A 72,089-nucleotide genomic window follows, 5' to 3' on the forward strand; every position below is an offset into this window, starting at 1 on the left:
AAATTTTCTTTCCTGAGATGAACACTCTCCACAGAAAGTTCTCGAACGCTTTAAGCACCATGCATTCTGAGATACACGGACGAAGAATTTAGAAACACCTCTCCCTGTGTTAACGAGTGGTAGCCCTGTGTACACATGCTCTGTGTGAAGGAGGGAGATGCCAATGGCTCAGTATTACATGCGCACTGATAAGTCTTGTCGCTTGATCTCGATAATGTATTGTTAATATGCTGTGGTGTAAGGTGAAAAAAAGGTTGCCGTCCGGTGGCCGAATGGACTGCGTCTAGACGGCAAGCGGACTGCCACCAGTGGCCAACAGATGGCGGTTAACTGGTGAACGGCGACCGAATGGCGAGAGGACGCCGTCTGGTTGCCGTCGGGTAGTAGGTGGTCGCCGATGTTCGCCGTCCACTTTGTATCTGTCATTGGCCGTGGTCGGCGTCCGGTCTCCCACAAGACAGCGAGTTGTGCGGCGACCGGTGGTAGGCTGGACGGCAAATGGACGCCGTCCAATCGCCACACGGTGGCTATCTATAAGTGGCGGTCTAATGGCCGCATGGTTGGCGCCTCCCCGACCTATTGGCTGCTGCCTGCGTCTGGGCTGAGGGCGGACCGCCACCGCTCTCAACGACTGGAGGAGACTAAACGAAGTCAGGTCATTGTGGGCGGAGCGACCGTAATAAAAGGACGGCGCTCCAGTCGAAGTTCAGCATTCGCCCCAGCATCCGACTACCAGTGACCAGCCTCTCTCAACACCTCTTGCCTCCATCTGCCCACCGCAACGGCTTCTGCCACTCGTATACCTACTGTCAACAATGAAAAGGGTACATCAACTGCAGCCTCAGGAGGAAGTGGAAGATTGTTCACTCCTAGATGGTGCCCAGGAGATGGATGCGGACGAGGAAGAGGACTTAGAAGTTCATATTGTCTCCCAACACGAAGAAATCAACCCTGACGACGACGAGTCTTACGTCGGCGTCAGAGCGGAAAGTCGCCGACTTGGAAGGATTATATCGACGGAGGAACCACCTGAGGAGGACAGCGACAGTGACTGCAGTGCTGGTGTTGAACGCCCCCCCAAGCCCGGCTTCCACCAGCTCCTGAATGCGTCAGCTCCAGTCAGTGAGTATTGCAAGGCGTCTGGACGAAGCCCTTCTCAAGGTGGCCACCAGAATGTCCGCCAGCCCGGACATGGCACAAACGTTGGACTCGGCCCTGAACTTGAGTGCCAACTCCAGGGCAGCCTTTTGCCATTGGTTGGGCATCGAGGCTAAAGGGCTGAGTGAAACATCGTGGAGGCTTTTCATGAAGGATGCCATGACGCTTCTCCTGCATTGCTTCGAAAGGAACGCCCTACAGCAACCTGTCCAGCCTCAACCACAGCAGCAGTAGCAGCCACATCCGCCAGTACGACCACAACACCCCCCTATGACGACGTATTACCCAGGAACACCACAACCACGGTGGCCTACAACTTCCTGGCAGGGAGTTACATCGACCCCTTATGGGGGGTTGAATCTGTCTGGTTTGACAGAAATCATGGATCATCAATCGCTACGGCAGCCCGACCACAGGAACCAATACAGGAACAGCAGCGAGCTCAACACACCCGAACACCCAAGCCGTCGTTCTATGTAAATGTGTCATGTCCCATTTATTGTTTTGTATACATGTTCTTTTTCATTGTATTAAACCTTTAAATATCTACATTGCTTCAATAGCCTTTATCCTCGCTTACCTCATAAAATTGTACAATTATACTGTGTCCAAGTTGGTTTGAAGGCAAATGCAACACACACACACACACACACACACACACACACACACACAGAGACACAAACATATACCTTGCTTGCCTTCATAGCTATAGTATACAAACTCGGTGATTTATTTAGTTTGTTTTTACCTCATAGTATCATTAAGGAGAGAGAGAGAGAGAGAGAGAGAGGTGGAGGGAGGTAGGGAATGGGGAGGTCTACTTCCTCCATTCCCTATCTTTCTTCACTCCCTGCCTCCCTCCACTCCCTGCTTGTCTCACTCGAACCTGACCTGTCATGTGCCAGGTGTTTGTCACGTCGGATCACAATCCATCTGGGTTTCTGCAGTATGAAATTATTATAGTAGACAAGCTGTTCCTGAGACCTGTTTACAGCTGAGGTATTCATATGCCCCATATTATCATTATGGGGAGAGAATAATATTATTATTATTACTACTACTACTACTACTTTAATGACGAGATTTTCTATTCTCTTTTTTCTATTACTCTCTCGGTCCCACACGTCCTTCTGCGTGTATCGAAACACACGAGAAATTAATCAAGATCAGGGTATTCCCCGGCTGCCTGGGATTGAACCCGCGACCAGCGTGACGGGAGAGCCACTCCTTACCGAGTCGGCCAAAGAGGTACCCCACTGGCTAAGTGGGTTATGGGAGGCTCGTTCATCAGGCCGTCGCCGCACTACACTACTACGACTACTACTACTAACAATAATTTATTTCCACTGAACGTGGTTATTGTTACAATTACTCGGACATATTGTAAGGTACGTAATTAGAATCATATATATAGTTCTACAGAATATTAGGTGCTACTTCAGCGTGCGGTCTACCCCAGTATTACAGTCTACCCCAGCATTTGTAGCTACATAATGACATGACCTGATTCCCGAGACCTCATCTGATGCTGTATTGTTACCTGAGTACTCCTGACCTGTCCAGATTCAACTGACCTGTCTCCGGCGGAAGCAGCTTATGTTGTCATGTCACCTGAAGGCTCCTGGCCGGTCTATATATAATGACAATCAACGAACACCCACATCACTATCCTCCTTACTTTGAAGTCCATACACACACACACACACACACACACACACACACAAAGAAAAACACACAAACACACACGGTAGCTCAATCGGTTAGAGCGCTGCGCTGCAAGGCTTCACGGCCTGACAGGCGGCGGTTCGAGCCCCGCTCAGGCCGGATTCTTTCCCTTGGCCAGGAGTGGTTACTGTCCCCCCACACACACACACACATATATATATATATATATATATATATATATATCTATATATATATATATATATATATATATATATATATATATATATATATATATATATATATATATATATACACACACACACACACACACACACACACACACACACACACATTTCAACTACACTTTGCAAATACACAGTGAGGTTAATTATGTATTAGGTAATATTATTATAAACTTTGATTTAAAATGGAGCACGTTTTTCGTTTCTTTGATGTCAGGAGGTGACTGATTATATATTTCATGAGCTGCTTCACTTGTAGCTCTAGCTCCCGACAGTATTAGTTTGGGGACATATATGTTTTGTTGTTGTCTTGTCCACGGTAATTTATATATTTATATTTAGATGTTTAAGTTCATTTAGTATTGGTGTGACGTGATAATACTTCCGAGCACTGCCATCTGGAGAGAGGTGGAGGAGGCAGGAGTGAGAGAGGTCCACTCCTGCATTCCTTATTTTCTCCACTCCCTGCTTCAATCCACTCCTCCCTCTCTCCCATGGAGATATAAAGGTGGAGTCGAACCAGTCGTAGAAAAGGTTGCCGTCCGGTGGCCGAATGGACTGCGTCTGGACGGCAAGCGGACTGCCACCGGTGGCCGACAGGTGACCATTAACTGTTGAACGGCGACCGGATGGCAGCGGACGCCGTCTGGTTGCCGTCAGATAGTAGGAGGTCGCTGATGGTCGCCGTCCACTTTTCATCTGTCACTGGCCGTGGTCGACGTCTGGCCTTCCACCACACGGCGAGTTGTGCGGCGACCGGTGGTAGGTCAAACCACCCTTGCCCGGAAATGAGGTACATTCCTGAGCAGTGACGTCCCACGCCCCTCAGCCCCCCCAAGCTCCGTCCCGACTCAACCTGCTCCACGGGTCAAGCACACGGCCAAATGTGTATGGGTCACCTCTGCCTAACCAAAATAAATTACTGCAGGATTTGATGTGCATAGCAGTAACAGTGAGAGTCTGTAGAGCTAATGGCTTTTATCCATTTAAAAAAGAATTGTTAATTTCATCTCCTGCTCTGCCCAGGGTGATGGAAATGCTTTAGAACGAATATAATGTAACATACATACTAACAACAGGTTAAACCAAGATTGCTAGGAGCATTTTTTGCATGTCTGCGGCATATAGGGGACGGGGGGGGCGCCTCACAAATATCCGTCCTTTGCTGCAGTGAAGCACAGAATACTTTAATTTCTCTCATTAGAAATAAGAATGAGAAATGTGTAATATAACTGGGTGATAATATAATATACTGTAACACGTCAGCAGCAGGTCGTTATAGGAGGTCGCCGTCCTCATTGCGACAGGACGCGTACTGGTCCTTGCCTGTCGGTCACCGGTCGGCGTATGGGGGGCGTCTTGGCCTGACTAAAGGTGCGAGGTCAAGGTGTGAATCTTACCATGGTCGCCGTCCGGCCACCCACTGGACGGCCACTAGACGGACACTAAACGACCGCCGGTAGCCGTTCGGTCGCACGACTACTTTGCCACCTATGTGGCCGGGGAGCGGTGGGTGTGATTCGCAGCCTTTTGGGGTCGCAGGTGGTCGTTAGCAGGTCGTAAAGTCAGTGTGACTGAAACTTTAGCAGGTCGTAAAGTCAGTGTGACTGTAGCTTTAGCAGGTCGTAAAGTCATCACGAGCTTGTTGCGTCAGGCGCAGCACGGGCAGGGCTAAGTGAGGTGCAAGGGGGGCTGTCATCGTCGGTGTGTACACTGAACGTATAGGTAAAAGTGTGATCGCCGTCCCAGACTGTGCAGGTTTTTATACGACACATACAGGACGCCGACCACTGTGGTATCTGTCGGCGTCCGGGTGGCGTCTTGTGGCAGGCCATCGCCGTGTTGTCGTTGCCGATCCCTACAGACCGGACGGCGTCGATCGTGTGACCGGTGGTCTACTGGACGGCAACCGACATACGACCGGTCGTTACTGGAGATCGCCGTTTTCATTGCGACAGACCGCCTAGCGGTCGCCGATCATCGGCGACCGGTACGCGGCCTGTCGGCAACCGGTCGGTGCATGGTGGGCGTCTTGACGTGGCTCCAAGTGTCAGGTCAAGGTGCAAATTTTACCATGGTCGCCGTCCGGCCTCCCACTGAACTTACACCGGACGCCCGCCGGTAGCCGTTCGGTAGCACGACTGCTCGGCCACCAGCGTGGTCGGGAAGCGGTGGGTGTCAATCGCAGCATTTTGGGGTCGCTGGTGGTCGTTATCAGGTCGTAGGGTCAGTGTGACTATAGCTTAACCGTATTTTTATAATTGGTTATATGTTGCGGTGATAATTCCTCGCCACCAGTGCGTTTTACCGTCTGTAGGATGACGGCATTCTGGTATTAACTAATTTAGCACCGGGTCACTGACATTAGGTCGTCATTGCGTTACAGAAATTATTGACAATTTTTTTGAGGCTGTCGTGAGGATAAAAAAAAACAATTGTAACCCATTCCGCTTCAGGACGTTATCAGTCAGTTTAAATGCTGTGGCTGACGTCATTCCTATTCAAATGAGGGAATGATAATTCCAGGTGGTAGTTTGAGTATAACTGCCAGTAAAAGTATGTAAAATTAAAATATCTGCCAAAATCAATACGTAAACCACATACTGCGACACCTTGGTTAAGTGTAAGATATATAAGGATGGGAGGTATTGGTTTAATAATGAGTGTATGCACCGCCTGCGCCGATTATCTGTTAAGTCTGCTTCGAAGCTTCGAGGCGTGTCACTAGTGGAGCCTGTTTCCAAATACCTGTTGGCCCATAGTGATACAGTAGAGATGGACACACCAATCCGCCGTGCTGTTTGGAGATAACTGAGGCCTTCAGTGTGAAGAAGAATAATGACTGCGCCGGTCTTGTGGGGTCTCCACTGAAACCAACTAGCGCATGACTTACTGCGGCCATCAACACAGGATCGAGGCGTATCATATACAATAATGGATTCAGATGCGTCATCACAATCAGGGGTGCCAACCATTCCGAGGCGACTAGTTGCAATCGATTCTTTTTCACATCCATCGTGCCAAGGTGTTCGAAAACGTTTTGTTAAGAGTGTACACAGAAATAGACAGGTTGCTCTTTCCTTGCCTGTCTGCGGGTGTATCTTGAAGCGCGCTAATGGGTTCACTTTGGTAATGTTTTGCAGACTTTTCTTCCCCTGTTTATATTTTGTTTGCCCTTAAATTGCTTCCTCGGATGTAAACAAGAATAAACAGGCTGGCCCTTACTAACCTGTTTGCGGGGGTATCTTGAAGCGGAGTAATTGGCTCCCTTTGGTGAGGTTTTGCGGTCTTTGCTTTCCACTGTTTCTGTTTCCACTGCAAGTTTTTTCTTCCGCACCGAACTGACACTGATAAGCTATTCATTGGAAGTGCAATGTTCTTACTTCAATCATTTCTTTACACCTATATTTCCTTACCTCATTCGACGTGAAAATGCATTTGTAATAGTTGAAAACGCTTTGTTTCTCTCGGATATTAATAAAATTAAAACAGGCTGCTCCCTTCCTTACCTGTCCGCGGGCGTATCTTGAAGCGTGCTGGTTGGTTCCCTTTGGTGATGTTTGGGGGGTCTGTTTCTGTTTGCACTTGACTTTTGCGTCCACGGATGTAAACAAAGATAAACAAGTTCCCCCTTCCTTACCTGTCTGCGGGTGTATCTTGAAGCGCGCCAGTTGGTTACCTTTGGTGATGGCGAAGGAGATGTTGGAGGGCGCCAGGTCGCCGTCCGAGGCCCGCAGCGCTATGACGGAGGTGTCCGGCGGCAGGTTCTCGGCCACGTAGGTGTGGTAGGCGGGCTCCTCCGTCTGGGGCATGTGGTCGTTCACGTCCTCGACCTCCACGAAGACCTGACGGAGGATCGGTTAAAAGGTAGGATGGTGGGAGGGTACTGTGTATGTGTGTGTGTGTGTGTGTGTGTGTGTGTGTGTGTGTGTGTGTGTGTGTGTGTGTGTGTGTGTGTGTGTGTGTGTGTGTGTTTACAGCAAGAGAGGCAGTTAAAGAGTAAAAAACAAAAACAAAAAAATACAACAACAACAAAATAAAGTCCGCTCTGTGTGTGTGTGTGTGTGTGTGTGTGTGTGTGTGTGTGTGTTTACAGCAAGAGAGGCAGTTCAGAGTAAAAAACAAAAAAACACAACAACAACAAAATAAAGTCCGCTCTGTGTGTGTGTGTGTGTGTGTGTGTGTGTGTGTGTGTGTGTTCCAACCTTCACTCATGTCACCTTCTCCTCCAGGTCAAACATCTCTCTCATTTTTAACATTTCATGGACTGAACTTCTAATGAGAGACCCAATTTCTCAGTCCATATCTTTGCTATTCTAACCTGAGCTGAAAAAAAAATCTATGCCCACTGTGCTTACGTGAAAATATAAACTGCACGGCACATTCAAGATAGCGCCTGACTAATTCTATAAAGGATAACCCCAGGGCAGTCTTCTTAAAGCCTCCCGTCCCTAGGGGCTGAGAATCAAGATGGGGCATGACTAATTCTACATAGGATAACCCAAGGGGAATCTTCTTAAAGCTTCCTGTCCCTTAGAGGCTGAGAATAAAGATGGAGCCTGACTTATGCTACACAGGATAATCCCAGGCTAGTCTACTTAAGGCTCCATGTCCCCTAGAGGCAGAGAATGTTGTGGGCAGAGGGGCGAAGAAAGCCACAAATGCAGCTGACTCCACTCCTCCGCCCTCCCTCCGATTCAACTCTGGGAGCCGGTTGAATGGGTCGCTTTTATCAGGTCCAGGATCAAAGGGCCTATCATTTCCACCATTCTGCCGCGGTGCATCACACAACGCCCAAACTGACCCGCCGCTCTCCACAAGGCAGGGTCGGGTTATATTTTCACGTAAGCACAGTGGGCATAGATTTTTCCTACACATCAGGTTGCACATAGGTTAGGTGTGAGTAGTGAGTCGCCGCGCGGGTCGAGGTGCTGCGCCTTGCTCGCGAAAACGCTGAATCGACATGGCTGGCCGAGCCAAGAACTCGGTGGAGTTCTGTTACGTTTGTGCGGATCCCACAGGCGATAAGTGGATAGGGTGCTGTCTGTGCCCTAAGTGGTGTCATGTGAAGTGTGCTCATCTGTCTGGAATTAAATCGGAAAATATATCTAAAGTAAATTGGATTTGCAACCCATGTCTTCATAAAGCATCTCTGGCTACCAAAATTGTGGAAAAAATGGAAGAATTCAAGCTGGAATTATCTAAGGAAATATCAGAAGTGAAACAAGGAGTTGAGTCACAAGCGGTCAGCGTGAAGGAGGAGCTGGGGGAGGTGGCGCAGGATGTGGCGGACGTATTGCAGCGGGCTGAACATGTGGAGTCAGCAGATGCAACTTGGGCTGAGGTCACCAAACGTAAGAGGAAAGTTAAGAAGAATTTACACGTTGTCAAGGCCTCGGAACAAGATAAAAAGGCTACAGAGTTGAAAAGTGAAGTTTCTGAAGCATTACATGGCATTCAGATTACTGATTCAAGATTTACGATTGGAGGTAATATTATAATGACCTTTGATGATGAGGATATGAGGAATGAGGCAGCCCCAAAAATTGCAATCTGTGGAGAAAGTCAGGACTAAAATTGTGGGAAAACTGAGGCCAAAGATCGTAATGTGCACAAGGAGGAGACTGGGGATAAGATAATTGAGACACTGCTTAAAAGAAATGAGTTCCTACACTCGATTCCACAAGTTTAGGAGAAAATTGAGAAAATATTTATTAAGAATTCTGCCGGTGGCACAGCACATTATATCCTGAAATGTGACCCAATGGTTAGAGAGCTAATCTACAAGCACCATGATAGATCGTGTGCCAAGCGAGGACATTCTCAGGCGTTTTAGAGAATTGTTAGGCAGGATACGTGAAGCTGGTCAGTCGCCAGTAGTGTTTGGAAGTTCAGTGAGTTGCGCTATATGTTAAAGACTCACTTAAATGTTTAGTTAACAATTCAGTCAATGGTAAAAGATCTGACTGGGGATGTGTTACGAGTGGGGTCCCACAAGGCTCGGTATTAGGTCCACTTTTGTTTATTATTGATATCAGTGACTTAGATACAGGAATTAGTAGTGATGTCAGTAAGTTTGCAGATGACACCAAGATCGGTAGAGTAATTGAGTCGGATCAGGACGCTAGTATTCTCCAGGGTGAACTCAACAGATTGTATGACTGGGCGGATAAATGGCAGATGGAGTTCAATGTAGGGAAGTGCAGTATTCTGAGTGTAGGTAGGAGCAACCCCTCACATAACTAATTATCATTCACATCTGTGGGGGACGGAGCTCACAGCCTTGCTTTGAAGCATTCTCGTACAAGAAGAGATCATAATGCAGATATACGGGACAGAGGCTCAAAAATATATGGAGGATGGACTCATTATCTAAAATACAAATAAACTTGGCCTTCCAAATGATATCAGTGAGACTAAGTTTGAAGAATTGATTATTCCTTGAAATTTTTAAACATCAAAGCAACTATTTTTTTTCATGCAAGTAAACTCTGATTGCTGTTGATTACTGTTGGCAGGACACTTTATATTGTGAGGACTCAATGGTCAATCTAACGAGGGCATGTTGGAATGGTTCCTTTAAACATATCTTCTCAATCGTGACTTATGGATAGAGACTACCATTAGGAAAATCTGTCTGTCTGGTCAGGGCAGTTAAGGTAGTGCTCTGCTACTGGTAACATGTAACACAGTACAACCAGCCGCAGGGTCGGGTAGTCAGCGGCTAAACCGGCAACCCCACTGGTTTTGTTTTGGACCAGTGAGGAGGGTGTGCTGGACCCCCAGGTGGATTAAAATCAAGACCATTCTAAGGGCAGATGAACTCATGTTTATTAGAGTCAATGGCCATCCAGTTCCAGCTACAGGTGAAATAGCGGGTGGTAAACTTCATAGCCCCCTGCTCCTGCTGCCTTGTAGGGTTTGCCTGTTTCGTTCAGGCAAAGGCTTGGGCCACCATTTAAAATAAGTGGTTGGGTGTGCAAGGGCATGCACCCAGAAAATCTTGCGCCAAAAACTGAAAATGGCTTGATTTATGAGCCATAAACCGCCCAACCACTCATGAAGAGTGAAAACGGACTTTAAACGAAATGATGATGATGATTAGGAAAACCTGTTTGAGTAAATTGGGTAATATAAAACATGGATTTCAGCATAAATCTGATCCTCTGTTGGAATCCACTCTTGTCTTAAACTAGCAAGGCTTAGGACATGAGAACCAATGTAGACGCATGCTCCATTAGCTCGGTAGCAGCGACGGGCCAAGCTTATGGTTTACCGCGTACCAGCGACAGGGCAAATTTTTGTCTTGATATAAACCCCAAAAATAGAGGATGCATAAACTGATCACAAATGGGTTGATATATATAATATAATGATTTGCATGAGTGATGATTTTTTCTCTTTATTTTGCTTAGAGCGGCCTATAAGAAACATGATCCCTGCAGCTACAGGGTTAGACACAAAAAATATCCTAAACTTCTGAGTATTTTTTGATAGATTTGTTCTGTTTTGGGTACTAGTTTGTGCATGACAGATTTCTGTAATAAGTGTGTCTCTAATGGCCCATGCACCTCCACTGGTACCTACTTATGCCCCACAAGACACTTTGGGAGGGCAGTGCAGGGCAGCGGCACGTCACAAACCTGAGACTGTGACGATGAGCTGCGTGGTGGATGACAGCGGTGGGCTTCCCTGGTCCACGGCGCACACTGTCAGGCTGTAGGAGTCCCTTGTCTCACGGTCCAGGGGCCGGGCCAGGCTGACCACACCCTCCATCTCGTCAATGGTGAAGTGGCCCTCCGCTGAGTCCACAAAGTTGTACAGCAGCCGTCGATTGATGCCTGGGGGTACAGAGGAGACGTTCTTCTTATTATTATTACCTCCGCCAACGAAGTTGGGAGGAGGTTATACTTTCAGTCCGGTCGGTATGTTTATTTGTTTGTTTGTTTGTGAGCAGTCTCCTGTACACAATTTTGTGGATATCTCAACCAATTTTTCAGGGAAGTTTCGTGTCCATCCAGAATAGAAACCATTAAATTTTTTGTCAAAGGTCATGGTCAAGGTTACAGTCTCCTGTGCACAATTTTGTGGATATTTCAACCAATTTTTCAGGGAAGTTTCGTGTCCATCCAGAATAGAACCCATTAATTTTTTTATGTCAAAGGTCAAGGTCAAGGTCGCACAAAATGTCAGATTTACATATTTTTGGCCATAACTTCAGTTCTCCTCATCACAGACTTCAGACTTGGTTCATATTTTAGCGCATGGAAAGATGCACCTTGAACGGCCTTGATCTTGACCTTTGACCTTGACCTCAAAAAGTTTGCTCAAGGTCAGTTAAAAAAAAAAAAATCAAATTTCGAAACAAATGCTTTCACATGATGGCCTTGACCTTGACCTTTGACCTCAAAAAGTTTGCCTAGGTCAGAGTTTAAAAAAAAAAAAGAATTTCATCAAATTTCGAAACAAATGCTTCCATATGATGCATAAGGTCACAGTTGATGCCCATACCAATTTTCAAGATGATCTTTGGCGGAGGTGTGCACTCTCCGAGTGCTATGAGTCTAATTATTATGATCATTATTATTCTCATTATCATTATCACACATTACTGATCATGGGCCTCACAGAACAGCATAAAAGCCCTAATACCCGTGTCTTTTGTGAGGGGCATGAACAGCAAGGAAAAAGGGAGTGAGATTTTTACCCTTGAGCTGCCTCCCTTGATAAAAAAAAAAAGAATCACCCAGACCTGATCCCCTGCCACAACAAAGCCTTTACCGAGGTCAGGGTCCGTGGCAGACGTCTTGAGGACGATGGTGTTGATGGGCGCGTCCTCCAGCAGGGTGGCGGCGTGGGTGGCCAGGGAGAAGGACGGGGGGTTGTCGTTGGTGTCCGTCACCAGGACCTCCACCACCACCTCACACTGCCAGGCCTTGTGCTCCCAGTCCTCCACCACAACCTGGACAGTCACACCCAGAGTTTTGGGCTCATCATAGGCACCATTACCCTAACCTGGCTACAACTAGTATTAATATTGTTATTACTATTATTACTGAGCCATGAAAGGCCAGTGTGTGTGTGTGTATTTACCTATTTGTAGTGTACAGGGCCTGAACCCAAGCTCGGATAGTCCTGTCTCCCAATCTATATTTGTCCAACGTTTCCTTCATTTTTTGGACACTGCCCGCTTCAACAATGTCTTTGTTTAGTCCATTTCATATATATATTCACACTTCAGTATGGAAAACTGTACTTCTTTATGTCTTTCAAACAAGTCTCCTTTCTCAATTTCTTGCTATGTGTGTGTGTGTGTGTGTGTGTGTGTGTGTGTGTGTGTGTGTGTGTGTGTGTGTGTGTATTTACCTATTTGTAGTCTACCAGGCCCGAGCTAAGCTCTAACAGTCCCGTCTCCATATCTACATTTATCCAACCTTCCCTTCAATTGTTGGACACTGTTCGCCTCCACCACTTCTCCCCGCAAACTGTTCCAGGTGTTAACACTTCTATGTGGAAAACTATACTTGTTTTAAGTCACTCAAACAGGTTCCTTTATTAAGTTTCTCCCTATGTCCTCTCAGCCCATGCATTCTCGCAGTTAAGAAGATATCATCTCTATCCACCTCATCAAACTTATTTACCAACCTATAGCCTACAGCATGATCAGATCTCTCTCCCTTCTTTGTTCCAGTGTCGTCAAGTCCATCTCCTTCAATCTGTCTTCATACATCATATTTGAGAGTTCTGAGACCATTTAAGTTGCAATTCTCTGTATCCTTTCCAGCTTTCTGATAGCCCTTTTTTTTTTTTTTTTTTTTTTTTTTTTGTGTGTGTGTGTGTGTGTGTGTGTGTGTGTGAATACCTACAGTGAGGTGGTAGTGGTCCCGTGCCTCTCTGTCCAGCTGGGTGGCTGTGGCCACGTGGCCATTCAGCTGGTCAATACTGAAGTGGTGGGCGCTGTCCCCGGTGAGAATGTAGCGGCTCCAGGCAGCAGTGCCTTCATCGGCATCCCAGGACACAACAGAGGCCACCTGGGTGCCTGGGGTGGCATCCTCAGAGATCTCCCGACGGTAGATTGGCTCCTTGCACACCGGACCGTTGTCTGTCGTGAAGCACACCAGTGTGAGTCACAGAAGTGCTAGACACTCTGCTTACTTAATTCATGACCTATTACCATACATTATCCATTATCATTTCAGGCAAGACTATACTGTCACCAACCGTTGATGTCAATGACTGTCACAGTAACAGTCGTGTTGGCCGTAAACTTCCCGTCGGTGACGGTGACGGTGAGGGTGTAATCGGCGTGCCTCTCCCGGTCCAGCTCACCGGCCACGTACACCTGGAATATGGACCACAGCAACGTGACTCTCTCATTAAAGAACAGTTTCGTTGTTGGCAGGTCACCATTGTTGTTGTGTCTCACCATCCCTCCCACCCACCTCCCCTGAGGCGTGCACCAGGAATTGGCCGTCAGGGTCGCCGCCGGTGATGAAGAAGTCAAGTTCGGCCACAGACTCGTCGGCGTCCGTCACGCTGAGCTCCATCACCGCCGTGCCCGTGGCGGTGTCCTCAGGCACTGGCGTCAAACAAAACTAATTTGGCAATGTAGATAAATAAAACCTTCACAGCCAATGACATATTACAGAGAAAATCAATTTCCTGTCAATCATTTATCTACAAAACCCTTGTAGTGCCTCACCAGCAGTGACGTAAGTGTCTTTGGTGAACACTGGAGGGTTGTCGTTGTAGTCCTTGACCAGTACAGTGACTCTTGTGCTGGTGGACAGAGGCTTGGGGCCCCCGTCAGTGGCAGTGACGGTGAAGGAGTACTGGGCCATGGTCTCGCGGTCCAGCAGGGCCGCCAGGGTCAGCGCCCCAGTGTGTGGATCAATGTGGAAAGTTGACTTCACTACAGCGCTTTCATCGGGGCCGAGGCTGTACTGGATCTGAGGAGGGAAGAGCAGAGAGCAGAGCAGACATTTAATAATTTATTCTGGAGAATGTTTTCATGGACTGAAAATAACATGGAGACACAGGCAACATTTACCTGGCCATGGTTTCCTTCATCGTCATCAGCGGCCGTGAGGATGGTGACGGTGGCGCCCACCTCGCTGTTCTCGGCCACCAGGGCTGTGTAGCCGGACTCAGAGAAGCGTGGAGGGCAGTCATTCACGTCCATCACCTGTTGGTCATTCCAGAACAAGACCCAACCAATTCAAAATCCATAAATTAAAATGTCTTTCTTTGACTGTCATTTCAGCCCAAAATCCAAACCGTAATCAACCATAAGGATAAGAGATCAAAACTTCATGCACTCTGCCATCATTCACACCCATCACCTGTTGGTCATGCCAGAGCAAGACCCAATCAGTTCAAGACCAATATATTAAAACGTCTTTCATTGACCCTCATTTCAGCCCATAATCCAAACCCTAATCAACAATACAGACAAGAGACCAAAACTTGCTGCTTCCTGCCATAAACTCACCACCACAGAGATGGTCATGTAGTCCACCGTGGGCGGCGTGGTCAGTGTACGGTTGGTGACGCTGATGTGATGTGTGCGTCGCCGCTCATGGTCCAGGGCCCTGTGCACCACCACCAGGCCAGTGGAGGTCACGGTGAAGGGCCCTGAACTCTCCCCAGACTCCTCTCCTCACTGGCTGCCTTCATGCCCTCGTCCACCATGATCAGGTACTGCACTGACTGTGGCCCCGCCATCCACAGGGACGTGATCACATTGCCTGCCAACACAAGGCAAGACTTTGAGCATACAGAAGGTGGCTAGCTGGGGCCAGAATGTTATGAGGTGCAGATTGTGATGTGTGCTAGTATGTGTTATCTGAGGAAATGAGTGTATGATTTCCCAGTACTGTAATGTGTCTGTGTGTGTATTTACCTATTTGTATTTACTTATTTGTAGTATACATGGCCAGAGCTCAATCTCAGTCAGTCCTGTCTCCCACTCTATATTTGTCCAGAATTTCCTTCATTTTACGGACACTGCTTGCTTCAACAACGTCTTTGCTAAGTCCATTCCATGTATTCACACTCCTGTATGGAAAACTGAACTTCTTTAGGTCTTTCAAACAAGTCCTCTTTCTCAGTTTCTTACTGTGTCCTCTTAGTTGCCTCCTCCCTTCAGTCTCGATTAAATCATTTCTATACAACACTTACATACAACTTTGACCCGGAAATTTAATGCCTACGTAGAGCCAAAGTTGAAGTGAAACTCGAAAATATTTTTGTAAATTTTGTAGTTTTTTCATTCTGGAATGAATCTCATTGAATAAAAGTTGTAAAGAATCATCCGTAAAATTCAACTGTGAAATCAGATTATTATTTGGACAGACCGTTTAGCTGGAATTCCATGATTCCCAAAAAATTACAACTTCCGCTCCCACTCCTTTGAACTAGATACTGGTCCATCTTGAACATCACGTAAATCAGTGGAGGTGTCAAGACTACGCTCAGTACGCACACTACAAGTAGAAACTAAAAGAAGACCGCCAAAAAAGGACGGCTGAGGGAACAGAATTGCTCTACAGACGCCATGATGTAGGCAGGAACTGTAGACTACTTTTTGCACGGAATGGTGGTGGGGGACATCGCAGGAACAAAAGAGGTGCCAGTTAGTCACTCAGCATCGACAGAGACCTATAGTTACACGCGCCCTTCAAATTTTGGAAAGCTTCTAACTCTCCAGCGCTGGCGTCATGCTCGTTGCCCATGTCTGATAGAACTATATGATGCCAGCGGCATCATCGTCATTAAGGGGTTAATCAACATCTATTTCTACTTGAAAGTAGGTATACAGTCCCTGAAAGTCAAGATCAAGACCAAGATGGCCCATCGAACGTAGCATCCCCGTGTGATTAGTTCCTTCAGTAGCACAATGAAAGTTACCGCCTGCACACTGTGCAGTGAGTGAATTTACCAACCAACCCTTTTGTTTACCATTTCAAAGTCACAGCTGCTCGGGGTAAGAGCACTGTAATTCTTCAACAAACAGTGGAACACTTTGAACACAGAGAAGGGCACAAAGCAACATACGGTATCATAGTCATAATTGTAAGTAAGGTGGCCAAATGTAATACTGCACACACATTAAGTTCAGGGAAATTTTTTTTTTTTTTAATATATCTTGCCAAATTATAGGTGTCTTATACGTCAGTGCGTCTTATATGGCGGGAAATACGGTATATATGTTTCTCCAAATATCTTATTTATGTGCTTCTCAAATGTTAGTGTATCTTGTATTATAATTCCTAAGTCTTTTTCTTCCTTCACTGTATCGATGATTGTCCCTCCCATCCTACACACTCCACTTGCTCTATTTTTACTCTTGCCCATTTTCATTGTGTGACAATTCTTTTCATTGAACTTCATTTCCCATTTTTTACTCCATTCATGTATCTCATTGGAATCTTCCTGTAGTTTATTACAATCATCATCTTCATCTCTTATTTTTCTAAGCAGTTTGGCGTCATCTGCAAACATACCCTTGTAACTCTTTACTTTTTCTGGCATATCATCTATAAATATTAAAAACATAATATTCGCTAACACTGACCCTTGTGGAACGTCACTTGTGACCGTTCTCCATTCTGATATCTCACCTTTCAACACGGTTCTCATTTCTTTGTTTGTCAGGTAATTTTTCATCCATAGTCATTTTTCTCCCAATCCTCCTCTATTTTCTAATTTCCACATTAGTCTCTTATCAAATGCCTGTGTGTGTGTGTGTGTGTGTGTGTGTGTGTGTGTGTGTGTGTGTGTGTGCCAAGTGATCTGCATATTGTTTCCTTCCTTGTATTTTCTTAAATAATATGCATTTTACCAGTGACTTTTTAATTTTATCTTATTTTTTATGTGTGTGTGTGTGTGTGTGTGTGTGTGTGTGTGTGTGTGTGTGTGTGTGTGTGTGTGTCATATTACTGATAGCTGTGGGTGCTCACCGATGGGGGCGTCCTCCCTGATGAAGAACTGTGCATACTTCCTGGCGCAGTGCGGGGGGTTCTCATGAGGGGGCAGCAGGAAGATGGTGACGGGCACGTCGGAGTGGTGCTGGGGGGAGCCGCTGTCCTCGCCACGGATGAAAAACTGGTACACCTCATTTTCTGTAACATTTGGGAGTTCACTGATACTTATGGAACTAATGGAACAGTCTCTCTATATACGATAATCACTTGTGCATCCAAACTCACACTTTTTAGAGTAAAGGAAACAGAAAAAAAAAAAAAATAAATAAATAAAATAAAAAAAGGGGGGGGAGGGGGGGAGGGGGAGATACAAAAATATGGCAAAAAGATACAAAAAATTGAAAGTTTACTGCTACTTGTGGAACTTTTTTTTTTTACAGTAGAGAAAGCAGAAAAAAAAAAAAAAAGCCCACTACTTACTTGTGCATCCAAGCTCACTTTTCTTTACAGTAAAGAAGACAGCTCAAGATATAAAAATGGAAGATATGAAAATGCTCGCTGGCATAACTATCCTAACCCAGACACGCTCCGGACCGGCATCAGTAAAAAATATAAAAAAAAGCATGCGTAATTTTGGAGAGGTAGATGTAGTACTTGTGCGTGAAGATGACACAGCCTGGCAGAGCATTAGCAGACAGCAGGAAGTGTAAGGCGCCTCAGATCAGTATTATACACTTCTGACTCTCACATCAGGTATTTCCAAAGGCTGAGAAAGATTAACCCGGGAAGCAGCGGGGATCATGTTTCTTATTGGTCCCTCTTAGCGAGAAAATTGAGAAAAAATCATCTCTCACACAAACCATTTCATAATATATATCAATGCATTTGTGATCAGTTTATGTATCATCTATTTTGGGGGGTTTATATCATGGCACAAATTTGGCCCGTCGCTGCTACCAGGTTAACCCCTTGACTGCAGATTTCCTACCAGAAGACATCACCAAGCTACAGGAATGGAACAAAAAGTGGCTGCTACAATTCAATGAAGAAAAATGTAAAGTCATGCACCTTGAGAGGGAATATCCAGCATACCAATACCACATGGGAAACAAACACTCTACTACCCACAGGGAGTATATGCTACCAGGCTACCAGTGAAAGCCAAATCTGTGCCAATTGCAGCGGACGGGTTAATTGGATTCTAATGAGTAGCTTTGTAGGTCCAAGTTATAAAAGCTTCATCAATCTACCACTAGTATCCATGGAAACACCTAGGAATCCTACGAAAGCCTAGTCAAGTATGTGAGCTTGGGCACTGAAATGTATAAAAATATGGTCCTTAGGTTGTTGGAGGAAATGTTTTGAGGCAGCAGGAAATACTAAATGTTACAAAGGAAACTGATAACACAGAGGAAATGGAGATAGAAAATGAACACGTTAGAGAAATAATAAGACTCAGAAGACTGACATACAAACTGTTACAAAGAAAAATTATGACTGAGAAAGTAGAAATGGAAAATGAACATGTTAGGGAAATATTAAGACTCAGGTTCGACTCTGGCGACTCAACTCCGACTCTTCACCCGTGACCGTGAGTAAGTGGATGAATTACCTCGGCTGTGGGTGGTCTGTGCCACGGTGACCTCGCCGGTGGTGGGGTTGACCAAGAAGAGCTCCAGTGCCTCAGAACTGTTGGCTTCATACATGCGGTACCTCACTTCACTGTTTGCCCCTTCATCTGCGTCAATGGCCTCGACCTGTGATGGTGAGCATGGGGAAAGTATAACAAACGAGATCCATAGCTAGGTAAAGGTAATCTGGAACCACTGCATGTATTCTCAAACTATTCTTCACTATTAACTCCTTCATCTGCGTCACTGCCCTCTAACTAAAGAAGTGAGCAGGGAGAAAGTATAACAAACGAGATCTATAGCTAGGTAAGGGTAATCTGGAACCACTGCATGTATTCTCAAACTATTCTTCACTGTTAACTCCTTCATCTGTCTCACTGGCCTCTCTAACTGTGATGGTGGGCAGGGAGAAAGTATAACTGAAATCTGTAGTTAGGTAAGGGTAACATATGGAGCCACTGCCCGTATTCTCAGACTATTTTTCATTGTTTACTTCTTCATCTGCGTCACTGGTCTCTCTAACTGTAATGGTGGGCAGGTAGAAAGTATAACAACTGAAATCTATAGCTGGGTAAGGGTAACATGGAACCACTGCCCGTATTCTCAGAGCATTTTCCACTGTTTACTTGTTCACCTGCGTCACTGGCCCCAAACTGTGATGGCAAGCATGAAGAAAGTATAACAAACAAGATCTATAGCTAGGTAAGGGTAGTCTGGAACCACTGCATGTATTCTCAAACTATTCTTCACTATTAACTCCTTCATCTGCGTCACTGGCCTCTCTAACTGTGATGGAGAGGTCTAGGAACGATCGCCAGATGCTGAGTCGGCACAGTGTGAACGGGGCCTGAAAGTCACTCAGTTGTCATGGTCCAGAGTTGGCACAGTGTGAGTAGGGCCTAAAAGTCACTCAGTTGTCATGGTCCAGAGTTGGCACAGTGTGAACGGGGCCTAAAAGTCACTCAGTTGTCATGGTCCAGAGTTGGCACAGTGTGAGTAGGGCCTAAAAGTCACTCAGTTGTCATGGTCCAGAGTTGGCACAGTGTGAGTAGGGCCTAAAAGTCACTCAGTTGTCATGGTCCAGAGTTGGCACAGTGTGAGTAGGGCCTAAAAGTCACTCAGTTGTCATGGTCCAGAGTTGGCACAGTGTGAGTAGGGCCTAAAAGTCACTCAGTTGTCATGGTCCAGAGTTGGCACAGTGTGAACGGGGCCTAAAAGTCACTCAGTTGTCATGGTCCAGAGTTGGCACAGTGTGAACGGGGCCTAAAAGTCACTCAGTTGTCATGGTCCAGAGTTGGCACAGTGTGAACGGGGCCTAAAAGTCACTCAGTTGTCATGGTCCAGAGTTGGCACAGTGTGAACGGGGCCTAAAAGTCACTCAGTTGTCATGGTCCAGAGTTGGCACAGTGTGAGCGGGGCCTAAAAGTCACTCAGTTGTCATGGTCCAGAGTTGGCACAGTGTGAGCGGGGCCTAAAAGTCACTCAGTTGTCATGGTCCAGAGTTGGCACAGTGTGAACGGGGCCTAAAAGTCACTCAGTTGTCATGGTCCAGAGTTGGCACAGTGTGAGTAGGGCCTAAAAGTCACTCAGTTGTCATGGTCCAGAGTTGGCACAGTGTGAACGGGGCCTAACTCCTCCCTGCCCAGTGTTCCCCACCTTGAGAATGGTTGTCCTGGGAGCCACGTCAGTGTTGATGTTCGCCTGATACTCTGGCAACATGAAGACTGGTGGGTTGTCGTTCTTGTCACGGACCGTCACACGCACCGCCGTGAAGCTGGCCCGGCCCCCCTCGTCCATCACAGACACCTTGAGGCTGTGCATGGGCAGGGACTCCCGATCCAGAGGTGTCTCAGTGTATAGGTTGCCTGAGAAGGGGTGAAGTTTGTATGGTATAAATTGCAAAGATGAGGAAGCAGCTGAAGGGCATAGAAGAAAAGTGTAGCAAAAAAGCCCGCTAAATGCTGCTCCTAAAAAAAAAAAAGATAAAAGTAACGAGTGGCCAAAAGAGAGGCCAATCTCGGGTTACATAGAGTCTCATTAATAAGGACGCATATGTGATTTTTCCGAGTCAAGACATATGGTAATTGTTTGGTAATCGTCGGCATTTTGTTAGGTTAGGGTAAGTTTAGAGTATCTTTCATTCAAAGCCTCACAACAGTATGCTCTAGTGATGTGGTTCCTTGAGGTTTAAAATGTAGGTAAATATACAAGCTATTGTAATGCTGTCTCAGGGAAAACTTCAATAAAATATGACTGGAAGAGCAGCATATTTTCCATTTTTTTTTTTTATCTCCTTAACCTTTTATTGCTACCATTACTGTTACTACTATGACTACAACTTCTTTTACTACTCCTACTAATACTATGAACAACAACATTCATACATCAAACCTTCAAATGAAATCTCTTACTGCAGGAACCTAAAATTCAAAAGTATAGTACAAGCAAATTCAAAGGGCCGTATTACTAAACATTTTGTCTCCCAAGTTCACATATTTGACAAGGCTTTCGTAGGAGTTTTGCACATTTCTAGGGGTAGTTTTATGACCCCGGTGTTAGTTTGACCCTTCTTCTGTACCATGAACCTAAAGAAACACTCATTAGAACCTGATTGATCCCCTCTTTGACCTTTAGGAAATAGTTGATGTGAGAAATGAAATTGTCTAAGAATACCAACCAATGTCTCTCTCTACCTTCTTTGTCCACGGTGAAGGCTCCCTCTGAAGTCTGGTGCAGGATGGTGTACTGCAGCTTGCCCAGGTCCCAGGCATCAAGGTCCGTGGCCACCAGGTTGATGACTAGCTGGCCAGGAGATGAATTTTCCTCCACGTAAGCTTCATATAGAGTGCGATTAAACCTGAGGAATATAAACAGACACTGAGGTTGTATGATGTATGATAGCTAGTGCAATGTAGTGTGTTCCAATGGTTGATGAGAAGGTTGAGGAGAAGAGTTTTCCTCCATGTAGGCATCTTAAAGAGTGTGATTAAACCCAAGGAGCATTAACAGACACTGAAGTTGTATGGGATCGCTAGATAGGATGTGTAAAAGGTAGTGCGATGTAGTGTGTTCAAATGGTTGATGAGAAGGTTGAGGAGAAGAGTTTTTCTCCATGTAGTCTTCATAGTGTGATTAAACCCGAGGAGGATATACGGACACTGAGGTTGTACGGCACTGCTTGGTGGGATGTGTGGTAGGCAGTGCGATGTAGTGTGTTCCAATGGTTGATGAGGAGGTTAAGGAGAAGAGTCTTCCACCATGTAATATTTGTAAAGAGTGCGATTAAACCTGAGGAGTATAAACAGACACTGAGGTTGTATGGCACTGTTTGGTAGGATGTGTGGTAGGTAGTGCAATGTAGTGTGTTCCAATGGTTGATGAGAAGGTTAAGGAGAAGAGTTTTCCGCCATGTAAGATTTGTAGAGTGCGATTAAACCTGAGTATAAGCAGACACTGAGGTTGTACGGCACTGCTTGGTAGGTAGTGCAATGTAGTGTGTTCCAATGGTTGATGAGAAGGTTGAGAAGAATTTTCCTCCAGGTAAGCTCCGTAGAGAGAGGAGTATAAACAGACAGTGAGGTTGTATGGCACTGTTTGGTAGGAATAGGATATATGATAGGTATTGCAATGTTGTAGTATGTTCCAAAGACAGTGCTCATTTCCTGCTATAATGCCTAGGTAAGGTCTGGGTGTTTGTGGCTGACTGGGCTGCTTGAGGACTTTGCTGGCATTGCTTATTATACATGCTGTCTACCTATCAGTGCCTTACAAGGTGAGATGGTGGGAGAGAACAATATGAAAACTTGAATATAGCTGACTGTCTTGGGCCTCCTTAAAATCTGCCACACTGAGAAGAAGTATACCCCTTGCTATCTTTTATTACTGTTTTCATATTGACTGCTCTTGTGAAAACTTAAAGGTAACTGACTGCCTTGACTCTTTAAAGGATGCCATATTGATATTTCTCTCACTGTCTTTTATAATTATTTTCATGCTGACTGACTGGTGTGATAACCTTAACCCGTCTGCTGAGATTGGCACGGGTTTGGCCTTCACTGGTAGCCTGGTAACATATACTCCCAGGTCTTTCTCTGCCTCTGTGGTGGATAGTGGAGTGTTCCCATGTGGTATTGGTATGCTGGATATCCCCTCCCAAGGTGCATGACTTTACATTTTTCTTCATTGAATTGTAGCAGCCACTTTGTGTTCCATTCCTGTAGCTTAGTGATGTCTTCTGGTAGGAAATCCGCAGTCAAGGGGTTAAGATAATTGAGTGTTTTCAACCTCTTTGGACTCTGTCACAGTGATATTTCCCTTGCTGTCCTTTATCAATGCTTTCATGCCAACTGACTGGTGTGAAAACCTTAAGATAAAAGACTTTCGGTTGACCTTTTTGACTGTCTCATATATCGTAAAAAAGATGACGTTAATGTTAGCGGCTTCATAAATTGCCATCACAGCCTCAAAAACTGCCATCACAGCCTTAAACACGGCCATCACAGCCTTAAACACGGCCATCACACTCAAACACGGCCATCACAGCCTTAAACACGGCCATCACAGCCTTAAACACGGCCATCACAGCCTTAAACACGGCCATCACAGCCTTAAACACTGCCATCACAGCCTTAAACACGGCCATCACAGCCTTAAACACGGCCATCACAGCCTTAAACACGGCCATCACAGCCTTAAACACGGCCATCACAGCCTTAAACACGGCCATCACAGCCTTAAACACGGCCATCACAGCCTTAAACACGGCCATCACACTCAAACACGGCCATCACAGCCTTAAACACGGCCATCACAGCCTTAAACACGGCCATCACAGCCTTAAACACGGCCATCACAGCCTTAAACACGGCCATCACAGCCTTAAACACGGCCATCACAGCCTTAAACACGGCCATCACAGCCTTAAACACGGCCATCACACTCAAACACGGCCATCACAGCCTCAAACACGGCCATCACAGCCTTAAACACGGCCATCACAGCCTTAAACACGGCCATCACAGCCTTAAACACGGCCATCACAGCCTTAAACACGGCCATCACAGCCTTAAACACGGCCATCACAGCCTTAAACACGGCCATCACACTCAAACACGGCCATCACAGCCTCAAACACGGCCATCACACTCAAACACGGCCATCACAGCCTTAAACACGGCCATCACAGCCTTAAACACGGCCATCACACTCAAACACGGCCATCACAGCCTTAAACACGGCCATCACAGCCTTAAACACGGCCATCACACTCAAACACGGCCATCACACTCAAACACGGCCATCACAGCCTTAAACACGGCCATCACACTCAAACACGGCCATCACACTCAAACACGGCCATCACAGCCTTAAACACGGCCATCACACTCAAACACGGCCATCACAGCCTTAAACACGGCCATCACAGCCTTAAACACGGCCATCACAGCCTTAAACACGGCCATCACAGCCTTAAACACGCCATCACAGCCTTAAACACGGCCATCACAGCATTTGTACCCAAAGACCATACTAAAAGGTTACCTCGGCGCGTGGTGGTTGGAGGCCAGCCCCGAGACGTGCAGGCCGGTGAAGGCCGCGTGCACCCCGTCACTCACAGACAGGTTCAGGGTGAGGGAGGCCACGTCCTTGAGCTTGTGTGGGGCCGTCACCGTCAACACACCTGGGGAAAAAGATCCACCTTTCAATAGTTAAAATTCACCATTCTCAAGCCAACACATTCCATCTCCTCTTCCTGCACCACTCTGGTCACTGCAGGAGCAAACAATCGTGCCTTCAACCCTTCATCAAAACAACGGCTTTTCTTTCCAACACGTATCCCTGAAAATGTCAAAAAATTTTCCTCCAAACTTCAAGCTTCCTTAACCCTTAAACGACAGGTATTGTTTTCACTAAATGGTCCCTGGATACGGGTAAAAACAGCTGCTATTTTGTTGTTGTTTATTCACATTGTATGAAGCGTCTTAACTCCCTGAAGACAGCAGTGAAATCTAAATTGCGATGCGTTGTGTAATAGTCACGCTGGAGCACTTGCTGGGCTAGAGTGCAGCACAGATAATGAAATTACACCATCACTCTCTAGGTCACTCTCACTACTGCATGCTTTCACTATTTTTATTTATTTACATCTTATAGTGCAATTAAGTACAAGTATGTCGATGAGCGGGCAACGGCCTGCCTGTCACTACTCACAATGTTTTCGTCACTGTTATCCTTGTACTCAGAATGATCTTCACTCTAGATCCTGTCCTGTGTTTCCCAGTGTTTTCTTATCTTACGGTTCCAGGGCTGCTCAGTGAGGGCTAATGATCTTATTTCAAATATACGAGGGTCAGATAATTATGCTGGCAGACACCTCGGCAAGTCACAGAACCCGCCAAATTTGATCTAAACATTCAAATTAGTGGCGCGAAAGAGTCTGATTAAATGAATGATGGCCGTCTGTGCGGACCGAGCCGGGTTTGATTAAATAAACGATGGCCATTGTTGAAGGTTTAAGTCTAGTCATCTGTACGCGTACATGAACCTTACCAGTCAGCTGATCCATTTTGAAGATGGCGTCTCGGTCTCCCGAGTGAATGGCATAACTGAGCGGCGTGACCTGACCAGCGTCTGGGTCAGTGGCAGACACCGAGGTGACCACATGGCCGGGCTGGGCCTCGGCCGACACGCGGCAGGAGTAGCTGTCCTGGCGCCACGCTGGAGGGTTGTCGTTGAAGTCCACAACTGTAGGCAAAGAAAACATCTGGCCAGGCTTAACAAAACACGACTATAGGGTCGGTGTGGTCTGAGGCTTCCACCCTTCACATCAACTATTTCCAAAGGCCAAAATGGAGCTAAGTCGGTTTCCTAGGAGTGTTTTTTCAGGTTCGAGGTACAGAAAAAGGGTCGACTATTATCGGGGTCATAAAACTACCCATGGAAATAACCACAACTCCTATGCAAGCCTAGTCAAACATGAGCGCTTGGGTGCTGCAATGTTTAAGAATATGACCCTAGATATACTGTAGTTACTGTTGTCCACTTGTTCTGCCCCCTCCTTCATGCGTGTCCTGCCCAGAGTTGGCAGGATGTTAATCAAATATTTATAATCGAAAAAAGTGGTTTTCTATATTCATATTTTTTCTATTACTTAATTTACTGTCTGGATGCATACCAAGGTTGAGAACCCACTCTAAAAACCAGCTGGTGTGGGAATATACCTTCTTTGTCAGCCATAACGTTCAGTACCTCAAGCATATGGAAACTTCATGCATACAACTTGCCTTTGGCCCAACTAGTCTGGCTATATAAGTGTTTACTGTCTACATGTAATTTACCGTCAATAACCACTGTGGCGGTGGAGGAGAGCTGGGGTATGCCTGAGTCCGTGGCCAGCACAGTCAGCACGTGTTGAGCCTCAGTCTCTGCATCCAGCTCCTTGGTGAGTGTGACGGTGTAGTGACCCTCTAAATCTCTCCGTTTTCTCTTAAGCCTCTCCTCTTCCTGAACCTTTTCTTCAGTCTGCCTTCATATCCACACATACCATTCCTCTCCCGTACGGCACCGTCCAGGGCACGCACCTCAAAGCTGCCACACTCCATGACACACGAGTAGCGCACTGAACCGCCCGGCCCCGTGTCCACGTCACTTGCCGAGACCTGTACAAGGCAGAGGGTGAAGGTGTCTTGACAATGCAAAAAGAATTCAAACTTTTGATTTTTCGATCAGCTTATCAAACTTATGCATAAGATCCATTTTTGATTGATTAACAATGAAATGTTACTAGGCAGTGAATGGGAATCAATATTTATAAAAGAGTTTATGGTCAAATTTTCATATTAAAAAAAGTGGAAAAACCTGTAATATTTGCTGAAGTAATTTACCTGCAGCACCACGTGGCCCGGTGATGCAGCCTCCGACACGTCTCCCTTGAAGACGGAACGGCTGAACTCCGGCGGGTTGTCATTGACGTCCGTGACTGCGACTGTGACGTGGGTGTCCGTGTGGCCCCCGGTGAAGGGGTCCCGCGCCCGCACCGTCAGGTTGTGGCTGGCGGAGGCCTCGTAGTCCAGCAGGGCAGTGGTCTGGACGACGCCTGGACACAGGGCGACACCATTACCTTTGTGTGCTAAGACCAGTGAGGGAAGCAGTGCTGGACCAGTAAATGCCAACATACTCAGACTAAACACCTCACCAGTACCATATAAAACTGTTTTATATAACAAGGTTCATGCAAGTGCATGGAGGGAAAAATGAAAAAAATGTGTTGGCAGGGATAATGAATAATGCAAACACACACACACACACACACACACACACACACACACACACACACACACACACACACACACACACACACACACACACACACACACACATCTTATGAACATCATGAGAAATGTCTGTGTACATGTTTTCTAGTGATAAGTTGTCAAGGCAGGCGGGGAAACAGAAGGCAGCAACCACTTCATGTACTTATGATCAACAAAACTGGCAGACATTCATTAAGTGTCATGTCAAAGTGTTAATGGTTCAATAATGTATCCAGAGTGCATAAGAACATAAGAACATAAGAACGTAAGGAGTCTGCAAGAGGCCGGTTGGCCTATACAAGGCAGCTCCTGTACACTCAACCCCACCTTACCTCACCATCCATTGCTTTATCTAACCTCTTCTTGAATGTATCTATGGTATTGGCACCCACAACATGGCTCCCAAGCCTGTTCCATTCGTCCACCACTCTATTAGTGAACCAATTCTTGCCTATGTCTTTGTTGAATCTGAATTTGTCTAACTTAAAACCATTGCCACGCGTCCTACCTTGGCTCTTTTACTTTCAAAATCCTATTGACATCCCCTTTATTAAAGCCCTTCATCCATTTATAGACTTCGATCAAGTCTCCTCGCAACCTTCGCCTTTCTAGAGAGTGTAGATTTAAATGCTTCAGCCTGTCTTCATAAGGCAAGTTTCTCACCCCCTGAATCATCTTTGTCATCCTCCTATGAACAGATTCTAACATCTTGATATCCATTCTATAGTAGGGGGACCAGAACTGAACTGCATAATCGAGATGAGGTCTAACTAGTGCTAAGTAAAGTTTGAGGATGACTTCAGCTAGCGCTCCTATTGCTTACGCTCCTTGAGATGAAACCCAGTACTCTGTTGGCCCGATTTTTAGCCTGAATGCATTGAGCCCTAGGACGGAGGTCTGCGCTCTAGTCTAGGATAATTCCTGACCGCCAGATGACGGCTCTAGTCTCACTCCGCGTTGTAAACTCGTAGAAATAGCATCCGTGCGCTCGTGTCATGTTTTCAGCACTACAGTGTGTTTTCAGCACTACAGTGTGAGTTCTTTGTGCTTTAACAATGTCCCCCAGAAAGATGGTTAAAAGGCACGGTGCTGCAAAGAAAACAGGAACGGTGGCTACTATGCTCGCAACAGGAACGGAGGGCGAGCCTCGGCATATTGCATGCTCTCCTGGACGTGACAGACTCCCGTTCACACTCCATCTCGGACGATACGTCGGGTTAGCTTCACGTTGGTGGTCGCAAAGTCACTTACAACATGTCAAGTCACTCTACCTTCAAAACTGCGACCAGTACGCGCAGGGGCGGAGCAGCGGGATGACGTCACTTGATTCCAAATACCCGCCAGTTCACGAGTGACTAAAATTGCGGCCGGGTATGCACTTTGGATGTGCATGTTTGCCTTCTTTCACCGCGCGTTCAGGCAAGTCACTGATGAAAATATATGCCTTTTTATTATGCTATGCGTGACTGTAAATCCAATGCCTACAAACGGTGGTGTGGGGTGTGAGGGGGGGGGGGGGGGGGATGTTGAAGTGTTTGATTTAAATTAGTCCGCCTTCCTTCGTTTTCTCTAAATCCTATATTCTACATTCTCTGGTTTGGCACCAAGCAGCGTCACGCATAAGCCACGCCTCTGCCGTGTCTCCTCCCACAAAGCTGCGTATGACTTGACTTAATATAAGTGACTTTGGGTGGTCGAACGTAGTTCCGGTGCCTCGAGAATAGGGAGACTGCGGCTACTAAACCCCCGGGCGAAGCCTACCCCTCGGGCGTAGCTAGCGGTTGCAGGAGTCTCCGTAACAACCGTAACACATTGATTTGTGTTCCATATTATTAATCATCGCTATTTTTTAGAAAAAAATTACTTAATTCTGTTAAAAAATAACATGTAAAATGATTATATAAATATTTTTTTATATATATATATATATATATATATATATATATATATATATATATATATATATATATATATATATATATATATATATATATATATATATATATATATATATATATATATATATATATATATATATATATATATATATATATATATATATATATATATATATATATATATATATATATATATATATATATATATATATATATATATATATATATATATATATATATATATATATATATATATATATATATATATATATATATATATATATATATATATATATATATATATATATATATATATATATATATATATATATATATATATATATATATATATATATATAAGCAGGGTATATAAAAAAGGGTGGGAGCAAAATTGCAAACATGTGCGGCAAACAAGCGTCTGGCTGCCCGAAACACAGGCGGGTAAGCAGAGGAGTTTCTGATTGCAAGGGTTTGCACTTCATGGCGGGAACACATCAACCAGGAACATGATCAGGCATGTTTAGGACACACACTGCATCTAAATGAATCATAATCACTGATATTACAAGGCAACGATGAAGCACAAATGTGTAGCATGAAAGGAATCTCTCTCTCTCTCTCTCTCTCTCTCTCTCTCTCTCTCTCTCTCTCTCTCTCTCTCTCTCTCTCTCTCTCTCTCTCTCTCTCTCTCTCTCTCTCTCTCTCTCTCTCTCTCTCTCTCTCTCTCTCTCTCTCTCTCTCTCTCTCTCACCTTTTATTTGGTTATTATCAAATTTTCCTCCTACTGATGACAATTTTTTTGTTCCTTAAATTATCCACATATTGGTGTTTAACTATTCCTCCAGAAATACGCGGTCATGCTTTATAAGGCTTCTCGTGCAGTAATTTCTGAAAATTATGTACAAAGAAAAATTAAATCCATCCACCTCAACCATCCACCTCAGGCCCTTTAAACATAAGCCTGTGCTCCGCCCCTGGCCCGGCACACGACTCAGAGCTGTCACAGTGCCCGGGAGGAAGGCTTCATCATAAATATTTACACTGAACAAGTAGGACAAAACGGGAAGATAAAACAAATACTTACATTCAAGATCCACTGCATTGCCACCTGGGAAAGCAGACAAACCTTTCATGAAGCAAAGTACGGAGGTTCAGGGATGACAAAGATATACATTTTTTTTTCATGATGTATGAGTAAGGACAAGCAGGTGGGTGAAGGGAAGATGCAAGGGTAATGGACATGTTACAGGAGGGAGGCAGTTGGGTGGTTTGTGTGTACTTAGATCTGGACGAGGCATTAGACAAAATACTACCACAAGACTAATATGAAAGCAGGAGAATATATAAGGACTGACAGGAGAATAGCAGAGTAGACAAAAGACTTTCTGAGAGACCGACAGATGAGGAAAGTAATCTACGACAATATGTCAGGGTGGAGGGAAGGAATAAGTGGAGTTTCCCAGGGCACAGTGCTGGCACCCATTGTGTTAAGGACATGGTGGAAGGGATGGGCAGATATACAAGCCTGTTTGCGATGATACAAAGATCACAAAATAAATGGAAGCTGAGGATTGTAAAAGTCCGCAGGGTGATCATGACAGGATTTATCAGAGGAACCAGGAGTAGACGGTGAAATTTAATGAAGTTATTGGAAATGGGTGACTGTACTGAAAGGCTGCCATGGGATTACTCAATGAGAACTGACAATAAAAAAAAGGAGGAGGAGAAAGGCATGGAATAATTTGTCACCTGAAAGAAAGTTTGGAAAGTTTCGTTTAGTCGGCGCAACATCTGCATGCGGTCATATGCCGGAGAGAGACAGAAGGGGAAGGAATTATAGGAGAAAGGAACAGATCCCAGGAGACGGGACACAACCCCCGATTAATACCTGGTACCCATTCACTGCTGGGTGGACAGGGGCGTAGGGTATCGGAAACGCCGCCCAAATTTTTCCATTCTGCCCGGGAATCGAACCCAAGCTCTCTCGGTTGTGAGCCGAGTGTGCTAACCACTGCACCACGAGGCCCCCTGTCACCTGAAAGACACATTAACGAGAGACAGCCTTGGGAGCAGCTGAAAACACTGGACTGGCATTTCACTACACAGACTAAGAGATGATGAAGAAACTAAGCTGATCAGGTTGGAACATGTGGCAGTAGTACGGTCCCCACATAAAAATAAACATATAAACAAAAAACAACAACAAAAAAAAAAAAAAAAGCAATCAAGTTTGTCCCTTTCCCATGGAGGAGGAAGAAAGCTTCTGTCAGTGGCAGATAATTTTGCAAGGTCACAGTTATTAGCAGCTGGGAAACTCGTGTTACTGGTTGCACTACTCATTGACACTCATGTTAAGGCCAATCACAATGAGGTGCTCCAAGGTATGGTGGAACAACTATGATTTATAAGAGTTAGCAAGTGTCCAACAGTTCTCACTCTGGACGGCTGGCACGCCGGGTCTCCCTCTGCCTCTCACCTTACCTACACACCTCTCAAGCTCATGTGTTAGTAAGATTTCAGTGGTGGTGTAACTCTAAGATCAACAAGGCATGTGTCATCACTAATACTGGTGTGCTCTGGGCAAGGTGAGCCACTGCCACTAAAGGCCTTGCTGCTGCCTGCCATGGTGCCCCCACCTGTGGAATAGTCGAGGCCGAACAGCTCCTCGGTGTTGCCGGCCACAATGGTGTACATAATGGGCTCCCCGGAAGGGCTAGCGGCCTCCACCCTTACAACGGGCGTGCCCTTGGCGGCGTTCTCTGGCACGGCTGCCTCATACCGTGCGGCGGTGAACATTGGCCCTTCAGAAGACACCACCCTGGGGACCCGTGACGGGCAGGTTAACATCTTCAACACAAGAAGAACCCTGAGGCTAACAGGCCTGACCCAAGGCAAGGTGGTCCTGGCTGCGTGACTCACCTTATGAGGACATGGGCCTGTGAGCTGAGGGGAGGCTTTCCCCCGTCGTAGGCAGCAACAGTGAGGCTGTAGGTCTTGTCGGCCGCCATCAGGGTCTGCTTCAGGGAAATTTCACCCGTCTTCTTATTCACGGCGAAGAGCTCACCGCTGCCTCGCACCAGCTCGTAGCGGACACTTCCGAACTCCCCAGAGTCAGCGTCTATTGCCTGCACCTGAAGACACAAGGGAAAGGGCTTGGTAATAGGACCATCTCATAATCAACAATTACATAACTATTTTTCACTTCCTTCTCTTTCCCCTTCCCTCTCTCCTTCCTCTTTCCTATATTCTCCTCCTTGTAGCCTTGCTTTACTTGACATTTCCTTTACTTCTCCCTGTCTCCCTCTCTTCCCTTTTTTCTCTTTCCTTTCCTCTCCTTTTGGCTCACAACAAATATTTCCCAAGGCCACGGAGGTGATTGGCTGAGTTCACATGATTGTTTTTCAGTCATGGTGCGAAAGCCTTGTGAATTAAACTATAACTAGACTCATTGGCCTACCCATGGAAATACTAGCACAACCTCTACAAAAGCCTTACCAAATACCTATGGGTGTGTAAGCCCAGAAATGCTTGAAAATATGGGCCTAATGCAGCCATACAGTTCCATCGATCAGTTTTCCCGACACTAAGGTTGGTATTCTCAGATGATTCCTTCCCTTACATCGATTTCCAAAGGCCAAAAAGGAGATCAGTCAGGTTCTCATGGGTGTTTCTTTAGATTCATGGTACAGAGGAAGGGTCAGACTACCACCAGGGTCATTAAACTACTCCTGGATATCCCCACAACCCATATGAAAGCCTTGTCAAATATGTGAGCTTGGGTGCCAAAATGTTTAATAATACAGCCTGAAATGGTGGCTTGCAGTCCCTTGTGATACATACATACAGAAACATAGTGGAACAAATCAACACCTTGACTGAAGATTTCCTACAAAACCTCACCAAGCTACAGGAATGGAACAACAAGTGGCTGCTACAATTCAATGAAGAAAAATGTAAGTCATGCACCATGGGAGGAAATCCAGCATACCAATACCACATTGTAAACACTCCACTATCCACCACAGAGGCAGAGAAAGACCTGGGAGTATATGTTATCAGGGTACCAAAAGGCAAAATCCATGCCAATCGCAGCAGACGGGTTAATAATATGGCTCCATTGCAGTCCATTGTGATGCCTACATAGAGAAACACAGTGCAGCAAATCAAGGTACAGTACAGTTTCACATAAAACAGTATTATATGGTAGAGTGAAATGGAGTTTAGTGCAGCGGGGGGCAGAATATTGTAGTTATTCTATTTTTTTATTACAGCAAAGGAAGTAGCTCAAGGGCAAAAGATAAATTAAAAAAAAAGTCGGCTAAACACTGACTCTATAAAAGTAGGGGAGTTTTTTCTACAGTAAAGGAAGCAACTCAAGGGCAACAAAAAGAAAGTGTAGAAAAAAGGCCCGCTAATCGCTGCTCCTATAGAAGTGGAGAAGGGTGGCTGAGAGGTCAATATCAAGTGGTAAGAGGACTATGTTCTTATATGAGAAGAAGCAACAGGGCAACAGACAAAAAATATTACACTGACGAGTTTTTTACAGTAATATGGAGATTAGAAAAGGAAAAAAAGACCTCACTGCTTGCTGGCCCTAAAATGACACACTAATCACCTCCAGAGAAACATTATAAAAGAAGGAACAGGGCAATAGACAACAAATAGTACACTTACGAGTTTTTTTACAAGGAATACGTAGGTCAGGGAAGAAAAAAAAAAAAGACCCTCATTGCCTGCTGGCCCAAAAAACAACAGATTACATAATAAACTTACTGGTTCTTTACAGAGAATAGTAGGTTAGAAAAGAAAAGGCCTCACTGACTACTGGCCCAATAAATAACAGACTAAAAAATAGATCTACTGGTTCTGTTCAGAGAATGGAGACAGCATAACAACCGAAATTACTAGCTAGGTAAGGGTACTAAAAGCCAGGCCTGTATGGACCATATTGGCTATACAGGCAGCGCCACACGTGGCCACTCAGTGAACTGTCAAAGCAGTACTTTCCACAGAACTCAAGTTATGTATTAGTGCGTCTGAGGCTGCCTCCAGGATACAAGGCCTTGGTGCCGCCACCGCTCCAAGCCAACGACTGCACACACTTTCCTCCTACCCGATTTCCTGACTACTATTTGACATGGAGAAAAACTGAAATCGGGTAGGAGTGAAGAGTGCAATCATCGGCTGGGGGCGATGGCGGCATCATGGCCGTGTATCCTGAGACAGCCTCAGACGCACTCTAGTCTATAACTTGAACTCTATGGAAATTCAGCTTGGAGTTGAGTGGCCATGTGGCGCTGCCTGTATAGCCACAGTCCATTCTTAGACTATTTGGGTCTCTCAACAAATATTTCCAAAGGCCATAAAGGAAATTAGTTGATTAAGGCGCCATTCACACTGTGCTGACTCTGGGCCATGACAACCCAGCGACTAAGGGCACACAAGGTCTTGGGTGTGAAATGCTGATGTGAAAGGGTCGAACATGGTCGGAAAGAGGTCTAGAAACGATTGTCAGATGCCGAGTCGGCACAGTGTGAAGGGGGCCTAAAAGTCGCTGAGTTGTCATGGTCCAGAGTTGGCACAGTGTGAACGGGGCCTAACTCCTCCCTGCCCAGTGTTCCCCACCTTGAGAATGGTTGTCCTGGGAGCCACGTCAGTGTTGATGTTCGCCTGATACTCTGGCAACATGAAGACTGGTGGGTTGTCGTTCTTGTCGCGGACCGTCACACGCACCGCCGTGAAGCTGGCCCGGCCCCCCTCGTCCATCGCAGACACCTTGAGGCTGTGCACAGGCAGGGACTCGCGATCCAGAGGTGTCTCAGTGTATAGGTTGCCTGGGAAGGGGTGAAGTTTGTATGGTATAAATTAACAAAGAATGAGGTCCCCTTTTTTTTTTTTTTTACAGGAAAGGAAGCAGCTCAGGGGCATAAAAGTGTAGAAAAAAGCCTGCTAAACGCTGCTCCTAAAAAAAGGATAGAAGTAAAAAATGGCCAAAAGAGATGCCAGTTTCAGGTTATATAGAAAGTTTCTTTAGTAAGGATGTAAATGTGATTTTTCCGAGTCAAGACATATGGTGACTGTTTGGTAATCGTCGGCGTTTTGTTAAGTTTGGGTAAGTTTAGGGTATCTTTCATTCAAAGCCTCACAACTGTATGCTCTAGTGATGTGGTTCCTTGAGGTTTAAAATGTAGTTAAATAAACAAGCTACTGTAATGCTGTCTCAGGGAAAACTTCAGTAAAATATGACTTGAAGAGCATGTTTTCCATCCTTTTTTTTTATCTCCTTAACCTTCTATTGCTACCATTACAGTTACTACTATGACTACAACTACTTTTACTACTCCTACTAATACTATCAACAACAACAACAACATTCATACATCAAACCTTCAAATGAAATCTCTTACTGCAGGAACCTAAAATTCAAAAGTATAGTACAAGCAAATTCAAAGGGCCGTATTACTAAACATTTTGTCTCCCAAGTTCACATATTTGACAAGGCTTTCGTAGGAGTTTTGCACATTTCTAGGGGTAGTTTTAAGACCCCGGTGTTAGTTTGACCCTTCTTCTGTACCGTGAACCTCAAGAAACACTCATTATAACCTGATTGATCCCCTCTTTGACCTTTAGGAAATAGTTGATGTGAGAAATGAAATTGTCTAAGAATACCAACCAATGTCTCTCTCTACCTTCTTTGTCCACGGTGAAGGCTCCCTCTGAAGTCTGGTGCAGGATGGTGTACTGCAGCTTGCCCAGGTCCCAGGCATCAAGGTCCGTGGCCACCAGGTTGATGACTAGCTGGCCGGGAGATGAATTTTCCTCCACGTAAGCTTCATATAGAGTGCGATTAAACCTGAGGAATATAAACAGACACTGAGGTTGTATGATGTATGATAGCTAGTGCAATGTAGTGTGTTCCAATGGTTGATGAGAAGGTTGAGGAGAAGAGTTTTCCTCCATGTAGGCATCTTAAAGAGTGTGATTAAACCCAAGGAGCATTAACAGACACTGAAGTTGTATGGGATCGCTAGATAGGATGTGTAAAAGGTAGTGCGATGTAGTGTGTTCAAATGGTTGATGAGAAGGTTGAGGAGAAGAGTTTTTCTCCATGTAGTCTTCATAGTGTGATTAAACCCGAGGAGGATATACGGACACTGAGGTTGTACGGCACTGCTTGGTGGGATGTGTGGTAGGCAGTGCGATGTAGTGTGTTCCACTACAAAGTTCCTCACCAACGACTGTTGCTTAAATTACAGGCTCACGGAGTAGAGGGTAAAGTTTTGAACTGGGTCAAGGCGTGGCTTAGCAATAGGAAGCAAAGAGTGCAAATCAATGGTAAAAGATCTGACTGGGGATGTGTTACGAGTGGGGTCCCACAAGGTTCGGTATTAGGTCCACTTTTGTTTATTATTTATATCAATGACTTAGACACAGGAATTAATAGTGATGTTAGTAAATTTGCAGATGATACCAAGATCGGTAGAGTAATTGAGTCGGATCAGGACGCTAGTATTCTCCAAGGTGAACTCAACAGATTATATGACTGGGCGGATAAATGGCAGATGGAGTTCAATGTAGGGAAGTGCAGTATTCTGAGTGTAGGTAGGAACAACCCCTCACATAACTATTGCTTAAATGACACTCTCATAAGTAGGTCTGGGAGAGGGATTTAGGGTCTTAGTGAGCTCTGATCTCCGTCCAAGGGCACAATGCATTCAAGCTAGAAATCGAGCTAATAGGGTACTGGGATTTATTTCAAGGAGCGTAAGCAACAGAAGCCCGCCCAAGTCTTCCTCAAACTATATTTAGCATTAGTTAGACCTCATCTTGACTATGCGGTTCAGTTCTGGTCACCCTACTATAGAATGGATATCAAAATGTTAGAATCGGTGCAGAGGAGGATGACTAAGATGATTCAGGGGTTGAAACTTGCCATACGAGGAAAGACTCAAACAGTTAAACTTGCATTCTCTAGAAAGGCGAAGGGTGCGTGGAGACATGATCGAGGTTTATAAATGGATGAAGGGCTTTAATAAGGGAGACATTCATAAGGTTTTGTTGGTAAGAGAACCGGGTAGGACACGAAGTAACGGGTTTAAACTGGATAAATTCAGATTCAACAGGGACATAGGCAAAAATTGGTTTACTAATAGGGTGGTGGATGAGTGGAATAGGCTTAGCAGTCATGTGGTGAGTGCCAATACAATTGTCACATTCAAATGAGACTAGATAAATTCATGGACAGCGATATTAGGTGGGGTTAGATACACGGGAGCTTAGGGTCAAAGGAGCTGCCTCGTACAGGCCTACCGGCCTCTTGCAGACTCCTGCGTTCTTATGTTCTTATGTTCTTAATGGTTGATGAGGAGGTTAAGGAGAAGAGTCTTTCACCATGTAATATTTGTAAAGAGTGCGATTAAACCTGAGGAGTATAAACAGACACTGAGGTTGTATGGCACTGTTTGGTAGGATGTGTGGTAGGTAGTGCAATGTAGTGTGTTCCAATGGTTGATGAGAAGGTTAAGGAGAAGAGTTTTCCGCCATGTAAGATTTGTAGAGTGCGATTAAACCTGAGTATAAGCAGACACTGAGGTTGTACGGCACTGCTTGGTAGCTAGTGCAATGTAGTGTGTTCCAATGGTTGATGAGAAGGTTGAGAAGAATTTTCCTCCAGGTAAGCTCCGTAGAGAGAGGAGTATAAACAGACAGTGAGGTTGTATGGCACTGTTTGGTAGGAATAGGATATATGATAGGTATTGCAATGTTGTACTATGTTCCAAAGACAGTGCTCATTTCCTGCTATAATGCCTAGGTAAGGTCTGGGTGTTTGTGACTGACTGGGCTGCTTGAGGACTTTGCTGGCATTGCTTATTATACATGCTGTCTACCTATCAGTGCCTTACAAGGTGAGATGGGAGAGAACAATATGAAAACTTGAATATAGCTGACTGTCTTGGGCCTCCTTAAAATCTGCCACACTGAGAAGAAGTATACCCCTTGCTATCTTTTATTACTGTTTTCATATTGACTGCTCTTGTGAAAACTTAAAGGTAACTGACTGCCTTGACTCTTTAAAGGATGCCATATTGATATTTCTCTCACTGTCTTTTATAATTATTTTCATGCTGACTGACTGGTGTGATAACCTTAACCCGTCTGCTGAGATTGGCACGGGTTTGGCCTTCACTGGTAGCCTGGTAACATATACTCCCAGGTCTTTCTCTGCCTCTGTGGTGGATAGTGGAGTGTTCCCATGTAGTATTGGTATGCTGGATATCCCCTCCCAAGGTGCATAACTTAACATTTTTCTTCATTGAATTGTAGCAGCCACTTTTTGTTCCATTCCTGTAGCTTGATGATGTCTTCTGGTAGGAAATCCGCAGTCAAGGGGTTAAGATAATTGAGTGTTTTCAACCTCTTTGGACTCTGTCACAGTGATATTTCCCTTGCTGTCCTTTATCAATGCTTTCATGCCAACTGACTGGTGTGAAAACCTTAAGATAAAAGACTTTCGGTTGACCTTTTTGACTGTCTCATATATCGTAAAAAAGATGACGTTAATGTTAGCGGCTTCATAAATTGCCATCACAGCCTCAAAACTGCCATCACAGCCTTAAACACAGCCATCACAGCCTTAAACACCATCACAGCCTTAAACACGGCCATCACAGCCTTAAACACGGCCATCACAGCCTTAAACACGGCCATCACAGCCTTAAACACGGCCATCACAGCCTTAAACACGGCCATCACAGCCTTAAACACGGCCATCACAGCCTTAAACACGGCCATCACAGCCTTAAACACGGCCATCACAGCCTAAAACACGGCCATCACAGCCTTAAACACGGCCATCACAGCCTTAAACACGGCCATCACAGCCTTAAACACGGCCATCACAGCCTTAAACACGGCCATCACAGCCTTAAACACGGCCATCACAGCCTTAAACACGGCCATCACAGCCTTAAACACGGCCATCACAGCTTTAAACACGGCCATCACAGCCTTAAACACGGCCATCACAGCCTTAAACACGGCCATCACAGCCTTAAACACGGCCATCACAGCCTTAAACACGGCCATCACAGCCTTAAACACGGCCATCACAGCCTTAAACACGGCCATCACAGCCTTAAACACGGCCATCACAGCCTTAAACACGGCCATCACAGCCTTAAACACGGCCATCACACTCAAACACGGCCATCACAGCCTTAAACACGGCCATCACAGCCTTAAACACGGCCATCACAGCCTCAAACACGGCCATCACAGCCTTAAACACGGCCATCACAGCCTTAAACAAGGCCATCACAGCCTTAAACACGGCCATCACAGCCTTAAACACGGCCATCACAGCCTTAAACACGGCCATCACAGCCTTAAACACGGCCATCACAGCCTTAAACACGGCCATCACAGCCTTAAACACGGCCATCACAGCCTTAAACACGGCCATCACAGCCTTAAACACGGCCATCACACTCAAACACGGCCATCACAGCCTTAAACACGCCATCACAGCCTTAAACACGGCCATCACAGCCTTAAACACGGCCATCACACTCAAACACGCCATCACAGCCTTAAACACGGCCATCACAGCCTTAAACACGGCCATCACAGCCTTAAACACGGCCATCACACTCAAACACGGCCATCACAGCCTTAAACACGCCATCACAGCCTTAAACACGGCCATCACACTCAAACACGGCCATCACACTCAAACACGGCCATCACAGCCTTAAACACGCCATCACAGCCTTAAACACGGCCATCACAGCCTTAAACACGGCCATCACACTCAAACACGGCCATCACAGCCTTAAACACGCCATCACAGCCTTAAACACGGCCATCACAGCCTTAAACACGGCCATCACAGCCTTAAACACGGCCATCACAGCCTTAAACACGGCCATCACAGCCTTAAACACGGCCATCACACTCAAACACGGCCATCACAGCCTTAAACACGGCCATCACACTCAAACACGGCCATCACAGCCTTAAACACGGCCATCACACTCAAACACGGCCATCACAGCCTTAAACACGGCCATCACACTCAAACACGGCCATCACAGCCTTAAACACGGCCATCACACTCAAACACGGCCATCACAGCCTTAAACACGGCCATCACACTCAAACACGGCCATCACAGCCTTAAACACGGCCATCACACTCAAACACGGCCATCACAGCCTTAAACACGGCCATCACAGCCTCAAACACGGCCATCACAGCCTTAAACACGGCCATCACACTCAAACACGGCCATCACAGCCTTAAACACGGCCATCACAGCCTTAAACACGGCCATCACACTCAAACACGGCCATCACACTCAAACACGGCCATCACAGCCTTAAACACGGCCATCACACTCAAACACGGCCATCACAGCCTTAAACACGGCCATCACAGCCTTAAACACGGCCATCACACTCAAACACGGCCATCACAGCCTTAAACACGCCATCACAGCCTTAAACACGGCCATCACAGCATTTGTACCCAAAGACCATACTAAAAGGTTACCTCGGCGCCTGGTGGTTGGAGGCCAGCCCCGAGACGTGCAGGCCGGTGAAGGCCGCGTGCACCCCGTCACTCACAGACAGGTTCAGGGTGAGGGAGGCCACGTCCTTGAGCTTGTGTGGGGCCATCACCGTCAACACACCTGGGGAAAAAGATCCACCTTTCAATAGTTAAAATTCACCATTCTCAAGCCAACACATTCCATCTTCTCTTCCTGCACCACTCTGGTCACTGCAGGAGCAAACAATCGTGCCTTCAACCCTTCATCAAAACAACGGCTTTTCTTTCCAACACGTATCCCTGAAAATGTCAAAAAAATTTCCTCCAAACTTCAAGCTTCCTTAACCCTTAAACGACAGGTATTGTTTTCACTAAATGGTCCCTGGATACGGGTAAAAACAGCTGCTATTTTGTTGTTGTTTATTCACATTGTATGAAGCGTCTTAACTCCCTGAAGACAGCGGTGAAATCTAAATTGCGATGCGTTGTGTAATAGTCACGCTGGAGCACTTGCTGGGCTAGAGTGCAGCACGGATAATGAAATTACACCATCACTCTCTAGGTCACTCTCACTACTGCATGCTTTCACTATTTTTATTTATTTACATCTTATAGTGCAATTAAGTACAAGTATGTCGATGAGCGGGCAACGGCCTGCCTGTCACTACTCACAATGTTTTCGTCACTGTTATCCTTGTACTCAGAATGATCTTCACTCCATCCTGTCCTGTGTTTCCCAGTGTTTTCTTATCTTACGGTTCCAGGGCTGCTCAGTGAGGGCTAATGATCTTATTTCAAATATACGAGGGTCAGATAATTATGCTGGCAGACACCTCGGCAAGTCACAGAACCCGCCAAATTTGATCTAAACATTCAAATTAGTGGCGCGAAAGAGTCTGATTAAATGAATGATGGCCGTCTGTGCGGACCGAGCCGGGTTTGATTAAATAAACGATGGCCATTGTTGAAGGTTTAAGTCTAGTCATCTGTACGCGTACATGAACCTTACCAGTCAGCTGATCCATTTTGAAGATGGCGTCTCGGTCTCCCGAGTGAATGGCATAACTGAGCGGCGTGACCTGACCAGCGTCTGGGTCAGTGGCAGACACCGAGGTGACCACATGGCCGGGCTGGGCCTCGGCCGACACGCGGCAGGAGTAGCTGTCCTGGCGCCACGCTGGAGGGTTGTCGTTGAAGTCCACAACTGTAGGCAAAGAAAACATCTGGCCAGGCTTAACAAAACACGACTATAGGGTCGGTGTGGTCTGAGGCTTCCACCCTTCACATCAACTATTTCCAAAGGCCAAAATGGAGCTAAGTCGGTTTCCTAGGAGTGTTTTTCAGGTTCGAGGCACAGAAAAGGTCGACTATTATCGGGGTCATAAAACTACCCATGGAAATAACCACAACTCCTATGCAAGCCTAGTCAAACATGAGCGCTTGGGTGCTGCAATGTTTAAGAATATGACCCTAGATATACTGTAGTTACTGTTGTCCACTTGTTCTGCCCCCTCCTACATGCGTGTCCTGCCCAGAGTTGGCCGGATTTTAATCAAATATTTATAATCGAAAAAGTGGTTTTCTATATTCATATTTTTTCTATTACTTAATTTACTGTCTGGATGCATACCAAGGTTGAGAACCCACTCTAAAAACCAGCTGGTGCGGAATATACCTTCTTTGTCAGCCATAACGTTCAGTACCTCAAGCATATGGAAACTTCATGCATACAACTTGCCTTTGGCCCAACTAGTCTGGCTATATAAGTGTTTACTGTCTACATGTAATTTACCGTCAATAACCACTGTGGCGGTGGAGGAGAGCTGGGGTATGCCTGAGTCCGTGGCCAGCACAGTCAGCACGTGTTGAGCCTCAGTCTCTGCATCCAGCTCCTTGGTGAGTGTGACGGCACCGTCCAGGGCACGCACCTCAAAGCTGCCACACTCCATGACACACGAGTAGCGCACTGAACCGCCCGGCCCCGTGTCCACGTCACTTGCCGAGACCTGTACAAGGCAGAGGGTGAAGGTGTCTTGACAATGCAAAAAGAATTCAAACTCTTGATTTTTCGATCAGCTTATCAAACTTATGCATAAGATCCATTTTTGATTGATTAACAATGAAATGTTACTAGGCAGTGAATGGGAATCAATATTTATAAAAGAGTTTATGGTCAAATTTTCATATTAAAAAAAGTGGAAAAACCTGTAATATTTGCTGAAGTAATTTACCTGCAGCACCACGTGGCCCGGTGATGCAGCCTCCGACACGTCTCCCTTGAAGACGGAACGGCTGAACTCCGGCGGGTTGTCATTGACGTCCGTGACTGCGACTGTGACGTGGGTGTCCGTGTGGCCCCGGTGAAGGGGTCCCGCACCGTCAGGTTGTGGCTGGCGGAGGCCTCGTAGTCCAGCAGGGCAGTGGTCTGGACGACGCCTGGACACAGGGCGACACCATTACCTTTGTGTGCTAAGACCAGTGAGGGAAGCAGTGCTGGACCAGTAAATGCCAACATACTCAGACTAAACACCTCACCAGTACCATATAAAAACTGTTTTATATAACAAGGTTCATGCAAGTGCATGGAGGGAAAAATGAAAAAAATGTGTTGGCAGTGATAATGAATTATGCAAACACACACACACACACACACACACACACACACACACACACACACACACACACACACACACACACACACACACACACACATCTTATGAACATCATGAGAAATGTCTGTGTACATGTTTTCTAGTGATAAGTTGTCAAGGCAAGCGGGGAAACAGAAGGCAGCAACCACTTCATGTACTTATGATCAACAAAACTGGCAGACATTCATTAAGTGTCATGTCAAAGTGTTAATGGTTCAATAATGTATCCAGAGTGCATAAGAACATAAGAACATAAGAACGTAAGGAGTCTGCAAGAGGCCGGTTGGCCTATACAAGGCAGCTCCTGTACACTCAACCCCACCTTACCTCACCATCCATTGCTTTATCTAACCTCTTCTTGAATGTATCTATGGTATTGGCACCCACAACATGGCTCCCAAGCCTGTTCCATTCGTCCACCACTCTATTAGTGAACCAATTCTTGCCTATGTCTTTGTTGAATCTGAATTTGTCTAACTTAAAACCATTGCCACGCGTCCTACCTTGGCTCTTTACTTTCAAAATCCTATTGACATCCCTTTATTAAAGCCCTTCATCCATTTATAGACTTCGATCAAGTCTCCTCGCAACCTTCGCCTTTCTAGAGAGTGTAGATTTAAATGCTTCAGCCTGTCTTCATAAGGCAAGTTTCTCTTCCCCTGAATCATCTTTGTCATCCTCCTATGAACAGATTCTAACATCTTGATATCCATTCTATAGTAGGGGGACCAGAACTGAACTGCATAATCGAGATGAGGTCTAACTAGTGCTAAGTAAAGTTTGAGGATGACTTCAGCTAGCGCTCTATTGCTTACGCTCCTTGAGATGAAACCCAGTACTCTGTTGGCCCGATTTTTAGCCTGAATGCATTGAGCCCTAGGACGGAGGTCTGCGCTCTAGTCTAGGATAATTCCTGACCGCCAGATGACGGCTCTAGTCTCACTCCGCGTTGTAAACTCGTAGAAATAGCATCCGTGCGCTCGTGTCATGTTTTCAGCACTACAGTGTTTTCAGCATTACAGTGTGAGTTCTTTGTGCTTTAACAATGTCCCCCAGAAAGATGGTTAAAAGGCACGGTGCTGCAAAGAAAACAGGAACGGTGGCTACTATGCTCGCAACAGGAACGGAGGGCGAGCCTCGGCATATTGCATGCTCTCCTGGACGTGACAGACTCCCGTTCACACTCCATCTCGGACGATACGTCGGGTTAGCTTCACGTTGGTGGTCGCAAAGTCACTTACAACATGTCAAGTCACTCTACCTTCAAAACTGCGACCAGTACGCGCAGGGGCGGTTTGGGGCGGAGCAGCGGGATGACGTCACTTGATTCCAAATACCCGCCAGTTCACGAGTGACTAAAATTGCGGCCGGGTATGCACTTTGGATGTGCATGTTTGCCTTCTTTCACCGCGCGTTCAGGCAAGTCACTGATGAAAATATATGCCTTTTTATTATGCTATGCGTGACTGTAAATCCAATGCCTACAAACGGTGGTGTGGGGTGTTGGGGGGGGGGGGGGGATGTTGAAGTGTTTGATTTAAATTAGTCCGCCTTCCTTCGTTTTCTAAATCCTATATTCTACAGTCTCTGGTTTGGCACCAAGCAGCATCACGCATAAGCCACGCCTCTGCCGTGTCTCCTCACACACAGCTGCGTATGACTTGACTTAATATAAGTGACTTTGGGTGGTCGAACGTAGTTCCGGTGCCTCGAGACTAGGGAGACTGCGGCTACTACACCCCCAGGCGAAGCCTACCCTCAGGCGTAGCTAGCGGTTGCAGGAGTCTCCGTAACAACCGTAACACATTGATTTGTGTTCCATATTATTAATCATCGCTATTTTTAGAAAAAATTACTTAATTCTGTTAAAAATAACATGTAAAATGATTATATAAATATTTTTTGAGATATGGGACGCATTAGGGATTTACATTAATTCAATGGGAAATTCGTTTTGGTTTACGAGCGTTTCGTGTGTGAACAATATTCGGAACGAATTAAACTCGTAAACCAATATATATATATATATATATATATATATATATATATATATATATATATATATATATATATATATATATATATATATATATATATATATATATATATATATATATGGTCATGTGGAGCAAAGTCGTCAATAACACACTGTTCGGTGGCATCAAGGCACTTGGTGGCAGAAGGCATTACATGGAGGGCTTGGAAACTATAATTTCTGCATCTTGTTTTATATATATATATATATATATATATATATATATATATATATATATATATATATATATATATATATATATATATATATATATATATATATATATATATATATATATATATATATATATATATATATATATATATATATATATATATATATATATATATATATATATATATATCTATATATATATATATATATATATATATATATATATATATATATATATATATATATATAGATATATATCAAAGCAGGGTGGGGGGAAGGAAACGCTGTGTGCGGCAAACAAGCGTTTGTCTGCCAGACACACAGGCGGGTAAGCTGAGGAGTTTCTGATTGCAAGGGTTTGCACTTCATGGCGGGAACACATCAACCAGGAACATGATCAGGCATGTTTAGGACACACACTGCATCTAAATGAATCATAATCACTGATATTACAAGGCAATGATGAAGCACAAATGTAGCATGAAAAGAATCTCTCTCTCTCTCTCTCTCTCTCTCTCTCTCTCTCTCTCTCTCTCTCTCTCTCTCTCTCTCTCTCTCTCTCTCTCTCTCTCTCTCTCTCTCTCTCTCTCTCTCTCTCTCTCTCTCTCTCTCTCTCTCTCTCTCTCTCTCTCTCTCTCTCTCTCTCACCTTTTATTTGGTTATTATCAAATTTTCCTCCTACTGATGACAATTTTTTTCTGTTCCTTAAATTATCCACATATTGGTGTTTAACTATTACTCCAGAAATACGCGGTCATGCTTTATAAGGCTTCTCGTGCAGTAATTTCTGAAAATTATGTACAAAGAAAATTAAATCCATCCACCTCAACCATCCACCTCAGGCCCTTTAAACATAAGCCTGTGCTCCGCCACTGGCCCGGCACACGACTCAGAGCTGTCACAGTGCCCGGGAGGAAGGCTTCATCATAAATATTTACACTGAACAAGTAGGACAAAACGGGAAGATAAAACAAATACTTACATTCAAGATCCACTGCATTGCCACCTGGGAAAGCAGACAAACCTTTCATGAAGCAAAGTACGGAGGTTCAGGGATGACAAAGAGATACATTTTTTTTCATGATGTATGAGTAAGGACAAGCAGGTGGGTGAAGGGAAGATGCAAGGGTAATGGACATGTTACAGGAGGGAGGCAGTTGGGTGGTTTGTGTGTACTTAGATCTGGACGAGGCATTAGACAAAATACTACCACAAGACTAATATGAAAGCAGGAGAATATATAAGGACTGACAGGGAGAATAGCAGAGTAGCCGAAAGACTGTCTGAGAGACCGACAGATGAGGAAAGTAATCTACGACAATATGTCAGGGTGGAGGGAAGGAATAAGTGGAGTTTCCCAGGGCACAGTGCTGGCACCCATTGTGTTAAGGACATGGTGGAAGGGATGGGCAGATATACAAGCCTGTTTGCGATGATACAAAGATCACAAAATAAATGGAAGCTGAGGATTGTAAAAGTCCGCAGGGTGATCATGACAGGATTTATCAGAGGAACCAGGAGTAGACGGTGAAATTTAATGAAGTTATTGGAAATGGGTGACTGTACTGAAAGGCTGCCATGGGATTACTCAATGAGAACTGACAATAAAAAAAAGGAGGAGGAGAAAGGCATGGAATAATTTGTCACCTGAAAGAAAGTTTGGAAAGTTTCGTTTAGTCGGCGCAACATCTGCATGCGGTCATATGCCGGAGAGAGACAGAAGGGGAAGGAATTATAGGAGAAAGGAACAGATCCCAGGAGACGGGACACAACCCCCGATTAATACCCATTCACTGCTGGGTGGACAGGGGCGTAGGGTATCGGAAACGCCGCCCAAATTTTTCCATTCTGCCCGGGAATCGAACCCAAGCTCTCTCGGTTGTGAGCCGAGTGTGCTAACCACTGCACCACGAAGCCCCCTGTCACCTGAAAGACACATTAACGAGAGACAGCCTTGGGAGCAGCTGAAAACACTGGGCTGGCATTTCACTACACAGACTAAGAGATGATGAAGAAACTAAGCTGATCAGGTTGGAACATGTGGCAGTAGTACGGTCCCCACATAAAAATAAACATATAAACAAAAACAACAACAACAACAACAAAAAAAAAACAGCAATCAAGTTTGTCCCTTTCCCATGGAGGAGGAAGAAGGCTTCTGTCAGTGGCAGATAATTTTGCAAGGTCACAGTTATTAGCAGCTAGGAAACTCGTGTTACTGGTTGCACTACTCATTGACACTCATGTTAAGGCCAATCACAATGAAGTGCTCCAAGGTATGGTGGAACAACTATGATTTATAAGAGTTAGCAAGTGTCCAACAGTTCTCACTCTGGACGGCTGGCACGCCGGGTCTCCCTCTGCCTCTCACCTTACCTACACACCTCTCAAGCTCATGTGTTAGTAAGATTTCAGTGGTGGTGTAACTCTAAGATCAACAAGGCATGTGTCATCACTAATACTGGTGTGCTCTGGGCAAGGTGAGCCACTGCCACTAAAGGCCTTGCTGCCTGCCATGGTGCCCCCACCTGTGGAATAGTCGAGGCCGAACAGCTCCTCGGTGTTGCCGGCCACAATGGAGTACATGATGGGCTCCCCGGAAGGGCTAGCGGCCTCCACCCTTACAACAGGCGTGCCATTGGCGGCGTTCTCTGGCACGGCTGCCTCGTACCGTGCGGCGGTGAACATTGGCCCTTCAGAAGACACCACCCTGGGGACCCGTGACGGGCAGGTTAACATCTTCAACACAAGAAGAACCCTGAGGCTAACAGGCCTGACCCAAGGCAAGGTGGTCCTGGCTGCGTGACTCACCTTATGAGGACATGGGCCTGTGAGCTGAGGGGAGGCTTTCCCCCGTCGTAGGCAGCAACGGTGAGGCTGTAGGTCTTGTCGGCCGCCATCAGGGTCTGCTTCAGGGAAATTTCACCCGTCTTCTTATTCACGGCGAAGAGCTCACCGCTGCCTCGCACCAGCTCGTAGCGGACACTTCCGAACTCCCCAGAGTCAGCGTCTATTGCCTGCACAAAGGGCTTGGTAATAGGACCATCTCATAATCAACAATTACATAACTTTGGGAGTCACTGCAAAGGTTCACTGCTTGATCATGGAGGAACCTACTACTTTATGGAGAGCACAAGTTATGCCCGGCATGTGTCTGACAAAAAAGATCTGCTTGGGCTCTTATGCTCACCTTAGTGACCACGTGGCTGCGCGGAGACACGGTGGACACCAGGGCGTGGAAGGGCTGGTTGAGGAACACCGGCTCGTTGTCATTCACGTCCATCACCGCCACGTGGACCAGCACATGGGCCACGTTTGCTGTGCCCTCAATGTCCTGCGCCTGAACCACAAGAGGATGAACAGCAGTAAGACAAAAGCAAATACAAGTAGATGCAACAGAGGTCTGAGGGCCAATGCATAAGATGAATGGGAGAATGATCAATGTCCTCTGAGCCAAACAAGTTTCATGTTATTTAAGGTCCCATGCTGCAAGTCTTAAAATTTGCTGATTTCCAGGTAAGGGTTTATGATTAGTAAAAAACAAAAGATGATGATATTATAGTGCACTGAGTCTTGGTAATAACAGTCCAGTACAAGAACACTGAGGTCATAATAATTGCGCTGGCCCCGGACTCACCTCCACCACCAGCGTGTAGTGGTCCTCTGCCTCCCGGTCAAAGGACTTGCCGGTGGTCTTGATGACGCCAGCGGTCGGGTGGATTTCAAATTTAATGTTTGAGTTGAGAATTGAGTAGCGGACGTGATGGTTGAGCGGCTGACCCTTCACTCCCAGGGCAGCAACATTCATCTCCTTAGTGGAGTTCTCAATGACGTTGGCCCAGTACTGGTCCTGAGTGAAGACCAGAGTAGACAGCGGCGCTTCATCAATTATAATCTCTGCTGTTGCCGTGGACGAGGCGGCCCCGTCGCTGGCCTGGAGGGTGAGGTTGTACTGAGGCTTGAGGCTGTACTGGTCCTGGACCTTGACACACTTGTTCACGTTGTCAAACACAAAGTTTTCTCTGTCGTCACCGGCAGCGATGGAATATGAAATATCGGTGATATCATTCACATCCACGTGGTGGCGTGGCTGCTCCTCCCGGCCCAGGCAGAACACCCTCACACCAGGGTAGGTTGGCAGGTAGAGGACGGCTGAGTAGTGGGTCTTGGGGAAGGCCATTGGGGCAGCCTTCACCTCCCTCACCGTGATGAAGACTGGGGCGGGCGCCACACACTCCCGCCGGGGGCTGCCCCCGTCCGTGGCCCACACACTCAGCCTCACCGTGGTGCCGGCCACTGTGTCCAGGCTGCCAGACACCCACACAGCTCCTGAAGGGTGTGGAGGATGAGGTACAGTTAGTGTTACTTGTCTTCAGGAGTGGTGGACAGCTAACATGTCTAGAAAAAAAAAATTATCCTCTCAAAGTGAGTCTAAAAATGTAGGAAAACAGCATCAGGCATGGATATGTGTGTGTGTGTGTGTGTGTGTGTGTGTGTGTGTGTGTGTGTGTGTGTGTGTGTGTGTATATATATATATATATATATATATATATATATATATATATATATATATATCTATATATATATATATCTATATATATCTATATATATCTATATATATATATATATATATATATATATATATATATATATATATTGCCTGCTGCTGTTTTCCTACTTTCTTTTACTCACTTTTGACACACACACACACACACACACACACACACACACACACACACACACACACAGCTACAGAGATTTGCTATAAAGAGGATGAAAAACTGAAAATACTTTGTAATCTTAACAAAGGAGGAAAGAATAATGAAGAGTAAAGTCTGTGCAGCAGGACAACATAAAGGGCGAACCATTTATTCGGCAAATTTAGATGAACAGTAAAAACAAAGTATCACTTGGAGGCAGTGAGGGAAGAAACAGTGTGTGGCTGAACCCTTCCTGTGGCAGGCAGCATAAACCAGAATTGGGTGGTAATGTTCCTGGCTGCAGGAGGAACGTTGATTAGTGAGGGAATGGGACGTTTATCTCCCCGCGTGCCTGTATTCACTCAGCAGAGTGCCTTTAATTAAACAATCCCAAACGTTCACCTGTGTGTCGGTTGATTGAAAACAACTTTGTGATGTCCTTCTCCACGATGGTGTAGGTCACTCTGCCGTTGTAGCCTTGGTCACGGTCCCGGGCGGTCACCGTGAGCTGGCTGGGGCTGGCCTGGGCGTGGGCGTGGGCGGCCAGCACGGGGGCGCCGCGGCCGGCGGTCTGCAGGACGCTGCCGTGGTATGAAAGTCGCTCCCACTCCGGCCACCAGTCGTTCTCGTCGAGGACCGTCACGCCCAGCCACGTGCTGCGGGACACCCCGGCCTGGGGGAGGGTTAGGGGGCGCGTCACCATGGCAGAACACCAGTGCTGAAACCCACTTTTTTGTGTGCTGCCTGTAGCGCTCTTTACCGAAGTCGCTGAAGTGACGGTTGATTGAAGATCAGGACAGCATGTGGGTAATATCTTATCTGAGGCTGTGTTTATAAGGAGTGGCAGAAATGCTTCAGATAAGATCGACATTAGTGGTGAAAAGAGAAGTCAAGTTTCCCTAGACTAGATATTCTAGATTCACAGACTATGAATTGCCTTTTTTTGGTAATGGCTTGACGTCTAGGCCTATACACATTTCTCTGGGCCAAACTACTCTGTCTGGATCTAGATCGCTGAGTACCTGTGATTTCTCCCCCTGAAAAGAATATCCTCCTTGTAATGAACATTTGTTGAGTGTTTTCCTCGCGTACCAGGCGGGGCAGGGACTCACCAGGTTGGTGGCCGTGATGGTCAGGTTGTACCAGGAGGTGGTTTCGTAGTCCAGGGGCGTGGCCACGCTGACCACCCCCGAGGCGGGGCTGATGACGAAGGCGCTGTGTTCATTCCCGCCCGTCAGCGAGTAGTGGAGGGCCGACGGTGAGGACGCCGTGACGCGCGCCAGGGCCGTGCCCACCGCCACCCACTCCCCGACCTCCTCCACGTGCGGCTTATTGCCCTGCCAGGAGGGCGGCGAGCTCTGCGAGGCGGTCACCATGACCCGGACCGGCACCGAGGCGGCGCGGGCCTGCGGCGTGGTCCGTGGCCCGCACCAGCAGCAGGTACTCCGGGGGCTGGGCGTCGGCCAGGGTTCGGGTGAGGCTGATCACGCCGAGGGCAGTGTCAATGTTGAAGATTCCTCCAGCATTACCTGAGGGACAGGGAAAAGCAACGAATAACCCCGAGTGCAGGGAAACAAACAAACACATAGGACCAATTACGGTTAGCAGTATCTACCTCATCATGTCTTCACTCATTTGGTAATCTGTCGCTCACGAGGTGGGCAAAACTTTTGAGGACACTGAACAGCCAAGCTCCTGTTTCTGTCTTCAGAATCAGTACATCGCTCTTCCTCACCCGCTCACCCAAACCACCTGTCTACCTTGAGCAGCTCACCCAAACATGTCTCGGCAGCACTCATCCACACCTTCCACTATCACGCACTTACTGTTACCATAATACCTACTCCATCATCCTTCAACTGTTTCGCGCAGCTTCCTCGAATACAACCTTAAGTACATCATTCACACTTCGCCATTCTACATTCTCATTCGTACCTTCCAATATGAAGCACTCGTTCACCATTTAACTCATTATTCTCTCAACGTTTCCATGCAGGTTCCCTAAAACAACTAAATTTTTCTCTCTTTCCTCGCATATCAACCATTCCATTTACACTCAAAACGGCACTCAATCATTCCTGTTCCCTGCTCCATTCAACACGATGGGCCGCAGACGCTTCCCTGCTCATTAGAATTAGACTGATCTCCCTTCTGGATAGTGTTGATGAGGCGAAAGTGTCGTAGAAGATCAACCTTTGACGCATGCTGGTTAGGGTAAATGCCCTATCAGCACTCTTTATGCGCGGGAAGTTAATTTCTAATACAAAACTCAGCATTTAGTCGTTAATCGCACTTCACCGCAGAGTGGGCAGGGCATTTAGCCGGAGACGCTGCCCCGCCGGGTTTGGGCTCCCTCCCGCAGCGGAAGCAAAGTGGCCAGAAAAATAGAGCTCAGTGCAGGGTGAAGTATATAAGTGTACGCAGTGAAGTAACCAAGAGTGCGTCGGGAAGTATCTAAGGTTGGTGTTATAAGACACTTTCGCTTCTCACATCAACTATTTCTGAAGGTCAAAGAGGGGATCAATTGGGTTCTATTGAGTGTTTTCTAAAGTTCACGGCACAGATGAAGGGTCAAACTACCACCAGGGCCATTAAACTACCCCTGGAAATGTCCTAAACTCATACGAAAGCCTTGTCAAATATGTGTACTTGGGCGACGAAATGTTTTAAAATATAACCCGAAGTGTCAAGAAGTACCAAGGAGGACCTAAGCAGCGATACAAAGCGGAACAGCTCAAAAGAAGAAGGTAACAGGCAAGGTGGCTCGTTACTGCGGTGCTCATTCCCGGCGAAGCTTCAGTCTGCCCAAACCTACTCGTACGCGCTGAACACACTCCCTTGGCATATTCTTCGCCGACATTGCAGACAGCCTATTACTGTAGTTTTATTCTTACTCTCACCCCCTACGAACTGAACCACATACGATTTAGATCAACGAGGGAAAAAAAAAACACTCTTGTTATACCAGAGACTTGAACATCACTTACCCGACACATCCTTGAGTCATCCAGTGAGTACCAATAACTTCTGCAGAGGTTACGCAACTATTCCATCTCTCTTCAAGCTCACAAGGGGATCCATATAAACTATTGTCCTTCCTGAAGTGATTGCTGCGCCCATCTACCACACACAAAGCCATATTAACCCCAAAAAATCGAGATACTACACGGGCACTCTCCCTCTCCACGGCCACAAGCAGACTCCTCTCAAGTTCTCAATAGGGGTGGGCAGGTACCGGTACCAGTACCGGTACTGACGGTACCAGCTATACGTTACGGTACCGGTACCAGACTGCTCGGTACCGGTATCGATACAGACCAGTCGCTCATGATGCCCCTCATTTCTTCCTCGCACGAGTGAGAGGCTGAGACGGGGTGCCTGAGTGGATATCTCGGTGATATGGATATTCTCTCTCTCTCTCTCTCTCTCTCTCTCTCTCTCTCTCTCTCTCTCTCTCTCTCTCTCTCTCTCTCTCTCTCTCTCTCTCTCTCTCTCTCTCTGAATGAAGTAAATATTATTCTTTTCGATAAAGAAATAAGCATATATAGTTATTATGGATGGAATCATAGTTTAATAACAATAACAGTATATATATATATGCAAACCTTTAAAAAAAGAATCGGATATGAAGAATTATCTAAGAGATAAGTTAATAACATACTGGAGGCGGGCGGGAGGATGGAAACAAGGCAGGACAAAATGGCGGGAAGACGGACATGCAGCGACTCGCACAGCCAGGCCCACAACTCCACAGCCAAGCATGGCGGGCGAGCGTGTCACTATAAGCGCCGGCATTGGGAATTCAACCGGTACTATAGTCTGTTCACTTAAAGGCGGTGTCACACTAGCACTTTTTCCGTCGATTAATGCGATTTCCGTCGATTTTTCATCGTTCCGCATGAACTTATCGCATGAATTTGTCAGACGATCAGGATCGTTTCCGCCTGCAAATTTCCGCCTTTGTTTACATTTCCAAGACCAAGACCGAGACTTTCCGCGTGGCTTCAACCTGTCTCAAACGCTCTCCTGCAGTGACAGCCTTCCTCATCCTGGTGTCATTTCTGGCAATAAGAGGTGTCACTAACTCCAGAAGTCTGTGGTACTGGCTTTTGTCCAACCTGATCCAATTCTTCAGAGTCTCATGATCCTCTAAACTCAGCTCTTTTAACAGCCTGTGGTACACACTTTCTCTTTCCCGACGAGCCAACCATGAGCGCATCCATGCACGCTTTTTGGCTTGTTTAGCTCGTCTAAGTCTCACAATACACAGTATTAGGTTCAGAGCAGCGTATCTTTGCCGCAGCGTGGACTCCATGTTTGTTTACACTCCTTGGTCTGTGCCGACGGAAAGTTTCAGACGAAACACAGTTTGTGTGTGACAGGCTGCAGCCAAGATATCGACGATTTTCAGAAAACGACGGAAAAAGTTGACGGAAAAAGTGCTAGTGTGACACCGCCTTAAGCTAGATTCCTGGCGCCTAGGCAGGTTAGTAAGCTTGCAGCTGATTGGCTGCTCCGCTCTCCCGCTAACACTCATGTCGGACCACATCTTGCATGCTCGAGTGAGACATGTTTCTTTATTATATGCCATAGCTCAACTCATAGACGAGCTAGCCAGTTTTGCTTGACACCATCAGACTCAGCAGTGACTGTAGAATCAAGATGTATTTTAAAAACTCGACAAAACAAATACGAAAATGGTATTACGATGAGTTGAACCGTGAAGATGTTAAAAAAATGTTTATAACATGTTTTACTTATACTCACTGTTTTCAACAGTTGTTCATTGACTGCAGAAATATATTATTACATTACGTAGGAAAATTTCTCGTGAACACGATAGTGTGATCAGAATGCAGTTAAAGCTCTACGTATTGAAAACACAGAGTTATTTATAGCAACATTTCACTCGCCCCAACCATCACGGCGCTCGAGACACCCTGTATGATGATGTTAAAAAAATGAGTGTCGCGCGCGCCATGATGGTTGGGGCGAGTGACATGTTGCTATAAAACTCTGCACCGCGTGTAGAGGGATAGGTGTGAAGGGGAAGGAAGGGAAGGAGGAACAGCAAGGAATGGTGGGAGGGAGATGTAGGGTCGATGGTGGTCACTGGTTGGTTGCAGTTACCCGGACCTTTCACACTGGGGTAACCAGTGGCGGTCACCGGTGACGGCCACCGGTGGCCTCGTGTGAAAGAGGCCTAATTCCATCAAACAGTGGCCCGCATTACAAGTCAAACCCACGAAGTTTCGGGTCCCTACCAAGGTCGGTTTAGGGGCCGTACAAGTCCAATCCGAGAAGTTTCGGGTCCCTACAAAGCTCGGGATGAATAACTCTGTAGGGACCCGAAACCTCTCGGGTTTGACATGTAATATGGCCTAGTATCTCAAAAAATAGTGATGCGAAAATAATTCCTTGGGTTGGATATTCTCAGCACCTCTAACGTAACGTATAAAGGTCATTTTCAACTCGCATGAAAAGCTCACCCTTAAGATGAAGTACGATATCCTGCCGTTTTTTTTTTTTTTAACGGCAAGGGAGGCAGCTCAGGGGTAAAAATCAAAATCAGCAACAAAAATCCCGCTAAACGCTGCTCCGGCAAAAGAAAAAAAGAACGAGAGGCCAAAAGAGAGGTCAAGTCTGGGAGGAGAGGAGTCTTGATGGCCGCCTCACTCTCACCCGCCCACACACACCCTCGAAGATGGAGTAGGATATCCTGCCGTTGTCGCCCTTGTCGTGGTCCAGCGCCATCACCCGCACCACCGCCGTGCCCGCCGCGGCCCCCACGCTCACCTGGGGCAAGGAAGCGGCGACCAGTGAGGGACAGAGGCGGAGGGACAGGCGAGGGGGTGGCGTGTAAGGTGAATAAGCTGCTACTACTGCTACTACTACTACTGCTACTACTACTACTACTACTGCTGCTGCTACTACTACTACAAGTACGTACATAAATGATACCTCCACCCATGTTTATTTTCCCGTCACATAATCATGGAGGGCTCCATAGCTTGGAGGTCATTAGCCCCAACTCTGTCCGCTAATGACTGTGGCATCCAACCATATTACTAATACTACCTGACACTAAATCACCTATCATCTATTACGTCTAGATCCCCCTTTCCTTCCCTACTCAAGTCACTCCCGACCCACCCTAATGTCACTCTCCACCACTGTGGCTTCATAGTCCATATTGGAGATGTTGGTGGGTTTTGGGCCAGAGTGTCTGGTGCCCCTGAGACATAGGATGGCCGACCTGAGCTGGGAGAACGAGAGGCAACACCTCATCCAGGCGACAACGTGACTCCTTGGCTGATGCTTCTTTTCTGAGATTAGTTCCGCGAGGCGTGCGTAGAAGCATTGGGCCCTGGGACCCATCCCGCCGGATGTGGTGAAGACGAGGGGTGAAGCTGCCCTGATCAACATGTTGGATTCTTTCACCGTATGCCCTTGTCTTCTCCTGCTCGTTCCTGTGGTGGGCGGCTTGCAGGGGCAGCTCACGGTGACAGGCAGCCATCGGGTCGAATATGCGGATGTCCATGAACGCCCGCTGTCCGCGCACCCAGAATCCGCGGGCACTTATCAACCCGTGCCTCCTGTGAGGTATTGGCTGTGCTGTTCAGAAGGTGTTCGCCGTCCAGGGAAGCAGTGCCGGCTCAGTAGTGACGTCTTGGCATACCTCCCGAGCATGCTGGCTGTCAGATCCCTCACTTCATCGTGTCGAATACAGACAAAGCCTCCTTTTTACATGTCATGGTGTGGGTGACATCATTTGGTGATCCACATGCACAGAGATCAGGCACTACTACAAGTACTACTACTACTACTACTACTACTACTACTACTACTAATAATAAGAATAATAATAATAATAATAATAATAATAATAAAACTCTCCTTCCTTACCATTACAGGCCAATCACGCCCAAAGCACGTCATAACACATCGTTCTTTCTGACGTATTTTCATCACGGACTAAACAATTTATACGAAGTTAATCGCTCCGTAAACGTCCACTAATTTAACGTCACTAACTATCTCACGTGCCTCTTCCACCTCCTCCTTCTCCTACTCTTTTCCTCTCCTCCTTCACCCCCCCAAAGAGCCTCGTTCACGCCTTTATGGAGCGTCCCCGTACGTGTAGGTTGTCGGGACTGCATCTCACACCCCCTTCAGCCTCGTAGGGTAAGAGGGTGTTCGTCTGAAGCGCCCACTTCAAGCTCCTGCCTTTGATCTCTCCTCCTCCCCGCCCTGCCGCTCCTCTGTCTTTCGCCGCTACTTTTATGGCTATTCTTACCGTGCTCCTAACTTTATGGCTACTCCTCTCAGGCCGCCCCGCTGTTTAAGGCCGCCTCTCGCCTCGTCCTTTTTCACCGCCTGCTCGTGAAGTTTACAAGGGAGTTAAGTGGCGTTGCAAATCCCCTTTCCCCGCCGCCGAACTTTGGGAGGTTAAACCCTTATTTGTTTCCCGCAGCTTCCCGTGATTTAAGCCGCCGGGATATTGACTCGTTGTTATGACTCAGAAAAGAAGATGGGTTACGTTTTTAAACGTCTCGAAAGGAGCTGAAAGGTACTGATTTAGGGTCTCTCTCTCTCTCTCTCTCTCTCTCTCTCTCTCTCTCTCTCTCTCTCTCTCTCTCTCTCTCTCTCTCTCTCTCTCTCTCTCTCTCTCTCTCTCTCTCTCTCTCTCTCTCTCTCTCTCTCTAAAACACACACACACACACACACACACACACACACACACACACTAGTCATCATTGTTCGGTTCTGGCCAGAGGAGCGTCGTAAGTTTGGAGGATTCGGTCCGATGGGAGAGCAACGATACATCCCTAGCGCAGCCTCTGTTTGCTGGACTTGTGTTATTTGGGCGGGAGGTGAAACACGACTATTGACAACGGCTGTTTACGGACCCGCACCCCACGGCACGGTGAGGCACGCGCCGGGACGAGACTCGTCATACAATAACTATACATTTGACTTTAGTTCATCAGATTGTTCCATTATTCAAATATTATGTTGGAACGTTCGTCATATACAAACTTTTTTCTCTGGATTAGATATGAATCGCCTATTTATACGTTTTCTGTGTATAATAGTGATGTAGTTGCTTTAATTAACTTCCTATAATACTTACGAAAAGTATTCTTCAACTCCGGCGATATTTCACAGGTCAGGTAACTGGTGTTGGTTGAGGCGGCGGTGCACGAGCCGCCGCAGGCTGGTGTACTCACCTTGGCGATGATCATGGGCTCCAGGAAGACGGGCTCGTGGTCGTTGGCGTCCTCCACCGTCACGGACACGCGGGCAAAGTCTGCGTTCTCCTGTCGGCCGCGGTCCCTGCAGCTCACGGTCAGCTCGTGGACGCTGGACACCTCCCTACGTGGAGATGAGCCTCAAGGTTATCACATGTTCAATAACTGCATTCAGTATACTCAGACAGCAAGACTATTCATCTTTGTTTCTTGCAGCTTGACACGCCAGCTGCTCGTCTGACCTGTCCAGGGCTCGGCCACGATGAGGTCACCAGTGAACGAGTCCACGGTGAAGAGGCCCTGGGACGCCAAGGCCTGGGCGTGGTGCAGCGTGAAGTACACCGCGGAGGACGCCGTGGGTGACTGGTCCCTGTCTCGGCACTGCAGGGTGACCACGGTGGACCCCGGCGCCACGTCCTCGCTCACGGCACCCTCGTAGGTCCTGGCGCTGAACACCGGGCGGTGATCATTGGCGTCCATCACCTCCACCACGAGCTGCGGCAAGGGAGGCACCAAGTGGTTACGTTAGCCAAGGGGGAAATGACGGACAGCTGACAGGTATGGTGTGTTGTGTGGAAAGGAATGTTGGAGAGATAACTATTACTATACCTATAACGAGAGAGAGAGAGTGACATAGATTTACATAGAAAATCAGACCACACAGACCCCATGGTCCAGACTAGGTGGTCTGTCCTTAAACCTAAGTGATTTTACATTAATCAGATGGCTCCAAAACGTTGCTTTTCTACTCTAGTTAATATTAAGTTCAAGGAAGTGACGGTCGAGCTTGTTTTTGAAGGAGTCAATCGTGTTACACTGGACCACTGATGGTGGGAGCTTATTCCATTCTCGCACTACAACGTTGGTGAAGAAAATTTTGGTGCAGTCTGAGTTTACTTGTCTACATTTGAGTTTTGTGCCATTGTTCCTCGTTCACAAAGTGTCATCGATCATAAACAATTTTGTTCTGTCTACATTCGTGAAACCATTAAGTATTTTAAAACATTCGATCAGTTTTCCTCGGAGGCGACGTTTCTCAAGAGAGAACATGTTAAGGGTGGAAAGCCTTTCTTCGTAGGATTTGTTGCGCAAGGAAGGATCATTTTGTTGCTCGACGCTGAACACCTTCTAGTTTAGCAATGTCCTTTGCATGGTGGGGAGACCAAAACTGTACCGCATATTCCAAGTGGGGTCTGACTAAACTATTGTAGAGCGGAAGTATTACATCTTTATTCTTGAATAAAAAGTTTCTTTTAATGAAGCCCAACATTCTGTTCGCTTTATTTGCTGCATCGATGCATTGATGTGAGAATTTGAGGTTTGACGCGATTTTAATCCCCAGGTCCTTAACGCATTGAACGCTTGTGAGTTTAACGCCGCGTATTTCGTAATCGAACTTTTTATTTTTTGTTCCAACTTGAAGGACCTGGCACTTGTCTACGTTAAAGGGCATCTCCCATTTATCCGACCAAGCTGAAATTTTGTGCAAATCCTCTTAGAGGCTTTGCCTGTCTTCGTCAGTGAGAACCGAGTTACCAATCTTTGTGTCGTCTGCAAATTTACTAATGCGATTATTGAGTCCAACATCCACGTCGTTGATGTAAATAATGAAGAGCACTGGGCCAAGAATCGAGCCCTGAGGGACGCCACTAGTGACCGGCGCCCACTCTGAGTTAAATCCGTCAATCACAACTCTTTGTTGTCTGTTGCTCAATCAATTCGCGATCCATTGGTTTACTTGACCGTCAATGCCTATTTGCTTTAATTTATAAAGTAATTTATGATGTGGGACTTTATCAAACGCTTATGTGGGACTTTATCAAACGAGAGAGAGATCAAACAACACTTGAGGTGCACAATGCAGGCGTAACAGGGCGTACAAACTATAGCAGCCACAGTCTTGGTCATCCGCAGCTTATAATTATTTGGCTCATCTGACAGGCGGCTGATGAGTGTTTGATGCGATGAAACTCTTCCACACGTTGTGACCTCTCTTTTGGCCTCTTACTCAGCCTCGTCTTGTTGGAGCAGCGCCTAGCGGGCTTCTTTTGTTGCTTTTTTGTTTTGCCCTTGAGCTGTCTCCCTTGCTGTAAACAAACAAACGAACAAACAAAACACCACCGTTACCATCTAATACTGCATCCTCGGGAGAATATGAAGAAACCTACGGATCAATAAGCCACTTTTCGATATCCCTCAAAGTTGGCGACGCTTTCAGTCACGAACATCTCTGGGGCCTTACTCTTAAACATTCCGGCGACCCAGCACATGTATCAGGCAAGGCTTTCGGAGGAGCTGCGGGCATTTCCAGGGCTACTTTTATGAACCTGGTGGTAGTTTGAGCATTTGGAAGGATACTTTTATGAACCTGGTGGAGTTTAACCTTCCTCTGCACCATGAGCCTAAAAAAACACTCATTAGAACCATATAAATCTCCTTTTCGTCTTTTGGAAATGACTGATGTGAAGGCGGAAGCGTCTGAGGATAGGTTCACTATGCCCTATACTTAGAAATTTCGGCGTCCAAGCACACATTTGACAAGGCTTTCGGAGGAGCTGCGGGCATTTCCAGGGGTACTTTTATGAACCTGGTGGTAGTTTGACCCCTCCTCTGTATAATGAGCCTAAAAAAACACTCATTAGAACAATATAAATCTTCTTTTCGGCCTTTGGAAATGACTGATGTGGAGGCGGAGGGGTCTGAGAATAGCGACCCTGGGCCCTATGCTTAAAAATTTCGGAGCCTAAGCACACACAATTGACAAGGCTTTCGTAGGAGTTGAGGGCATTTCCATCAGTAGTTTTATGTCCCTGGTGGTAGTTTGACCCTTCCTCTGCACCATGACCCTAAATAACACTCTTTACAACAATATAAATCTCCTTTTCGGCCTTTGGCAGTGACTGATGTGAGAGGTGGAAGCGTCTGAGAATACCGCCGCTAGTAGCGTGAGGCAGCAAACGGCCCGGTGATAACAACTTGCAGCGGTATTAGTCTGCTTTACGATGCAATGGCCCGGCCCGCGCTCCCCTCCGCTCATCGGTAAACACTAATTAGGTCGGTATTATAAGACATACTCGCTTCTCACATCTGTATTTCTAAAGGTCAAAGAGGGGATCAACTGAGTTCTAATGAGTGTTTCTTTAAGTTCACGGTACAGAGGAAGGGTCACACTACCACCAGGGTCATAAAACTACTCCTGGAAATGCCCAAAACTCATACGAAAGCCTTGTCAAATATGTGTACTTGGGCGGCGAAATGTTCAGTAATACGGCCCTAAGTCTATATATACCAAGTCAAGTCACTCTGCTTCAAAACTGCGACCGGTACGCGCAGGAGGCGGTTTTGGGGCGGAGCAGCGGGATGACGTCACTTGAAGCTAAAAAAAAAAAATACCCGCCAGTTCAGGGGTGACTAAAGTTGGGGCCGTATGTGCACTCTGGATATGCATTCTCGCCTCCTTTCACAGCGCGTTCAGGCAAGCCACTGACGAAAAAATATGTATTTTTATTGTGCTATTGCGTGACTGCAATTCCATTGCCTACAAACGGCGGTGTGGAATGTGAGGGAGGGCATGATGAAGTGATTGATTTAAATTAGTCCGCCTTTCTTCGTTTTCTCTAAATCCCTGTTTCTACATTCTCTACTAACGGTTTCAGGGGCCGTGTTCCCCTGTTTTTCGCAAATAAAACTTTAACAAAGCGTCGGACAAGGATGTTATTTTGGCAGTGGATGTTTGAGACCCCGACCAAATGGGCAAAAATATGATTTGGTGTCACATGTGGATAATGAATCATAATTCTGCCCATTAGGTCAGTCTCAAACATCCACTATAACATCCAAAGTTTATATGCTAAACAGGGAACACCTAACTAGTAGTTTGGCTCTAAGCAATGTCACGCGTAAACCACGCCTCGGCCGTGTCTCCTCCCACAAACCTGCGTATGACTTGACTTGGTGTATATAGACTTAGGGTAAACACACTACTCACCATCGAGACATATCGCTCCGCGGGGAGAACACCGCGCCCGCCCGTAACTTGGAGGACATATTCGCGAGTCATAAAGGTAAAGTATCACAAGACCTTCGAGCTAAAATACCGCCACAGGATCGAAGCGGAATGACCCTGGTGATAGTTTGGTCCTTCCTTTGTATCATGAACCTAAAAACACTTATTAGAACACAACTGATCTCTTAAATATTATGGAACCAAAGCTCACATATTTGACAAGGGAGTTTTGAGCATATCCAGGGGTAGTTTTGTGACCCTGGTGGTAGTCTGACCCTTCCTCTGTAACATGAACCTAAAAGAACATTCATTAGAACCCGACCACTCTCCCTTTTGGCCTTTGGAAATGCTGATGTGAGAAGCGGAAGCGACTGAGAACACCAACCTTGGACGCACGGTGGCTGGTGGTAGTCTGACCCTTCCTCTGTACATTAATTGAGCTTAAAAGAACACTCATTAGAACCCGACTAATCTCCCTTTTGGCCTTTGGAAATTGCTGATGTGAGAAGCGGAAGCGTCTGATAACGCCAACCTTGGAGGCATGCTGGTTAGGGTACAAGCCCCTATACATCAGCACTCAGTTTGGAGGGAGAGTTAGTTTATAAGGCAAAAACTCTACACTTCGTCGTTAGTCACAGTTCACCGCAGGCTGGGCAGTGCATTTTGCCTTTGTGTCGCTTTCGAAAAACAAAAGAGCAACCGTCGCCCCGAATTTGCATATGTCACAAAGTGCTTTAACAATTTACAAACAATATTAGCTGCCATGAAAAATATTGTACTTTAAATTCACTTTGTTACGGCGCCGGGGTTAACATAGAGAGAGAGAGGGAGGGAGAGGCCGCACCGCATTCAGCTCGCCGGCCGATGACATCATGAGACTATAATTTTGACGGCGTAAAAATAAAAGTTTACGGGCGGGAGTGAGTCACGTTGTTTGTGTGCTCTGTGCTGTGTGCTCTGTGCTGTGTGCTCTGTGCTGGAGCAATGGAATACAACACGGTGGGGCAAGAGTTAACAGTTAGCGAGTATCTTATTGAGAGAGAGAGAGAGAGAGAGAAAACGATGCTCAGAATTATAAACACAGCCTCTCTCTCTCTCTCTCTCTCTCTCTCTCTCTCTCTCTCTCTCTCTCTCTCTCTCTCTCTCTCTCTCTCTCTCTCTCTCTGTTTTTCTCTATTTACGTGTCTTTCTATTCTATCTCTTATTACATATTTTCATCTCTCTCTCTCTCTCTCTCTCTCTCTCTCTCTCTCTCTCTCTCTCTCTCTCTCTCTCTCTCTCTCTCTCTCTCTCTCTCTCTCTCTCTCTCTCTCTCTCTATTCTATCTCTTATTACATATTTTCTTCTCTCTCTCTCTCTATTCTATCTCTTATTACATATTTTCGTCTCTCTCTCTCTCACTATTGGCTTGCGGACTGGCTGTCTGAGCGGAAACAGAGAGTAGTTCTAAACGGTGTTACATCTAACTGGCTCGATGTCAGAAGCGGCGTACCTCAAGGATCAGTGCTTGGCCCCATGCTCTTCTTAATTTATGTTAATGATATCGATGATGGGCTCACTTGCAAAGTATCAAAATTTGCTGATGACACAAAAATTGCTAGTAAAGTAACTGCGACACTCGACGAGGAAGTTTACAATCAGATCTAGATCGACTTGCACGTTGGGACAATCAATGGCAAATGAAATTTAACGTTGACAAATGTAAAGTGTTGCACATCGGAAAAAATAACAATCGCGTTCGGTACGTAATGAATGGCCAACAACTTTCTGCAGTAAGTAAAGAAAAGGATCTTGGAATCACTATATCAAGCGATTTAAAGCCCGGTCAGCATTGTTCAGAGGTAGTTAAAACTGCAAACAAATTGGTTGGCTTCATCGGACGAGTCTTTAATAATAAATCGGAAAAAGTAATATTAAAACTGTATAATTCGTTGGTTCGACCCCGTCTAGAGTACTGTGTACAGTTTTGGTCTCCCTATTACAGAAAAGACATAGAAAAGTTGGAACAGGTTCAACGAAGAGTAACAAAGATGATTCCTAGGTTGAGAAATTTATCATATGAACAAAGGCTTAAAGAAGTAAATTTATTCAGCCTATCAAAACGAAGAATGCGAGGCGATCTAATAGAAGTGTTTAAAATGTTTAAAGGATTCAGTGATATTAATGCGGAAGATTACTTTACAATTGATCGATCAAATAGAACAAGAAGAAATCACAATTTGAAGATAAGTGGTAAAAAGATTCTCGTCGCACGAAGCTAAACACTTCTTCTTCAATCGAGTTGTTAATGTTTGGAGCTCTCTACCCTGTGATGTCGTTGATAGTACAACAGTTACGGCCTTCAAGAATAGATTAGACAAGTATTTTGAATCCAACCAGCAACTAAGATATTACTCATTGTCGTAATAACGTTAAGTTCTTTCGAATACTGGTGTCCTTGTCCGCTTTTATCGCCCGGTTAGTGATAGCAGTAATGGTAGTTCTTTCTTCTTTCCTACATAAATTCCATGCAGTTTTTCCATGCTGCATGGTTCTTTTTCCTTTCCTGCCAGCTTTGGCTGGAGGGATGGGGGGGGTGGGGAGGAGCCTTCGCCTTTGCTGTCCTTCATCTTCCGCCTTTGATTAGATAGTTAGTGTAGCTTGTCACAAACAGCCTCGTAAGGACCAGCAGGTCTGCTGTTGTTTGTTCTTCCTTTGTGTTTCTTTGTGTTCTCTCTCTCTCTCTCTCTCTCTCTCTCTCTCTCTCTCTCTCTCTCTCTCTCTCTCTCTCTCTCTCTCTCTCTCTCTCTCTCTCTCTCTCTCTCTCTCTCTCTCTCTCTCTCTCGCACACTGACCTTGGTGGCGGCGGTGTGGACGCCGTCTGTGGCCGTGACGGTGAGGGCGTAGTGGTGCTGCTCCTCGTGGTCCAGGCGGCGGGCCAGGCTCACCAGGCCAGAGTCCACGCCCATGCTGAACCGGCCGCTCTCGTCACCCTCTGCCCGCGAGAAAGACACATTAGCAAAGGGAAGGAAGCGAGCAAAACATATCGTAGAAGCAATTCCTTGGGTATGATTTCCCCCAAAAAGTATTTATGCAACCATAAAAACAAAACAAAACAAAAATGAGTTAGCCATTCTGTAGTGTACCAATAGAAAAACGTGTCAAAGGTAATGTAGCCAAAAAAACAGATCACCGCAGATTTTTTTTTTTACGTCTACGCCTATAGCGCCAGTAGGCCTGCTTGAGGGGCCTGGATGGAAGTCGGCCCCAGCCCGTATTGGCGCTGGCAGGTGTTTATAGTGGCGCCATCTTATCTTGGCTCATGCTGCCCCCCGGAACTCGTTCTTGATTCACTTGGACGGTTTCCTCTAGAGTCCGGGTTGATGGGTGGTCTTCAGGACAGCATATGGGTAGTTTTAAGCCACTCGGCGGTGACTGAAAAATCCGAGGTGGTAGCGTGGGGATTCGAACTCGCGTCGTCCATCACGCGATGAATGTGGGCCCAGCACGCTACCACTCAGCCGCCGCATACCCAATAAACGTTACTAACTCTTTATAGGTATTATTTTCACCCTATTTACTGATTCACCCCAAAACTTGACCGACTTAGCCATTCTGTACCGTAAAAACTGATATTCTGACCAGTGGAGAACACGTTAGCCAAGGAAATGAGGCGAGCGAAACATATTCTTGGTATTATTCTTCCCCAAAATTAGTGATTCAATCCAAAACTAGAGTTCGCCATTCTGTAGCGTAAAAAGAAAAGCTACTCTGACCGGTAGAAAGATACGTTAGCAAAGAAAACAGAGCGACCGAGACATGTCTTAGGTATTATTTTCCCCCCCAGTTCTGATATACCCAAAACTTAACTGAGTTCGCCATTCTGTAGCGTAAAAAGAAAAAAAGTTAATCTGCCTACGAGAAAGATACGTTAGCAAAGGTAATGAGGCGAGCAACACATATCCTAGGTATCATTTTTTCCCCACAGTTCTGATATACCAAAAAAATTAAATAGTTCGCCATTCTGAAGCGTAAAAAAAAAAAAATGTAATCTGCCCGCGAGAAAGATACGTTAGCAAAGGAAATGAAGCGAGCAACACATATCCTAGGTATCATTTTCCCCCCAGTTCTGATATTCCCAAAACTTGATTGAGTTCGCCATTCTGAATCGTAAAAAAAAGGTTAATCTGCCCACGAGAAAAATACGTTAGCAAAGGAAATGAGGCGAGCAAAATATATCCTGGGTATTGTTTTTCCCCAAATTACTGATTCTGTAGCGTAAAAAAAAAGTTACTCTGCCCACGAGAAAAAGGAAATGAAGCGAGCAAAACTTATCCCAAATTACTGATTCTGTAGCGTAAAAAAAAAGTTACTCTGCCCACGAGAAAAAGGAAATGAAGCGAGCAAAACTTATCCCAAATTACTGATTCTGTAGCGTAAAAAAAAAGTTACTCTGCCCACGAGAAAAAGGAAATGAAGCGAGCAAAACTTATCCCAAATTACTGATTCGCCCCAAAACTTGACGTAGTTCGCCATTCTGTAAGGTAAAAAGTTATGCTGACCGGTAGAAAAACGTGTAATCGAAGGAAAAGTTGGAAAGTTTCGTTTAGTCGGCGCAACATCTGTGGTCATATGCCGGAGAGAGACAGAAGGGGAAGGAATTATAGGAGAAGGGAACAGATCCCAGGAGACGGGACACAACCGTAATCGAAGGAAACGAAGCGAACACAACAGATCACCATAGAGATATACGTTACTAACTCTAAGGCATTATTTTCCTCTCCCAATTTACTGATTCAACCCCCAAAGATGAGTTAGCCATTCTGTTGCGTATGAACGGATATTCTGACCAGTAGAAAACACGTTCGCAAAGGAAATGGAGCGAGCAAAACATATCCTTGGTATTATTCTTCCCCGAAATTAATGATTCAATCCAAAAATTGAGTTCGCCATTCTGTAGCGTGAAAAAACAGTTACTCTGACCGGTAGAAAATTACGTTAACAAAGGAAAGAAAGCGAACGAAACACATTCTAGGTATAATTCTTCCCAAAAATTACGGATTCACCCCAAAGCTTGACTGAGTTCGCCATCCTGTAGCGTAAAAGAAAAGTTACTCTGACCGGTAGAAAACACGTTAAAAAAGAAAACAAAGCCAGAGAAACATATCCTACGTATTATTCTTCCCCAAAATTACTGATTCACCCCAAAACTTGACTGAGTTCGCCATTCTGTAGGGTAAAAAACGGTTACTCTGACTGATTGAAAAATACGTTAGCAAAGAAGCGAGCGAGACGTGTCCTAGGTATAATTTTTCCCCCAGTTACTGACACACCCCAAACTTCACTGAGGTAGCCATTCTGTAGCGTAAAAAAAAGCTACTCTGAACGGTAGAAAACACGTTAACAAAGAAAACAAAGCCAGAGAAACATATCCTACGTATTACTCTTCCCAAAAATTACTGATTCACCCCAAAACTTGACTGAGTTCGCTATTCCGTAGCGTGAAAAACGGTTACTCTGACCGCTAGAAAAATACGTTAGCAAAGAAGTGAGCGAGACATGTCCTTGGTATTATTTCCCCCAGTTACTGACACACCCAAAACTTGACTGAGGTAGCCATTCCGTAGCGTGAAAAACGGTTACTCTGGCCTGTAGAAAAATACGTTAGCAAAGAAAACAAAGCGAGCGAGACATGTCCTAGGTATACTTTTTCCCCACTTACTGACACCCAAAACCTGACTGAGGTAGCCATTCCGTAGCGTGAAAAACGGTTACTCTGACCGGTAGAAAAATACGTTAGCAAAGAAAACAAAGCGAGCGAGACATGTCCTAGGTAAAAATTTCCCCCCAGTCACCGATACACCCTAAACTTGACTGAGGTAGCCAGTCCGTAGCGTGAAAAGAAGTTACTCTGACCGGTAGGACAAATTTGGAGTAGTACGTAGGTGACACATGAGGGAGAGAGTGATGTATTCGGGGTGATGCGGCAGCGCTGTGAAGAGGCTCGGGCCACACCCAGACTGACTTCATAAATGTGTCGGACTATAGTTGTTGTTCCCTTGCATGTACCACCGCGCCACACCCTGAGATATTCTTTTTTTTTTTCCAGTACAAAGAACGTTCCATATTGCTTCTTTTCGTCTTGATGTTCTCTGGTTTATTTGGTCTATTTCTTTGGTTTGTTGCTATTTCTTTGGTATCTCATTTCAAAAGCCTCTGTTTCTATTCACTCTAAACTCCACCAAAATCTGCCCTCAATATGCTTCTACTTTGACCATCCTCTACCTCTTCCTCGCCCATTCTTTTGATAGCTCGTTTTTTACATACAGCTAACCCTCTTCAGCATTATCCAATACGTTCTTTCCCTCCTCCTCTATGTATATCTCATTTTAAAATCGTCTGTTTCTGTTCACTCAAAAGTCCACCAAAATCTCTATCTGCTCTCAGTTTACTTCTATGCTGACCTTTCTCTACCTTTTCTCCTTCATCTCCTTCATCTCTAATCAAGGTCACGTTTAAATATGCAAAGGTGTCATGTAACGTCCTCGCCCGAACACTAATAAACACATTACACCTTTTCTACTATCAGCTACGTATTTCCCGCCCCTCTTTCATCTAACTTTCTCCTCCTAACACCGGAATCACAGTAGCATTATCTACCTTTTGCCACGTATGTCATGCCTCTCTTTCTTTCGTCTAACTTTCTCTACTACAATCGAAAAACACAGTAACTTTCTCTACCACTGGCCATGTAAGTCGCCTCTTCCATCTCCCTCACTCCCCCTAACACCAGTAAACAGTGTAACCTTCTCTACCACTGGCCATGTATTTTACGCCTCTTCCTTTTGTCTAACTCTCTCCCCCGAACAACGGAAACCCAGTAACATTTTCTATCTATGTCCACCTATTCCATGGCTCTTGCCTTCATCCAACACCGGTAAACACAGTAACTTTTTCTTCCAATGGCCAAGATTTCACGACGCTTTTCTGTACAGGCCCACAGATCCTCATCACTCAATCCATTACCATCACCGATAGGCACTCACTCATACCACCACGTCCACAACCTCACCGATTCTCTCGTACAAACTCATTCAAACCAACACACCAAATAGCCTCACCCAACTACACATTACCGCCTCTCCTCCTTACATATCCACAGACCCTTAACACTCCCTCCATTACCATCACCGATATCCACTCACTCACAGCACCACGTCTCACAACCTCACCGACTCTCTCGTACGAACTCACTCAAACCAACACAGCAAACCAACCTATGTATTTACCACTTCTCTTCTTTACAAGCCCATAGACTCTTACCACTTCATCCATTACCTTCTCCGCCATTCCCTCACTCACAGCACCACGTCCCACAACCTCACCGACTCTCTCGTACGAACTCATTCAAACCAACACAGCAAACCAACACAACCACCTATGTATTTACCGCTTCTCTTCTTTACAAGCCCATAGACTCTCATCACTCCATCCATTACCATTCCCGACATCCACTCACTCACAGCACCACGTTGACAACCCCATAATCCTCTCGTACGGACTCACTCAAACCAACACACCAAACCAAACCAGCCACTACACTGCCACCAATTCCTTCCCACACGTTTCCCAACAGAGAGAATAATGCTTCCATCACCGGGAGTTCAATATGATATTTTCCTCCGACTTCCTCTGCCACAACCTTCATGGGAGACAATACACCTTGCAGCCTCCCAATAGTCGGAGCCAGTAGTGGGTAATATTCTTATTAAACAATTCGGCGCCCAAGCACACACACATATTTGACAGTTTTCGTATGGGTTGTGGGCCTTTCCGTGGGTAGTTTTGTGAGCCTGGTGGTTGTGTGACAAAGCTTCTGTAGCATGAACGTGAAAACACACTCATGAGAACACGATCTCTCTCTCTCTCTCTCTCTCTCTCTCTCTCTCTCTCTCTCTCTCTCTCTCTCTCTCTCTCTCTCTCTCTCTCTCTCTCTCTCTCTCTCTCTCTCCCCCTGTCTGTCTGTCTGTCTGTCTCTCTCTCTCTCTCTCTCTCTCTCTCTCTCTCTCTCTCTCTCTCTCTCTCTCTCTCTCTCTCTCTCTCTCTCTCTCTCTCTCTCTCTCTCTCTCTCTGCTTCTCTCTGCCTGCCTATCTGTCTATCTATCTATCTATCTATCTATCTATCTATCTATCTATCTATCTATCAATCTAATTATCTATCTATCTATCTATCTATCCATCTATCTATCTATCCATCTATCTATCTATCTATTTATCTATCTATCTCTCTGAAGGCTGGCTTAGAGCTCTTGGCCGAGGTTCCTTTCGCTGTTAATTGTACGATAAAGAAAAAAATCCCCAAGTCTGAAAACACTCGACCAAACTTATTACTTGTGGCCTTTTTTTTGTTGATAATCTCGTTTACCATTTTTTAGGGCTACTTTTTTTTCTTACTACGCTGCCGGAAGATAAGACGGAGGAGGAGGAGGAGGAGGAGACGGAGGCAGAAGAGAAGACGGAGGCGGAGGCGCAGGATGAGTAGGATGAGGAAAAGAAGGAGGAGGAGGAGGAGGAGGTTGAGGAGGAGGAGGAGGAGGTTGAGGAGGTAGAGGACGAGGAGCAGAAGTAAGAAGAAGAGGAAATGGAGGAGCATAAAACGACAAAGAGACGGAAAAGGAGGAGCGAATAAGAGTAGCAAAAAGTGGAGAGAGGGAGGGAGGGAGGCTTATGTTTGAGTGCAGGAGGAAAGGTAGGCGGAGAGGAGAGGAGAGAAGAGGAGAGGAGAGGAGAGGCAAGGAGCGGAGGCCTCGTCTAAGTAGGAAGTTGTGTCAGCGTAGGAGTGCGGAGGTTTCTCAAAAGTCGTATTTCCAAGAGATTTTTTCCCCCTCAGTCGTTCGCATTTACTCTCATTCCTCTTCCTCTCGTTTCCTGTTCATTCTCCTTTGTCAGCTGCTACGCACTTCAGCCAGAAATCAATTAAGGTGAAGGTGTATTGCCCGAATTTCCGCTTCACTATATCTCTACATAATCACAGTGTGTCACGAAACACGATAAATTAATCCAGGCAAGGAAAGGGTTTTGCCGGCGCCGGGGATCGAACCCACGACAACGAGATGGTAAAGTCACTCTTTAACCAGTCGGCCAAAGAGGTACCCACTTACAGATTGAGTTAGGGGAGGTTCGCCCATCAGGCGGGTCTGGCACAACAAAGGTGGGCGCATAAGTTATAGTTGCGCGTGACTGCGGTGGTCATCTCCGATTCGTTGGCCATTTGAGCCTGTGGTGGTGGGTAAGAACCAGTCACCCCGGGACACGGGCCAATGTGAAATTCATGATTGCCACAGTTTGCCTTCCCAAGGTTTCCCCGGGCACCCCTTCATCGACCAGCCTGCCTCGTCGGAGTGGCTGCGTGTGCTGCTGACGTGTTCTTGCCGGCTGCTGGAACGTGTCGGAATACAAAATCAGGTGAAGCCACGACGACATAAGTCACGCCGAACACTGCAAAGAAACGCGCGTCCCGCAGGAGAACGAAAAGTTGGGTGAGCTGCACACCGACTGCCCGGATAGGGATTCGAGCCCGGGCCCGCGGAATAGTAGACAGGCACGCTGACCACTAGACCAAGGAGGCGCCCAAAATATCGATTGCCAATATTCAATTTTCCCGCGTTGAAGTTACACAACAATTACCGTCTCTGTTTTCTTCTCTCTATGTGCCTCGGGTCTTTGTCAAGCACTCCTGCTCAGCTCACGTTTGGCAGACATGGGTTGAGTGCTGCCAGGCTAACATGTGTATTATATAAGACTTATCACACGACGACATCGGGAATGAACCTCCGGCAACGTACACACTCAGACATAATCACGCTTGGAAACTTCATCAGCTCTAATGAAGTCTATATATTGCTAGTTTATTA

The 72,089-nt window shown here is 45.9% G+C and overlaps 3 protein-coding genes across 3 annotated transcripts; all 3 read right to left on the reverse strand.

Moving 5' to 3' along the window:
* Nucleotides 1–6,710: 6,710 nt before the first annotated feature.
* Nucleotides 6,711–43,183, reverse strand: LOC126982135 (protocadherin Fat 1-like). Its single transcript, XM_050833976.1, has 18 exons — nucleotides 43,179–43,183; nucleotides 42,610–42,814; nucleotides 42,171–42,384; nucleotides 41,388–41,582; nucleotides 24,163–24,301; nucleotides 21,315–21,478; nucleotides 20,278–20,486; nucleotides 18,603–18,747; nucleotides 17,027–17,188; nucleotides 14,706–14,812; nucleotides 14,116–14,250; nucleotides 13,768–14,014; nucleotides 13,508–13,644; nucleotides 13,287–13,407; nucleotides 12,932–13,167; nucleotides 11,847–12,027; nucleotides 10,709–10,906; nucleotides 6,711–6,910 (listed from the first exon to the last, which is right to left on the reverse strand). The coding sequence occupies exons 1-18, from the start codon at nucleotides 43,181–43,183 to the stop codon at nucleotides 6,741–6,743; spliced, it is 2,970 nt and encodes a 989-aa protein (XP_050689933.1). The 3' UTR covers nucleotides 6,711–6,740.
* A 5,137-nt stretch (nucleotides 43,184–48,320) lies between these two features.
* On the reverse strand, nucleotides 48,321–51,354 carry LOC127007999 (protocadherin Fat 1-like). Its single transcript, XM_050879543.1, has 4 exons — nucleotides 51,051–51,354; nucleotides 50,341–50,611; nucleotides 48,876–49,567; nucleotides 48,321–48,578 (listed from the first exon to the last, which is right to left on the reverse strand). The coding sequence occupies exons 1-4, from the start codon at nucleotides 51,312–51,314 to the stop codon at nucleotides 48,360–48,362; spliced, it is 1,446 nt and encodes a 481-aa protein (XP_050735500.1). The 5' UTR covers nucleotides 51,315–51,354; the 3' UTR covers nucleotides 48,321–48,359.
* Nucleotides 51,355–55,575: 4,221 nt separating this feature from the next.
* Nucleotides 55,576–65,192, reverse strand: LOC126982138 (fat-like cadherin-related tumor suppressor homolog). The gene is made up of 4 exons (XM_050833990.1): nucleotides 65,031–65,192; nucleotides 58,444–58,685; nucleotides 58,170–58,314; nucleotides 55,576–55,734 (listed from the first exon to the last, which is right to left on the reverse strand). The coding sequence occupies exons 1-4, from the start codon at nucleotides 65,142–65,144 to the stop codon at nucleotides 55,576–55,578; spliced, it is 660 nt and encodes a 219-aa protein (XP_050689947.1). The 5' UTR covers nucleotides 65,145–65,192.
* Nucleotides 65,193–72,089: the final 6,897 nt, after the last annotated feature.

The sequence above is a fragment of the Eriocheir sinensis genome, chromosome 4, assembly GCF_024679095.1.
Source record: "Eriocheir sinensis breed Jianghai 21 chromosome 4, ASM2467909v1, whole genome shotgun sequence".
Taxonomy (NCBI): Eukaryota; Metazoa; Arthropoda; class Malacostraca; order Decapoda; family Varunidae; genus Eriocheir; species Eriocheir sinensis.

Bases quoted from the DNA above. Each gene is read 5' to 3' on its own strand.
- LOC126982135 (XM_050833976.1), bottom strand. The intron at 14,813-17,026 runs GTGAGCACCCAC...TTGTGTTGGCAG, and splicing joins CAGGGAGGACGCCCCCATCG to GCAATGTGATCACGTCCCTG. The intron at 14,015-14,115 runs GTAAATGTTGCC...TTCCCTCCTCAG, and splicing joins ATGAAGGAAACCATGGCCAG to ATCCAGTACAGCCTCGGCCC.
- LOC127007999 (XM_050879543.1), bottom strand. From the start codon at position 51,314: ATGGTGACCGCCTCGCAGAGCTCGCCGCCCTCCTGGCAGGGCAATAAG. The intron at 50,612-51,050 runs GTGAGTCCCTGC...ACCCTCCCCCAG, and splicing joins CCATCACGGCCACCAACCTG to GCCGGGGTGTCCCGCAGCAC. The intron at 48,579-48,875 runs GTGAGTCCGGGG...CTTGTGGTTCAG, and splicing joins ACTACACGCTGGTGGTGGAG to GCGCAGGACATTGAGGGCAC.
- LOC126982138 (XM_050833990.1), bottom strand. From the start codon at position 65,144: ATGGGCGTGGACTCTGGCCTGGTGAGCCTGGCCCGCCGCCTGGACCAC. The intron at 58,315-58,443 runs GCCCTGGACAGG...ATCTCCACGTAG, and splicing joins GGTGACCTCATCGTGGCCGA to GGAGGTGTCCAGCGTCCACG. The intron at 55,735-58,169 runs GTGAGTACACCA...TCCTTGCCCCAG, and splicing joins AGCCCATGATCATCGCCAAG to GTGAGCGTGGGGGCCGCGGC.